General features: G+C 37.8%; 1 pseudogene; it reads left to right on the top strand.

Annotated features, from left to right (window-relative positions):
* Nucleotides 1-19,730: 19,730 nt before the first annotated feature.
* On the top strand, nt 19,731-62,398 carry LOC113633682 (metalloendopeptidase OMA1, mitochondrial-like; annotated as a pseudogene).
* Nucleotides 62,399-72,089: the final 9,691 nt, after the last annotated feature.

Raw genomic sequence — 72,089 nt, 5'->3', positions numbered from 1 at the left:
TATGGTTGATGTGAAAATTGTGAGTGACATCTCCACTTCTAGAATGTGCATTAATTGTCACTGAAACATATCAGTAAATTGAGAAGCAAGAGTTTGAAATCTGTTGAACTTTCTCTAACGACAGAATACAGACTTTGGTTTCTGAAATTGCACTTTCAGGGTTTGGGGAATCATGAAGTGCATGCTATTGGCCAGAGTATTTTGAGGAGACCTGAACTGGCAATCTTGGGAAGTGCTTCTAATATCTGAACCCATAGGATGATTTTGCTGGAATGTAGAACTTGTACCACGGAGAAGTAGACAATGGAACTTAAAGAGCAGCTTGAAATTAGTTTGTAGAGAGTCAGGAGGTCTAGGTTAAGGATTTGGTATTATGCTTATGGTCAGGAGTGTTTGACAGCCTTTGAGCAAAGGTATGACATGGAAAAAGCCTCATTTAAGGACCCTTGGCCTGATATTGAATGGAAGAATAGAACTGTTCTAACAACTCAGAAAATAAGGCCAGGGCACAAGTGCTTATATGTGATTTCTATGTACATGTCTCTGTCCATTCATCAATAATGCAGAGAAAAGGAGGTAACCAGCCAAGGTGACAATGCCCAGAACTTGATTTTGCAGGTAGTAGAACCAGATCTGATCTTGGCCCTAATCATCTGGGGTTCTCAGGCATGACAATGAAAGAGAAACTCGTCTAAGTAACAGGCCACATCTGTGCAGCATAAACAGATTCATGCACATGGCTGGGGCCCGGCAATGCGGTGCTTGCCAGTGTTTTCACAGAAATAGGCTACATTGCAGGTGACTTTCTCTGCTAAAGCTATGATTTATGGTGGTGGGGCGGGTGTAATAATGTAGTTATAGCGGGTGGGTGGGGCAGGGAACAGAAATGAGAGAGGGAAAGAGATATTGCTGTTTCAAGGAAAGCTTCTTTACGACTTCACCTGATTTTATGACTGTAGTGAGTCTCTTGAAAATGATTTCGGGAATTGTGCTTTTGGGTCATCTTCCTCGTTGTGGTTGTTTTAAAGAGTCCTGAAGGATGCTTTTTGTTCTCTCCACAGTATGAGCCCTGGGCAATAGGCCAAAGTTGTTTTAAATCTCAGTTGAAAGTTCTGGCTCTTTCCATGTGAACATGTGCCAAAAGGAAGTCTAATAACTTATCAAGTTGAGGCACCTCAGGGAGGTCCAGAAGCAGAAATTTTTGAGGAGTTTAGGGAGCAAGTTTATTAACCCTTGACCTGATTGTAGCCCTTTTTGAGCTACTATTTATATTTTGTTAATTGATTTTTATTTTTTATTTTTTGCAAAGACCATCCGCCTGAGAGCCCTGAGACCTAGATTTATTCACTGAAACTTTTTAATTAATTGTGCCATTGACCAACTCCAATGGTCACTCTATGCCTCAATTTTCTCCTGTGTAAAGTAGAGATAGTACATGTCTGAAATACCTCATTAATATGTCTCTAAAGTGAAAGTTCTGTGGAAGAGCACAAAATAAGTTCATCTCAGCAAATTATTTAACCGGCACCTCTTATGTACTAAACTAACAGCTGCAAGAGATATTATTTGGGACACAATTTCTAGTTTCCAAGACCCAAAAACATGGCCGGCAAAGCAGAGTATGCCAGATTCCGCAGACGCTGATGTAGTGGAGAGTGTGTGTGTGCGCCACTCACATTTCTACCCCTCCCCCTTCCTTGTCAGGCAGAAGCCTTCATTCCCTGAGGCGTTCACAGTTCACACTAAACCTGCCTATCTGCCACTGCCCTTGATCCTTGCCCCAGGGGGATGTTAGGGCCCTGGCCGTTTTGCAATAATTCAGAACAATTCTGAAGTGTCCTCATAGCTCCAAAGTTCTCCATGGGATTGGCTGTGGCCCTTGCAGAGACACTATTACAGCCCAAGGCTCTTCTTTCACTTCCCTAGGCCTGTTGACCCCTAGAGAACTCCCCAGAAAAATTCCTTCATGGATATCCCCATCTCAGACTCTGCTTATCCGGGAACCTGACCAGTGGTAATTAAACAGGAAAAGAAGTTCTATGGGAATTCACAAAAGGAAGTTAGCAAATCCCGCTTTGGGAAGATGAGACAGGAAAAGCTGATTGTGGAAGATGGTGTTTGTGCTGTGGTGTGATGGTTATGTGGGGTCTAACTGAAAGAGAGTGTGGAAGAGGAAGTAGGGAAAGAAGTATTTATTATTAGTCTTCCCTCAGTATCCTCTGTGTATTGATTCCAGGAGCCCCCATGGATACCAATATCTGCAGATGCTCAAGTCCCTTATATGGAACAGGTTAGTACAATGAATACAGTCAGCCCTCGGTATACACGGGTTTCCCATCCTCAGATTCAACCAACCACGGATAGAAATTTTGGATATGGAGAGCCAACTGTATGTTACGAGGAAATAGCATAATTGAGGTCTCAGAGATCAGCAATGAGACATGTAACTCTGAAAAGTTCAGAGAGCCCATGTGAAACACCTAGTCACAGGGCACTAGAAGATCCAGAAGGGAAGGAGGACGAGTGTATATAATGGAGGGTCCTAAAATCTAGGCTAAGAGTAGTGCACTAAATTGGAGATCAAAAGGAAAAGGAGAGAGTCTATTTAGTAGAGGAGTTATATAACAGAGGCTACGCTTTCAAAGAATGATCCAGGAGCTGAGATAATGCAGTGCTCTAAAATGTAAGATTCTTTTTTTTTTAAAGTTTTTTTGATGTGGGCCATTTTTTTTAAAGTCTTTATTGAACTTGTTACAGTATTGCTTCTGTTTTCTTATGGTTTTTGGCCACGAGGCATGTGGGCCCTGACCAGGGATCAAAACCCGCACCCCCTGCATTGGAAGGTGAAGTCTTAACCACTGGACCACCAGGGAAGTCCTGAAAATGTAAGATTCTCTCTGATGCTTAATAATCTTAGATCCTATCAAAAGTTAGAAGGGTTCCAAATGAAATGAAGTTAGGGAAAATATTAAACAGGTTGAAAAATAGAATTCCAACACCTGGAATATGCTTTTTGTTGTTGTTTTTTAACTTAATAATTATCCAGGCCAGCTGGCTTGAGGATACATGGCAGGGAAAGAGAGAGAGAGAAAGGAAAAGTGAAAATGAGAAGGGAAGTCTTTCTTCCTCTCTCTTTCTAACTATTAATCTTACCCCATAACCAATCTCTTATGGGACCATATCTCTCCAGTTCTGTTCTTGGAAAGTAGTCAGCAAACGGAGTGCTTTGGAAATCTAACCTAGAACTCAGTTTATACTCAGGCTTGAGCATGGCTGGCTCATATCACATCTTGGGGCTGAAAGTCATCTCTGTGACCTATTACCATTTAGGCAAATCCCTTCTCTAATTCTCATATTCTTTACTTGCAGAAAATGAATTGTGATGTAATTTTAAGAGAACATTGTGTGAAGTGCTTTGCAGGCCCTGGTGCCTATTAACACCCTATGAACGTAGCTCTTATTATTAGCTCAGTCACTAATGGTCTAGATGACCTTGGAAATAGTCTTTCACATCCATGGTCCTCAAATTCCTCATCTAAAAAAGCTAGTTGCTGGCTATACTTTCAACCCTGATCGTCCTACTAGGTTCCCAAGTATGTTTTCTTCAGAGCTAAAGTAAAATAAAAATACAAATTAGCTAATCCCGATTCAACAAGATGCATATACTCAGTGAATTTACATCCAAGAGGCAGTTGAGGGAATTGAGAGGGGAAAGAAGATGGCATTGATTGTAGGGTCAATGCCAGAGTTAGGGTCTGTTTCAGAATTGTCTAATTAACTGCACATTTTTTTTCTTTGAGATCCTGTGGGCACTGGATCTGCCAAATACTTTTTTTTTTCCTACAAGAAAGATTTTATTTACTCCAACTAGTCACCAAACATTTGCATCCCTTGCTGCTCTGACCTAGAGCCAAGGGCCCTTCAAGCTTCTCTTGCATGACATGTAGGTCTTTTCTGTGAACGACTGCCATAGGCAGGCACTGGCTCAAACCTAATCTGTGCACAGATTCCTGTTCCTCTGCTATATTTCCAGTGTCCTCCTTCATGTGTCAGGAAAAGCACGTGGGCATCCACTAGGCCAACACACCAGCGCAGCCTGGATTTTAGTGGAGCCCCAACAAACTACAGTCAACAACTCACCTTGCTTTGGCAGAACAAGGACAAATTCCCTTTCTCAGCTCCCCACCCTGATTCCTCACAGCTCTTCCAGTACAGACTTGTACAATGTTCATTCCAGATTGAAAGGGAATCTGAAGGCAGCCCCTTTTCCCGGCTTCCCTCACTGACTGTTTTTTATATAGAGGACAAGAGACAGAGGGGAGGGGAATGAAATGGTGTCTCTAATACACTTTAGGCATGGTTTTCGACTGTGTACAGTAGGAGTTCTGGATTCAGTGTCAGTGCTTGGATTTCTGTTATAGATCCTTTGTGCTCTATTTTCTTTCATATATGTCACATAGTTTCCAGTCAACTGGGAGAAATTGCTTGCGGCATGTGACTTAGAGACTTGTGAGTCTCTAAGGCCATATTAGGGAAATGTTTATATTGATACTAAGTTTCAGCACAGACTTCGGTCTCATCTCTTATTCTCCACCCAGCTACTACTGTGGAAATAGCTGGTACATATGGGAAAGTCGTAAAATCCAGAATCAGAAGGCTTAGGGTCTTGATTGGTTCTACATGTAAGAGTTAGTTGACTTCGCAAGTCAGTGGCTCTCCCTGATCCTTGGTTCACTCATCTGAAAAATGGGAGTAACAGAGAGATGTGGTGAACTTTGAATGAAATTACACCTCTTCTGTGGATTCCAAAAATATAATGGGCATGTGAAGTGGAATCGGGATTTCACAATTTTACATCACACTCTGCCTTGTCCAGAACCTCACAACCTTTGGACCTCCATCAATAGATATCTTTCCAACTCTGCTATACATAGAGGAGAGAATAAAACTCATCATTCATTACTGCTATCTTTTATATGACTTCCTGGCAAATATACAATGGTTTATCAGGTGAGGTAATTATGTTTTAGTCAATGGCTAGAGCCCAAGACAAATATCTTTCCTGCCTGTTTTGAGATAAATTCTTGTAAAAAGCTAGTGTTAATGCCATGAGGGATGTCTTTCTATTCGAAGGGTGAAAAAAAGAACTTTCAGAGGGCTCCTGATTCTCACTATCTTCCAGACTGCACATGGAGGACGACTTACCCCCTTGGTAAAATTTACCCCAGATTTAAGAGATCAGCCTGTCCTTTAAGACACAGCCTGTCCTTTAAGAGATCAGCCTGTCCTCTGTTTCTTAGTGTAGAGAAACAGAGAAGATGTGCATATCTCTCTAATTTGTCTACAGCTTATCCTCTGACTTTGCATACCAATTTTTGTATCTGAACATCTTTATCTTAGGACAGCACTGGAAGCGAAGATAACTATAGAGAAGAACCAATGAACATAAATACACTGACTTTACTTTTCAGCATGACATCTTCCGTCTGGATCTATCACTATTTTATAGGTCCTGGTCACCTTCCACATGGCAGACGTAGTTCCCTAGAACAAGGGACCTTTTTCCTGAACATTTAAATACCTCAGTGTTTTTCTATTTTCCTGCTGTGGCCTGTGAATAGGTTGGTATCTTAGAACAGGTTTTCTATTTGAAGACTACCTCTATCCAGAGCATTGAGGGCACAAATGACTTTCTCATTCAGGAAGTCACCTATCTTGTCAAAGTGATGTGGCCCCCACAACGTGGACATTTCTGAATAACCTCACATTGATCCTACGTATCCCAAGAAATACCCTCACAGAACAAGTGATGGTTTGTTCTTAGACAAAGAGATAGCTGGGAAATTCAACACAGCTTATTTAGTAACCAATTTAATCTCTTGCATGTTTATCATGTGTTAAGTATTCAAATACTTTTATTCCTGCGATCAACATGAACCCTACCGCATGGTCAATTAGATCATGTAGTCCCATTTTATTGATGAATAATGTGTGAGGTACATAGAACTTCAGAGATGCCCCATAGCCAGGGTGTGCACACAGTCTTCTGTCACTGGATTCTAGACACTCTCTTAAACCTTGTCTTGATTCCTAGATCAGGTTATCCCTATAGACTGTATTCCTTACCCAGTTTGAGAGCTCATCAAAGCTTAGACACAGTAACAAAATAACTCCAAGCCAATGACAGGAAACAAAAAAATCTCAAAGCATAGACAAAACAAGATTTTACTCATTTTCTTAATAACATCCTTCAAAATCTTTGTCCAGTGAGAAGTTATGGTCAAATGATTTTAGGATCTCAAGCTGGTCATATATAGATATCAGGATAATCGAATCCTTAGATGTTCTGGTAAGACATACACTCTATGCTAATTAAAAATTTCAGAGTTCTTTGGTCTGGGGCTTTTCAACAATCCTCTCTGAAGCATATGAATTGCCGTACTTTGTACTTCCTGCCACCATCGATGGACATTTTATATTTTAAAAGTAAAAGATAACGGAACTCTGGGAGAATATTTGATGCTTCATTGGGTAACATGAGAAGCTGCTAGTTTGAAGTTGGCTCTACCCCTTAACCAGTATGATCTAACAGGTGTGATAGTATAAGAGGTATCTGTGCTGAATAAGGATGCTCTAAGTCCTTAAAAGGCCCAATAAGAACATCATAATGCAAACCTATAGGATTCCACATCAAAGTCATGCTTTCTATAGTAGGAAACAACTCTCCATTTGAAATATGGCTCCTGATGTTCTAGCAGAGACTGAGCCCCTGACCATGGACCTTTAAATGACTAAGTGACCTAAGAGCTCTTGGATCCACTAGTCCTAACACTGAGTCTGCACAGCAGCAGCTCCATCCTGCCATGGAAATATATTTGAGATAATAGTGTATATATTGAGATATTTGAAAGGCATCACTAAATGCATAAGCAGATGGTGCAGACTTCCATGCCATCTTAATCCACTCATCACTATGGCAACTATAAAATGCCCAACCAGACATCAGCAGAGACTTACAACATTCCTCAAAGGAAGCAGCCAGAAATAGAATGGCTTTAGAGTGGGGAGCCATTTGTAGTTAGAGAATTCAGTTTATACTTCACGTACAGGTACTTTTTTGCCTGAAATGCCTCCACCATTGAAAGACTTACGAAATGCCTCATTTATCAATATGTTCTCATACATAATGCTGCTCTGGGCCAAGGTACACTTTTATTAATAAGGAAATTCACTTCCGGGCCCAAGATCATGTACCCAATCACACAGAAACAGCTGGCCTAATGGAATAATAAAACAGCTTGCTGGTGGTTCAGCTGAGGCACAGCTGGAGGACAACCAGCTGGCTTAGAGCACTTTCCTTCAGGATATGGTGGATGAGAGGGTGAGGAGAATCTAAAATGGGAGAATCTAAAATGGGTAATGGATGGGCTTCCCTGGTGGCGCAGTGGTTGGGAGTCCGCTTGCCGATGCAGGGGACACGGGTTCGTGCTCCGGTCCGGGAAGATCCCACACGCCGTGGAGGGGCTGGGCCCGTGACCTATGGCCGCTGGGCCTGCGTGTCCGGACCCTGTGCTCCGCAACGGGAGAGGCCACAACAGTGAGAAGCCCGCGTACCACAAAAAAAATAAATAAATTTAATAAATAAATAAATAAAATAAAATGGGTAATGGAGGAGGGACTTAATAAATGCCAGTGACAGCCTTAAAACTACCTCGGTAGCAGGCAGTATAGTTTGTTTATTTGTTTGTTTTTTTTCCACCTTTGGCTTCCAGGACATGACAACTAGTTAACATATTGAAGGACATTCTATATCTGATGTGGCATGTAATTATCTTTTGGAGGAAGGAGCAAAAGTTATCTTCACCCTCTCAGAAAATAAAACATGAATAAATGAAAAGGATGTCTGATACTGTAGTATAGTAGCTGGATGTTTTGGAAGGCGTGAGATGTGGTACCCTAAGGAGACAACTGTGTTCATCATAAGCCTTTTGCTCCATCTCTGATATCTTTGACTGCTTCACTTTGACCGTGCATCACCTGCCGCCCACCTCACCCTTAAACCACTGCCGCTTGTTCCAGCACCTTAACCGAGCTTCCCAAATAAGTTGGGTGGAGTCTAATTTGGAGCCTCAGGTCGAGCTCTGTTGGCGCCACGTACCCTTCTTCTCTGGATTTGGATGAAATGTGACACTAGGGAACGTGGGATCTGCCTTACTGAGTGGTCACTGAGGGTTCAGGTGAAGTGAACTGGAGGTCTGAGGGAATCCCATCTCCACGGGGTAAACATTAACCGACATTAAACAGGAGACAGGAGGGATCCAGGCAGTTAAGTTCCTCCTCCTTCTTCCTTCTATGAACTACTCCTAGATGCAGTTTTCTATGCAGCCCCTCCAGAGGAAGTGCTGTGTGCTAGAAAACAAGCCTCAGAGCATCCAGTGGTTTCTCTTTGAGGCTTATAGTAAGGAAGTGGCCGGCAGTTTAACTCAATGGATTATTCTCATCTTTTTTTGCTTCACTTCTATTTTTTTTTTTTTTTTTTTTTTTTTTGTGCTTTTCGCGGGCCTCTAGCTGTTGTGGCCTCTCCCGTTGAGGAGCACAGGCTCCGGACGCGCAGGCTCAGCGGCCATGGCTCACGGGCCCAGCCACTCCGCGGCATGTGGGATCTTCCCGGACCGGGGCACGAACCCACGTCCCCTGCATCGGCAGGCGGACTCAACCACTGCGCCACCAGCGAAGCCCTTCACTTCTATTTTTTAACACCTATCAATTGAGCTTGCATCCCGCTGTCAAATCAGTGCTTTTATCCTTGCCCTGAGCTTTACTTTTAGAGAACCTAGGCAAAGTGCATGTATTAGTCATTCCTATTCCACGGTAGCTAGAACAATAATGGACACATTGTACTCCTCAATAAATTCAGAAATACTAAGTTAAATCAAATTTTTGAAGTAAAAAAAGTCAATTATCAACAAGGGTGTTGACGTTTACAATTTTTTTCTTAACGTGAGATGAAAGATTAACATTAGTAATAGAAGAGGAAGTATCTGGAAACAAGTTCCTTTTCCTGCACTTTGAAATTATAGTCCTGAGATCAGATCCTTTTCATGTAACCACAGCTGAGGATCATTCTGGATAGACTTGAGTAGTTAGGGGTTTATTTCTCCAGCCTCTCTTTGGGAAAACAGACTCACCCAAATAACTGAGTTTTCCATAAAATTCCTCAGAAAAATTCCTTTTCCCTAAGCCAATCCTGAAAAGTCTCTCCGTCACCTCTCTTGATTTACTGTGATCTAATTCAGATTACAGAGTCTTCTTTAAAAAAAGTTTCTATATATCCATATAAGCCTTAGATATAGTAAGATATAGATATAGGAAGATATAGATAGATGAATACATAGATACGTACATGAATACATAGATACGTATGCATACAGACACACACACACACACACACACACACACGTGCCTGCGCACATCTTAATGTGAGATCCTATACTATCTCTTATGTGCACGTCAATTTTCTCGTCTAATTAAGGGACAGAGTGATAGATAGCTTGAGGCTATGTTATACTCAACCCACCACCAAGGGTGTGTATGAGAAAGAATCTGACAGATGTGCGTGGTTATGTGGAGACTTGTTATCTCACACTAAGTTTTCTCCTCTAATAGCAGTATGGGTGGCTTGCCAAAACAAGAATGGTATATGATATCTTTTTTCTTAAATGAGATCTTTATCATAAAAATGACACAGTGAGCTCTTATAATCAGAGTGAAGTATGCCATAAGGTTCTAAATATATCACTGTAATGATTCTACATTTTTATCACTACACTTACGATCAGCTCTAATGGAAAACTCATGGATGTCATCAGTCCTTTTGTCCTTCTTAACAATTGGATAATCCCTTCTCAAAGCATTGAGCCATCTTAGATCACTAGTGGCTGTCTAGAACACAAATACATTGCACAGCGTGGCGTTACTGATTAGCTGGATCATCTTTCTCCGTTTCAGTTAATCTATTAAACAATTTGCAAGGAATCCCTAACAGCTTTAGAACTCTGAACTTTAGAACTCTGAACTTTATCTATGATTTATTTAACCTCCATAATGAGACCTGCTGTCTCGATTCACAAGACTTTTGGAGTCATAAAATATTACTTCAATCTCAACTTTACTTACAATTGTGACAGTTCATTAAAATGATATGTTGACTGGAGTCCTGCTACAGTCCTGTGTGGTACACAGACGGGCCATGCCCACATCACCCAGGAGCCTGTTAGAAATGCAGAATCTCAGCACTTAACCCAGACCTACTAAGAAAGAGTCTATTTTTACCAAGATGCCCAAATAATTCAGATACACATTAAAATTTGAATTAGAGGGCTGGCACTGGAGAGATCTTCCAGGTCCAATGTCAAGATTCACTGGAAGTTATCTCCTTCTCAGCAACAGTGTTAACTCATAGTTGCTAAACTGAATATTTAGATTATTTGAGCTGCTTGGCAGGAAGGATATTGGAACTTCCCAGCTGTAATTGCCAATGAATAAGTTGTTTCAACTCCTGCCAATAACTCAAATGATCTCTTCTTCCACAGCTTATTTCATAGTCTCACATTTTTGTGTCTACTGGAGAGATTGACCATCCTGGGTCAGCATTTAACAATTCTTCAGCCTTCCCATATGTAAAATATCTGTTTGGTTGTCACTCTAGGTTTCCTTATATAGCATTCAAAGATAACTTTACAAGGAAATGTAGTCTATGTATTGAGATACATAAATATTTTCTTTACAAGCCATTCTAAATGAACATTTTACAACCAATAACATTGCCTGTTATGACCGTACCAGAGAGCAGATCTTTCTCAGCTCTCAACAGAAAACTCTTCTCAAATTACCTTGAGAAAAGAGAAGAGTGCTGTTTGAATATAACTCAGGAATACAAGTTGACCTTTTTATTTGGGATAATTTGATAACTGACCTGTTCAAATCAAGCACTGTATTTTATTTCTTCCACTACACATCAGCTAAGATTGGATTTCTGAACATTAAAGGTATTAAAACCTAATGGACTCTACATGTCAGGTTTTGAATTGTCTCAATGGATAGATTTCTGTTTAAATGTCTATTGTGTTTATAATTTGAAGGCTGAAATATAATTTCTTCATATTTTGAGAATTTAACTACCAAGATTTCATTGATTTCCTAGGTGATATTTTCAAATTAAAATACAAATACTTAACCTCATCAGGTGTTAATTGTCAGCCTCTGCCCTTCCCCCAACTTGTGCTCCACACAATGAGTAAACATTCGTTTGCAGATTGCCCTTTTTTGGATGGGACCAATCAGAATCCAATTGTAATGACACTCCTCCCACTCTGAATCTGGGGGAGATCTATGACTGCTATGACCAATAGAATATTGTAAACATGGCACGAGGCCAGTTTCCAGCCAACTCCTTAAATGTTGGCAACTTCCACTTCCTTGGAACATTCTTTCTCGGAACCCTGAGACCACCATGCTAGAAATGTGGAGAATATGGATAGAAAGATGCTGCACCAGTCCCCAGCTGTCTAGCACCCTTGCTCAGGCAGCGGATGTGTGTGAAGAAGCCTCCATATGACCCCAAACCCATCTGCCACCTCCCTGGAACTGCATGAGAAATACCAAATGAGAAATGTCCAGCTGAGCCTCCAAACCTCCAGAACTATGCAAGATAATACTAAGTTGTTGTTGTGTTAAGGCACTGAGTTTTGTGGTGGTTTGTTACATAGCCACTGATAAATAGAATAGTTGTTCTATGTCTAAGAGCTGAAAACTCTTCATTTCAATCAATTCTTCACATTTCAACACTGATATCAGTTGAAAACTCCCTGAAACTTTAATAAAGGTACCATTCTGTCCCTCTGGATAGAGATGATTAGAAGTAGGGACACAGCCATAGCAATGGGTTGAGAGAAGTTTTTGAAAAAGAGCCCATTATCTGCACAGGAGTGCTATGTCGATCAAGACTGCTCTGACCCCCCATGGTGCCACAGCGAAGCTAGAAAAGAGAGAAATACTGGGCACTCATGAAACCAAAATACCATATTTACTTTTCTATTCAGCAAAGAGTTTTTGATACCTATTGTATAGCATCAGGGAACATAAGAAATAAGGTATCATTCCCCATAGAGGACTCATATTAAGAGGCTAGATTGAAAATATACCAGTAATCAAACACATAAATAAATAAATAAAATTATTTATGACTTGTTAATAAATAATAGTGAAACAGGAGGGAAGGGGCAGGGCACAACCTTTAAAAGAATGACATAGCCCGAGGACACAATATAAACTGATTATAACCAAATAGGTTTAAGATGGTGGACGAGTCAACTTCTACTAGACCTTGAGCCCCAGTATATGCTCATTATAACACATCAGCGAGCTAAAAGACACACCCACTGGCACCATGACAGTTCCAAGGCCAAAAGTGGGCGGTGGCCCAATTTCTGGAAATCCCCACCCCTTCCCCAAAATAGCTGGAATACTCCTCCCACTTATTAGCCTAGGAAATTACCCACCCCTATAAAAACTGACAACCCCATACCCTGGGGCTGCTCTTGCCTTCTGAGGTGGCCTGTCCGTGGAGTGTGTTTCTTTCTAAATAAATTCACTTCTTACCTATCACTTTGTCTCTCACTGAATTCTTTCTGCGATAAGACATCAAGAAACTGAGCTTCATTAAGTCTAGAGACCAGGTGTGTGATCTCAGTTGAAAGACCACGGGTTCACATCCCAATCTGAGGTGCATGGTTTCAATAGTGTGTTACTTACTAAGACAGTGAAGACTAGGAAAAGACTAGATTTGGGCAAGGGCATCATGTCATTCCTCTAAACACAGCAGAACTTTTCTTTTGTGAACTTTCAGTCAGTTTTTGTTATGGACTAAATGTTGATGCCACCCACAAATTCATATGTTTAAGCCTTAATCCCCAGTGTGATGGTATTTGGTGGTGGGCATTTGGAGGTAATAACGTCATGAGGATGGAGCTCTCATGAATGAGATTAGTGCTGTCTTTGCTACATGAGGACACAGAAAAAGGAGTCCTTTGGCAAACTAGGAAGAGAGCCCTCACCAGGAATCAAACGGGCTGGTGCCTTGATCTTGAACTTCCCAGCCTTCAGCACTGTAAGAAATAAACTTCTGTTGGTTGAAAAACCCGGTCTCTGATATTTTTGTTACACCAGCCTAAATTAAGATAGTTATCATCCACACAAGCCAGTCTCCTTACTTTGCAATATCACCTTATTTGTGACCTCACATGATGACACCCAGGTCATTCCCTAATCTTTATACTGAGACACTTCAAATCTATTTCCAAAATTGACACTCACTTTTAAAGGATGGTTTTTCTGTTACGAACCTATTGAATGTAACATTGTTCAAAGCCTAAGACAATTCCATGAAAAGAATCGCAACTTATCTGGAGTGATGGCCACATTATTTGAGTAAATATCTTACTATACATTGAGGGGTACATTTTTAAATGGACAAAATTAATCTGACTTTATAGTTACACTTCATTTTTCTACCTTTGGAAGGTAGATATAGGCACCTCAAGGACTTTCTGCTTTCACAGCATCCACAGACTCCTGATGTTGCAGGTGCCCTCTGTGTTCCTTGATGAAGGAAGCAATTTGTACTCCATTGAGGCACAGGTTCCCATGAGGCTGCCACTGCATCTTCCATCCCCTGCAGTTTGTTTCCAGGTACAACTTAGGGGACTGTGGATTACATGGGCCAAATTCAGAACAATAGTGGCCATTGAATAGAAAAAGATGATGCTCTCCTCTCCTAAGGCCTAAAGGAGTCATAGTACTGAAACTGAGCAGCACCCTGTGGCGCTCCTGGGCACAAAAGCCTTTCTGTGGCCCCATTTCTTGATTACAGGAAATAGGCTTCATTCAGCCTCCATGACCTTTCCTGGGTTCCAACTGGGCAGGTTCAAACATTTGCTAATTAGGGAAGGGAGGGGATGCAGAGACAAGGGAGGAACTGTCAAGAAACAATAGTGCAGGCTTGGGGCAGGGTCCTGGTTCCCTGACAAGCGATATACATAACAACATCTTTGAGCTGTTTTGCCGATACCGAAACCCCCACCAGGTGAGAGAAGTTAAGGGTATGGTACCCACCAGCACACAGACCCCAGACCAGCTGGAACCAGAAGGTTGATGATGCTGACTCCCACTTACCTCACCACAAACCCATCAGAAGCATGTCCTCGAGCCAATCACGCTCTCTTTGAACCATTACTATAAAACTCCTCACTACCCTCCCCAGGTCAGGACACAGTTTTGAGGGCATTAGCCCGCTGGGGCCCCCTTTGCCTGGCAGAGCAATAAAGCTATTCTTTTCTACTTCACCCAAAACTCTGTCTCTGAAATTTAATTTGGTATCAGGGTACAGAGGCCAAATGCATCTTCAGTACCTTGTCAAACGCTACATGCCAAAGGAAGAGTGACTGGTCTCCCAACTGCACAGTTTGTCAGATAGGAAAGGAAGAATTTAAATAAGTGTAGTGTTCTCTTTCTTGGAGATATTTTCTGATTTTTGAGGAGGTAAGCTGGAAAGCCATAATCAAAAGATAACTAGAAAATCCCCAAATATTTGAAAATCAAAGAAAACATAGAGAGAATGTTGAGTGAACTCATCCGGATGTAATTTATGATATTTTATAATCTCATTTATAAAAAGTTCAACAGCAGGCAAAACTAATATACAGTGTTAGAATTCAGTATAACAGTTATATTTGTGTGATAGATATTAGGGAGATAGTGACAGGGAAGGAGCATGACGGGGACATCTGGGGTATTGGTCATGGTATATTTCTTATTCTAGGTGTGTACACAGTGCACACCTAGAAATAAATTCAACATTTATTTCTTACATGCTTTTTATATATGTGTTGAATTTTAATATATAATCTTATAAAAAACAACAAGAATGTGAAAGGGAATGGGTCACTGACCAGTTGTAATGGAAGTTATTTTCAAAAACTCAAGTAAACCATTATCTTTCTACTGCAAGTCACAATAATACCTAGAAAATTAAAGGGTTAAATCCAATTTGAAAGGAAAACAAAATATAGGTAGATATTTGACTAAACCTTATGGAAGTAAAAATTTCTGTGTAGAAATGTGATAGAAAAAATTATAAAAATATGCATATATTTAACTAAATGTAAACTTCAAATGTCACTACAACAAGATAATAATGAACAAATTAATTGTCCACTTCACACTGGGAAAATTATTTGTCAAAATCATGATAAATTAACACTTTAAGATATTCTTATTTATTTAAAAAAGAACTAATATGAAGCTTTTAAGTAAGGCTAAAAACTGAATAAACCATTATCTTTCATTACTTGGAGACTTCCATTCTCTTGTTCTCATCTGAGCCAGATGCTTCCAGATGGAATATCTATTTACTCTTCTTACTGTTAGACAGATCTTACCTCTTCTTTTATTATTGTTTTTCTCTTATTTCTTCTTCCCTCATTTGCTGAAACACATCCTAGAGTACCTTTCTTAAAATAGGTACGTGTGAGATAAATCTTAAATATCTGAATGTTTAAATATATATTTTGCTTTCACATATTTTCTTACATGCAAATCTCCTGCTAAATAGTAGCCTGGCTGCTAGACTCCTATATGAGTAGGTAAAAAGTAAGCTTGCGTGTTCTCGTACACGGACTTTTACCTGCTATCTCTGTTTCTACGCATGTTTAACTTCCATTTCCCATTTCATCTGTTGCTTTCAAAGTGCAGCCCTTCCTGCAATCTCTAGCATGCATCACCTCTCCTTTCATACACCTTCTTCACTACATAAGTTCCAGTTGTATAGTTCTCTCTGTTCTGCTGCATCTATGAGAGACCCAGCAAGAAACAAATGGATTTTACAAAATTAGATCATTTGAAGAGGATCTAATAAAATTAACAAAGCTGAGGGTACAGTGTAAGGAACCACAAAAGATAGGCGAGACCCAATCGAATGGAGGAAAAGAGTAATGAGGAGAAACCAATAGGAGAGAGGTTTTAGGGAGGGTTGTCTTAGATGTAGGAATGAGTCAGTCCATAGCAACCCCACAGGGACAGTGTCAGGGAAAATAAATCCCCTAACCCTAAAAATTTCTTTCTGAAACTCCCTATTGGATGAGCCCTACCAGAAGTCAGGGGACAAGGGCACTCTTTGATTTAGTCCATGAAAGTCAGGTCCTAGAACAGAGATCAGAGTGGGAAGAGGTAGAAAGTAGATTTGCAAGGGCAAAAAGAAGACATCCAACACATCTGCTAAATCAATTATCACTCTTTTATCTGGATTCTTTCTTTAAAAAAGGAGTAAATATTTCTCATTTGATACTATCCTATTCCTCTAAATAGTTTTGTTTATGGGAGAAAAAAATAAAGGTCTTTAATCAATCATCAGTCACCTAACCCATTTTCATTCTTCAATATATGCTTTATATTTTAGTAAATCATTATGTAAAATAAGATACGGTTCATTGTTATCTATTCCAGTCCATTTTTTTTTTTACCCCTGAATAATGTTCCAGTAGTCCATTTATTTAGCATTTAACATGATACCAACACAATGTAATATATTTGATTTTATAAATAGTCTTCTTTCTAAAATCTTTATAATTATGTAGGCCTTGTTGTAGGCATTTCAATAGTCCCCCAGAGATGCCTGTGGGCTAATCCCAGACCTGTGACTATTACCTTACATGGTAAAAGAGATTTTGAGATGGAGAGGTTATTCTGGATTATCCAAGTGAACCAAATGCAATCACATGGCCTCTCATAAAAGGGAGGCAAGAGGCTCTGAGTCAGAGGAAGAGATGACAAGACAGTGGAATCATATGTCAGAGTGATGTCATTGTTGGCAGGGGGCCATGGGTCAAGGCATGCAGGCAGCCTCTAGAGACAGGCAAAGGCAAAGAATGGATTGTTAGCTAGAGCCTCCAAAAGGAATTCAGTCTTGTTGACATCTTGACTTTGATCGCATAAAGACATAACTTTGGACTTCTGACCTCAAAAACTGGAAGATACATTTGTGCTCTTTTAAACCACTAAATTTGTGCAAATTCGTCACAACAGCAATAAGAAACTAATACAGGTTTTCTTCTTTTTCTCCTTCCTGGGTGTGTTAGCTTTATGGTGAAGTTAGAATCATATACTAAGGTAACCATAAAGCCATCTGAAGTTCCAAACCCTCATCCCTGTTCTCAAGCGTAGGCAGTATGTCTGCTGCCTTATTCTTTTGGCTCACTTTGTGGCCCACTCACCTGCATGCTTGATGGTGTAATTCTAGTCTTCTTAGTGACTAGAATTCAAACATTTCACTTCTTTATCATATAAGGGTTTTCACACACAATATCCTCTCAATCTGAAGCTTTTCTCTCAACTGTTCATTCAACTGCTTCTTCAATTCCTCAGGACTCAGGTATATATCTATTCTCAGGGACTCTCTTCCTCTCCTCCAAGGTCAGGTTCCCCACTCTACCCTATCCCACCTATTTTTCTTTTCAATCTTATGAATTTTTATAATTAAAATGGCTATATTTGTATACTAGCTGAGAGCTTTTGGCATGCCTTAACAAAGTGAGCTTTAATTTTTATCAATAAAATCATAAGTGCTCATCTCATGGGAATATTAGAAGAAAGAATTGAAAATGTATATTTAGATTAATTCTCCAAACACAACCAGACCGTGCTGAACCTACTCACACGTTTTTCTCTCAATTTGTGAATGACTCAACCCTTTTCTTCCTTTAGTTTCAAATGTGATCTCTTTAGAGAACAGGTGTCTTGGCTGGAAACAGGAAAGGAGAGAATTCACCCAAGAGTAGAAAGAAATTCCAGCCACCTGACCTATCTCTCAAGTCCTGTGTAGGGAAAGTGAGTAGCAAGATGAAGAGGTATCAGAGGACCACTTTCTGGCAGCTCTGCTGGGGAAACAATAAAGACTCGATGAGTGAAATGGTTGTACAGAATGACCAGGCAAATGGGAACTCTACCAAAACATCACTTCGCGCCAAACACAGTACAGAAGCAACAGAAAAAAAACTACAAACCCCCAAAGTGCCATAAATTTCAGACAATGGTAATCCTCGGGCTCTACCCAGACCAGGGCTGAGGACCATAGTGCTGTCCCCACCGTGACCCAAGATCAGTGGCATAACTCTAGAGACATAAAACCCTGGGAAGACCTGAGGCCATTTTCTTCCAGCAGAATGGGACTTGGAAACAAATATTAAGCTCTAGAAAATGAAGTTCTATTTCTTAGACAGCTCTAGACTTAGCAATAATGCCCACTAAAACTAGTTTATTGTCTTTGTCTCTCATGAGAAGTTTTATGATAGCTGGGACAAAAGTTAGCCTGCCACAATTTTCATAAGTTAATCTTCAATAAAAATTTTTAGATGAATGACTAGAGAAGCTATTTATTAAGCTCTTATCCCATAGTAAGCATTTGTATGTTAATTCACACTATACTTTCCACATAGAAAAAAGAACTTTAAAATTATCTTTGTCTTGGACTTGAACATTTGTTTTATATATTTGTGTGGAGGAGAAAAAAGGGAAAGAAAAAGATTTAGTAAAAAGGTCGAAATTCAAACATGTTTTAATCAAAACGCTTTCTTCCTTGGAAGTGAATCTGAAATTTGGTGTACCAATATATAGTCAAGGCCAACTTATATTGAAAATAATATTGTAAGTTGTGTCTGAGCTCACTGACAATGAAAATATGGCTAGAATAAAAACAGCTGGACAGAATTAAGTTTGTTTTCTTCCACGGCAGTAAAGGAGATCAGGCTCTGGAGTAAGATACTATGCCTGGTTATATTTAGTCAACCTGATGAAATGCCTCCAACCCTCTTCCCAAATACTAGTGGTCTAAAGGGCTTTACTGCCCCTCGTCCATTAATAAAACTGCTTACCTAATAAGAAGGACATATAGTGACTGACTATTTGAAAATATGGGGTCTTCCAGAAACAAAGTTAAAACAATAAATGCATATTTAAACAACAACATCAACAAAAGACTTTAAAACTGTTACTTCGACACTCCCATTTGATAGATGAGGAAAGTGAGGCACAGAGAGTGATCCTAACATGAGAACTAAGGGTAGAATACAGTCGACCTTTAGTATCTGTGGGTTCCATGTCTGGATTTAACCACTCTGCATGGAAACCAGAGCCAGTTTACATATAAGAAACTTGAACATTTGCAGATTTGGGTATCCAGGGGAGTCCTGGAACTAATCCTCCATGGATACTGAAGGATGAATGTATATATCTTCTAAATTGCCACCCAAAGACTTCTCCAGAGTACTGCTTCTTCACTTCATAACAAGGAAAAGACTATGTGGAAGATTATTTGTATCTTTTATCAGTATTGCAAACATCTCTGCACATCTATTGTTTGGTGGAAGATTTTGTGGTTAGGAGCAAGCCTGGGCTGAGAGCCACATTGCATGGCTGAATAGAAACCTGAAAATATCTTTAATTGTACCATTTTTAAGGTAAACAATTCAGTCAAGTGTGATTAAAAACCAGAACAAATGATTGCATCTTGATGTGGATCTGGCTATGATAAGGAATGTTTCTCTGTGTGGGATTAGAAAGAAAACCTTCTTTCATTCTTTCTCTCTTTTTTTAAAATAAAATATTCCTCCACAGACGAGATGAAGGAACTCACGGAGCCTGATTGCTATGATTTCAGAAGAAAGGAGAACCCTGAAGTTCCTGACCTTTCAGGAAGTGTACCGGATGTGAGGGATAGTTGGCGGAAAGAAGCTGATATTTAAGCCAATATGAAGTAATTCTTAATTTAGACTCTAGAGGTATTTAGAATAATTTTCAATTAGTTATGGTAATATTTCACAAAGAAGGTTCAGACAGGAAAGTGGGAAAGAGAAGGTCAGAACAATTTTTGAGAAGGATTAAACTGAAAGGAAAACTTGAATACTGAGTTTAAGTAGGCTTCAGTAGCTATAAATATTACCTACGCAATAGAGGAACATAGTTTTACAAACCAGAAACAACCCTCCGAAAGGGATATTGAAAGAAATTATAATGGACATAAAAATATAAAACATAAGGGGAAACCTTGATAAATTTAACCACATTAAATTTAAAAACACAAACTCTTAATCATCAAAAGTTACCACAAAGAGAGTGATAAAGCCACATGCAGGAAGAAGATACTTTTAATGCATAGAGTTGACAGAGAGCTCCTCTCCAGAATATATAAAGAATTTATGGGAAAGAAAGAAATGAAAATAAAATGAGAAAAGACACAAGTGGGCATTCCTTAGAAGTAGAAACACAAATGACCATAAACATACAGAATATTGCTTAATTGTATTCTCAGAGAAATAGAAAATTTAAACCGCTAAGCCAGTATTTCACATGGACCAATTTGGTAAAACTATGCAGGTGGATTATAGAAAATGTTCATGAGGCTGTGGAACAATGGGGACCTATTACCCATTGCTAGTGGGGCATACATTGCTACAAGTCTTCTGGGGAAAAAGTGGAATTACCTAGTGAATTTGAACATGTACATGCCATGATACACAGCAGCTCCTCTCTTTGGTACATATCCTGGGTAAACTTGCAGGGAGATTTTTTTTTCATGGATCAGGAGTCAGGTATCCGAATAGTCACAGCAACAGTGTCATTATTAGTAAATACTGGGAAAACCCTAACTGCCCAGCGCTGCTAAATGAGTAAATAAACTGAAGCGTTCGTGAAATGAGATAGTAATTGCAGGAAACAGGAATTTATCCATTAGTAGCAGGAATGAATCTCAAACATACGATGGCTAAAATAAGTGTGTAAGATTATCCTACTTACATAAAAGGTTAAAACCAACCAAAACTGAATAATTTATTAAATACAAATACATAGTAAGTGGTAAAACTACAGAGAAAAGCCAGGAAAAGATTGAGACAAAATTCCGGATTAGGGTTACCTCTTGTAGGGAGGAAAAGAGATGGGTAAAGGTATCTTAATGGCTACAAAACTGTTGGCTTGGTATTGGCTACACAAGTGTTTGTTTTATTATTATTATTTAACCATTGAAATGAGTCCCATATGCTTTTTAATTGTTGATATCTTTCAATATAAAAATGCCCCCAAAGTCAGTAAGGTGGAGAAGAGAAAGGACAGCGCAAGTAGTAGATTGGGAAGATAAGAATTTTATATATCCTACTGGATGATGCAAGCATCACTCCGCTAACTCAATTGTGCTATCTCTCAAGGATGCGATATCTCTCGAGGAAGTTGCTATCTCTCAAGAAAGTTCTTTTTTTGGCCCAGCCATCCCGTCATCCCACTCAGCCCCAGTCCACACATTTCAGGTTAACAACATTAGTGTTTCACGAGAAACCATGGCAAATAATCAGACTCTCCACTCTACTGTTTCTAACCAGCTCATCGTGATCAGTTTCACTGGTGAGAATCACATGTATTCATTCAGTGTACCACACAGGCACAATTATGGCTAACGCAGATTATATGGGAGATAAGGGGATCAGAATTCATTTCGCGTACTCTGACCATCAGAATTTTGGTCGTACCTGTTAGGAAGATGGGTTTGAATCTGGATCCAATGCTAATTTGCTATCTTATATTTGGTAGTTTAATCTACTTATGTGAACTAGAATCCTCATTTGTAAATGGGGTTTCCTAATTCCCAACTCTTAGTGCTGTGGTGAGAATGCAAATAACACCACAGAGCACATTATCTGGCAAAACTTAAATCACAGCTTTAAAAGGAACTGTCAGATGAGTCCCAACTAGCCTGTATATACACAGTATGTTTCATGGGGAGATTTTGTTACTTTAGATTAATTGAACTTCACACTGTGAGTTGAGATTTTTATAAACTCTAGTGTGTGTGTGTGTGTGTGTGTGTGTGTGTGTGTGTGTGTGTGTTCACAAAACAAAATATAAATGATATATAGTATTAACAGTTTCAAATTGCTCAGCACTAAGAATTGTAGCCCCTTTATCTTCTACTTTGCATATTCTGCTGCATTTCCTTGTGCCTCAGTTGTTTTTGCATTTCCAGTGCTGTTTTTATGTGTTAGAGCACATATCAGGGATTGCAGAGAATACTTAATCCCCTAGTTTGCAATCATTTGAAGTTCAGTCCTCATTCTCTGTCTTTAACTACTCTGGAGTCTTTGTTTAAAATTCACTGAATTTAAGAAGGTTCTCTCTGTCCTCAGTACATTCGGCAGCATGTCTGCTGCCAATTACTTATCACCAGGGAATTGCATTTACTTGTGTCTGCTGCACTGATCTGCTCTCTCTCTTTCTGCATTACATCTTCGTCTCTTAACAATGACCCCTCTGTTCTGCTTTTGAGCCAGGATGGCTGGTTGAAGTTTATATCCATTCCTTTTGGCAGGAAAAAAATCTAAGAACTCTTCCTGTTACAGAGAATACCCTTTAAAAACTGGTAGACCCAGTTGTATACCCTTTAAAAACTGAGGATTTTACTTTCTAAATATTTTATAGTAATGATAGTGGAAGAAAAACAAGTACAATTCAGAATGACCCAAGGATTATTATTCTTTTCAAGTAAAAAATTAAAATTTGATTAAGCTCTGTAATCCATACCTCCTGTGCCTGGCGCAGTGTTTGCTATGTGGTCTGTTGTAAGGCAGCTATTTAATAGTATCCATTAGTTTGAATGAATTAATACATTTGCATGAATTAATAAAGTTAACACATGTGTGAAGGGCAAGGGAAATATTTCATTCTCAACCTTGGCATGACCCCGAAAGCCCTGATTATTGAGAAAAGGTATGAGTCCCTAGGAATTCCAGTCAAGATAATCTTTTCAAAAAACTTTTGATTTGAGGATAGGTTTGTATCTGCAGAAAAGTTGCAGAGATAGGACAGAGTTCACATATAGCCGACACCTTATTTTCCCTGTTGTTAACATCGCTCATGAGTGTGTTGCACTTGGCACAGCTAATGAACTTATATTCGTACATTATTACTAACTAAAGTTAGCACCTAATTTGGATTTTCTTCTTTTTTAGTTAATATGTTCCAAGATCCTACCAAATGACTCCTCCTTCAAAGGGACACAGTGATACTTTGATTCCTATTTCATTGGCAAAAGCCACCTTTGCAACCATACCTTACTCTGGAAAGACAGAGGACTGCAGTTTTACAAAGCTTATGAAAGAAAAATATTTTGGTCAACAGTATTAAATGGTTACTATAATTAATAGTAATTCACATATATACGGCATTTTTACAGCTCAGAAAGTTGTTCCAGGATGTTTATCAACATCCATTTTAAGGTCAGAGATAAAGTAGCAGAGACTTTGGAAACAGAAGAATCCCAGGTTAAATAGCTTATCCAAAGTTACACAGCCAACAGATAGCCAACCAAAATTCAAACCCAAACCTTTTGACAATGATCGATAAAAATATTCTTCCCAGTAAACCACAAACGCCTCCTGCTTTTGTTTGCAACTTCTTTCTTTTTTTTTTTTGCGGTACGCGGGTCTCTCACTGTTGTGGCCTCTCCCGCTGCGGAGCACAGGCTCTGGACGCGCAGGCTCAGCGGCCATGGCTCACGGGCCCAGCCGCTCCGCGGCATGTGGGATCTTCCCGGACCAGGGCACGAACCCGCGTCCCCTGCATCGGCAGGCGGACTCTCAACCACTGTGCCACCAGGGAAGCCCTGTTTGCAACTTCTGATTCTCATTCACCTCGCCAGAAGAAATCCAAGGCCCTACAGCAGGGATCAGTGAACTTTTGCGTGCAGAGGCAGACAGTAAATTGTTGAGGTGGTGCTGGCTACGTGATCTCTTCCAAGACTATTCAGTTTTGGCATTGTATATCAAAAATAGCAATAGAGAAAAACATTAGCAAATGAATGTGTCCCAATAAAACTTTATTTACAAAAGCAGAGGGTGAGCTGTATTTGGAACACAGACCATAATTTGCCAACTGCTGCCCTAGAAGCTGGAGGAATCTACACAACAATCTGTGATATATTGACATATACAGTCTGTGATAGATACAATTCAAAAGTGGTCGATTTGCTCATCTCGTTGTTCTTTAAAACTCTTTCTTCATGAATGCTTTTTAAATTAAGGGTTGCATCATAAAAAATAGTTTCTGTTCTTTGTTAATCTCCTGTTAACGTCATTCTGTATCTCACTGTTACTTATGATTTTCTCTGGCCTAACAGGATTGCTTAGTTGCTCCTTAAGAGAGAAAGTATGTGCAGATCAAAGTATTGGGCTGGCCAAAAAGTCCGTTCGGATTTCTCCATAACATCTTATTAAACACCCGAACGAAACTTTTGACCAGCCCAATATTTTTGCAGCCACACTTAGGGATACAGGAAGTTGAAATAAGATAGATATAGGGCGAGGGTCAATTAAAACTACAAAGGATTAACAATGCACATGGCTGAAGTTTCCAAAAAATGAATCATAACTCTTAAAGTCTTTCCATACTGATCTGTGTTCTTTTTACCCAAAGACACACTCCGTGTTTTTGCTAATATACCCTACACTGAAATATTTCATAATGTGGCACTTTAGCAAAAAGCATCCAACCTTTCCTTTTATATTTTTATGTGATTTTAAAAAATATATAGATATAAATCCTGTGTGGTCTTTATCATACACATCATATCAACAAATGATGGGAGAAGCCAAAATCCATACTATAGGGGATTTTTGAAAGGCTTTCAGGCTGTATTTATATAAATTACTTTCCCCTCTATGTAATCACAATAAAGGAGTTGGATTGAAACTTTAAAATATTTTTAACTATGGGAATACATTTATATACAGTTTGTGAATAACAGTATGCTTATATGTAAATAATACATGTTTATATATTTCTATGTATATGAGTACCTACATATCTATACATAAAGTTAGGAGTTTAAAAGGAAACCGGTTGGTGGGGTTTAAAACCTAAGATTTCCAAGTGTTTCCCATATGTGTAGGGTGCACCTAACACGACAAAACATTTTATAATGATTAATGAACAGGAGAATATTCACTTTTTAAGGAGTTTCCTTGACTCACTAAGGGTTGTATTTAAGCTCCTCTTATATTCTGATACTTGTTCAAGTGACTGAATAGAGCCCCTTTAGGACTTGGTCTAAAAATCCAACTATACAATTTGGTGGATCAAAATTGGCCTCAAGTTCTTTGCAGCTCCTCACAAGAAGTCTCTTTTCCCAGCCCTTGACTTTGGCTTGACCTTGTGATATGCTGTGACCAGTAGAATACAGTGGAAGTGATTTTGTACAGCTTCTGAGAAGGGCATCAAGAGTCCTTGTAGCTTCTGCACTTGCGTTCTTGGAAGAGTGAGACCATGTGGAGAGAGAGGCCAGACATCACTTAGCCCCAGTCACCAGACATATGAGTGAAGCCTTCTTGGACCATCCAGTTCCTGGTAATTAACTAGATGGCTGAAGTCACATATGTGACCCCAGGTGACCCCAGCAGAGGAACCACACAGCAGACCCATCCCACTGAATGGTGAGACATTTGTTTTTGTTGTTTTAAGCCATATATGTTGAAAAGCAAAATATGATATTTTGAGAAAACCCCTAAACATGATCGGTTTCTGAATTAAGAATATATGAATAGGTGAGTTTGTGTTTCTATGTTTGTATGTATTTGCCTACAAATACATGGGTATTATGTGTGACTAAAAATAATGGAGGAACACAATTAATATTTATTGAACACCTGATGTGTGCAAGGCATTGTAAGATATGTTTATTTAAACCACTACATTGTATGTGTCTATTCTGATTATGGTATCAGTGTTAACCAAAGAATGAGTAAATTTCCCTCTTCCACTTTGGCACATGAACTGTTTAATTTTCTGTGTCAACCAGAGAAGATAACAACATGGAAATAATGAAAAGAAAATATTTACCTTCATAAAAAGTTTGTAAAACTATTGCCAAACATAATAGGCAAAATTAAATGATAGATAAATTAAGGGGGAATATTTGCAACTTGTATCTCAAAAATCCAACGTTCATGGCTTTTAAAATTTTTTCTGAAATGATAGGTGAAATTCAAACACCCAATAACGTGGAAAAATGCTACTACTAAAATTACAACATACTGATATCTCATGAAGGATGTGCATTCAAGAAAAAAAATCTTGAAGCCAAAATTGACATTATATATTTACTGACAAGGACTATTTTGTTAATGCATCGATTCATTCAAATGACACTGTACAATGCTAATATCAGGAAGTTTGAAGTGAGCAAAACATAATTCTTCCCTGAATTTGTCCAGAGACAAGTTGGAGGAGACAGAAAAACAAAATAATCAATATAACATAGTGGGTTGGTACTAAACTGTTTAGCTATGCAAAGAGTATTAAAGAATTTGAGAAACTGCAAGGAAATAACAGAGAAGACTTCTTACAGGAGACGAAGCCAGCATTTTCTTAAAGAACAAGTTAGAATTTTCCAGATGAAGGAAATGCCAGGGAAGGTAAGGAAGTTATTTGAGGGGAAGTAGTGATCATATGCAAAGGCTAAGAAGAGAAATAGCATACTACATGCAGGGTAACATAAGAAGTGTGATAAGAAGCAGAGCTGAAGAGACTAGAAGTAAAACTGAAGAGATGTGCTGTATACATTCAGTATAGTTCCATTCTAAAGATTCTGGATTTAACCTGAAGGCAGGTGGGGGACTAGGGAAGGAAGAGCAACCAGCAGGTCTGTGACATGTTAAAACTGGATTTTAAATAAACTTTGTTCTCTGGAGGATGATTTTTAGGAGTAAAATTAGGAGCTAAGAGACCAATTCGGAAACTGTGGCAGTAGTCCAGAGAAGAAAGGTATAGATTTAAAAATGATGCTTGAGTTTAGAACTTAGTGTATCCATACACAATCATGAACCTTTTATTCCTTATAGTGGCAGACAGATCTGGATGATATCCATGATCTCTGCCTCCTGGTGGTTACAGCTTTGTTCAATCTCCTCCTATTGCATTTTGGGAGGGACCTGTGATTTGCTACTAATCAATAAAATATGGCAAAAGGGATGAATCTGACATCACTCCCATGATTATGTTAAAATATATGGCTCTACTAGTCAACTGGCTCTAGATATTCTCCTTGTCAACTTGATAAATTAAAAGGTCAGTTGGAAAAACCCACATATCAAGGAACTATGAACAGCCTTTAGGAGCTGAGGACAGCCTCCAGCTGACAGCCAGCAAGAAGCTAGGGCCATCAATCCTACAAAAGGAAATACATTCTACCAAAAACCTGTGTGAACTTCTTCACAAAGTGGAAGAAGTGGATTCTTCCCCAGTCTTTCCTCCAGATGAGAATGGAGCCCAGCTGACACCTTGATTACAGCCTTGCAGAAAATCCAGATAAGCTGCGCCCAGACTCCTGATCCACAGAAACTTTGGAATAGTAAAAGTGTCTTGTTTTAATCCCCTAAATTTGTGGTAATGTTTTTTTGTAACAGTAGATTACTAATGCAAGTATTTATTATAAAATTAAATGCATTTCTCTGTGTGGACAGGTCAGGTTCTTCAGAAAACAAAGTATTCCTGTAATCAATTTTTTAAATTTATATTTGCCCACTTAACTTCTAATGGTCTGCATAACTTGCCTATCTTTTGGCCCTCCGTCATGGTTTGGCAACTCAAATCCAATTTGTGGAGATTGCCCTCAGCAATATATTTATGTACTTTTGTTTTCAGTGCCAAAATCCCGAGTTCTTGAGTGATATTTCTGGGACTTTGGCTTAGTTGTCAACCAAAATGCCTTTTCTCTATTGCATTGATCTCATGCCAAGAAGGTAAAGGTTCCAAATTCCCCTGAATGCTTTGATAGATGTTAATTACAGTGAAGTCTATTAACATAAATCTAAATACCATTTCCAAAACAGTGTTGCCAAGCATTATCAGAAATCTCTGAGATATGTAGAGAACAAACGTATCGACACCAAGGGGGGAAAGTGGGGGGTGGGGGGGTGGGATGAACTGGGAGATTGAGATTGACATATACACACTAATATGTATAAAATAGATAACTAATAAGAAAATGCCATATAAAAAATAATAATAAAATAAAATTAAAAAATAAAAAGAGATCTCTGAGAATCCAGGGGAAGTGTCTTCCAAAGGCAAAGTCCATTGAATGGACGTCTTTGTCAGTCAGCACCTTCTCAGGCAGCCTCTTTTTATATCAGCTTTGTTCAATCTCCTCCGAGTGGCATCTCTTCAGCCTTCTGATATTTTGTCCTAGTTGTGAAGCTCTTCTAAGCTTCTGAGAAGATTATGAAAACTCAGATGCAAGACCACTATCATTTAATACTCTCCTGTATCAAAAAGCTAGAAAGACAGAAATCTGTAGAAGGGAAGAAAAGGGGACACATATAGAACTCATTTCTCAGAAGGTTACCATCTCACTATCCTTGGACTATTACAATGACCTTCTCTTAGAAGTGACCATACCCTAAATATCTCTGTAGCCCTGGTCCAAGGCACAATAACTGATAATAGTAAGCAATCTAGTGTTTCTTTAATTGTGGTCAGAGAATGGAAAATTTTACAGAATGATGGTTATAGTCTTCTCCAACTATATGAGAATTCTGTATTTCTCAGGCACAGCCATAGGTGCTGATTCTGGTTTCATGAAAGACATAAATCTTGAACTGGGTTTTATGTGATGAGTAGGATTTAGAGAGGGGGGTGGTTTGGGAAGATTGTATTAAGTGGAATAAGTATTCATAAGACAACAGATTGTATACATAATGAAGGAGGGCTGGTATAGTCAAGGAGTTTAGGATGAGGGCAGTGTCGATGGCCAAAGACAGGGAGGGACTCTTCCTTATTTGAATGTAATATCGTAATTCCAAAGAAGTGGAGATTTTAAAGTGAGGTTATAATTGATTAGAGGGAATTTGAAACACCTCAGTGAGAATTATGAGCTTGATATGGAGTATCTCTCCTCAAATTTTACTTTTCCTAGGAAGCTTTTCCTGTTTGATTTAAGAGCTACTCCTTCATTCTCCCATAGTTGCATTTTTCACAAGATAATGTAAATGTCAATTTACTTGCCTTTCTCCCCCAGTGAATTATAAGCAACTCAAGGGCAGAGATAATGTTTTCTTTAGTCAAAAAAATAATAAAAACGGAGGAAAGCAGACAGGTAGGAAGATAAAAGGAAAAGAAAGATAGAAGATACTATACTTTAGAGTCAAAAAAACCTTTAATGACATGCCACATGCTAGCTTAGTTCTTAAGAAAGCCAATCAAACAGTAATCCTTAGTTTTTACACCTAAAAAATAGAGTTAATAATAGCTACCCAATCACCTTCAACAGATCACTGTGAGGGTCAAAAGAGACAATGAATATAAAAGCACTTTAGAAAGTGTAAAACTTTCCAAAGTAACTTGCTCTTTCCAGGCTTTTCAGTAAAATAATGCCATTATAAATGCAGTTTTGAGAAAACTAATATGCTATGGGAAAGAAAGACAACTCTAGTTTTGTGGATAGTCATGAAGATGTTGTTTATAATATAAAATGTTGGAAATAAGCTTAATGATCAATGGTAGGGAGCTGCTTAAATAAACATCCAGTTAGTCAAAAGTTAGAGTATTGTATAGCCAAAATAATGGTGTAGAAGAATTTTAAATTGTATGCGAAATTGGTAATACCACATGAAAAAGGTTTCAAAATACTACTTACAAGTGACCATGTATATATATGTATGTACATGTTTGAGCTCACATAGATGTGCGTATATGCAAAGACATGCAAACAAATGTAACAAAATCAAAATATTAACATTATAGATTAGTTTTACTATTTTTGCATATATATTTTTAATAAACAGCTTGTAAGTTGTAAGTAACAGAACACATTCCCCCCATGCAGCATCAGCCATCCCCTCATGTACCATCAGCTGACGTTAATTTCATACCCATATCTTAGCTTTTGAAGAGACTGGGAAAGGAAGAAGCTATCCTTTTTAGCTTCTATGTGGAATGAAGGCTATTTCAGAAAAGAAGAGGATGGGGATGACTGCTCTATGAGCAATCAATGTTCTCTACCACAAAAATGTCATAATTACGTTACAAACATATTTTTAAAAGAAAACGGAATCTAGTAGCAGGTGTAAGAGAGAGATTACAACAGACTCTCCATTTCCACGTTGGGCCAGTCACCTATATTCTCAAATTGACTCTCTAGAGCAGCGAGTTGAAGGAGTACTGGGAGAGAAGCCATAAGACTTGAGTTTCAGTCAACTCTCAACCCTCAATTAATTGTATGACTTGAGGCATATTCGTTAAAGTTGTTTATTTTCTCATCTATATAGAGTAAAAGTCCCTTCTGACTCTGAAATTGTTTGTTTCTATGAATATGGGAATATATTCTTCTGGCCAGAGACAGTCATATATTCTTAAAATGTTAAAAGATTAACATTCCCCTCCTCATTTATTCAGAAAACAGGGAGTGTCTAACTCTTTTCAAAGAACAAAGGGACTTGTTCTGAGACAAGCAGAAAAGCTGTAATATGTTGCTTCATGTGTTATGGTTTGTTAACTAGTTTATACTTCACAACAACCTTGTGAGTTTAAAAAAATAACATTTGCCATTTTATACATGAGGAAAGGAGACCCAGGGAAGTGAAATAATTAGGAAATAGTTGAGAAGCATTTATACCCAGGTACATCTGATTACAAAGTCAATGCTTTTCCCACTAATCATGATACTATGTTTCTGAACTTGTTTTAAATAACTTTAAACTTATAAGGGCAGATGTCTATCTTGCATGGGTACTGGAATGTACTTAATAAATATTTGTTTAAGAAAATGATGAAAGAAAGAGAGCGAGAAGAGAGGAGAGAGAAAGGGAAGGAGGAAGGAAGGAAAAAAGAAAGGAAGAAAAACAGAAAGGCTTTCAGGACAATAATGATTCAAATGCTTCTTTAGCAGAAATGGATGGGTAAATTGAGGTTGAATTAGTTTCATTGTTCAGCATTTTCCACATACGTTTGATGTCAGTTTCTTCCCCTTTTCTAATGGGGTCTATGGTGGGAGGCCAAGGGGAAGGTTGGTGATTGTATTTAATTATGTTCAAAGAAAGTTACAGAATACTCAGCAGATGTTAGGTTTGCAGCTGGAATCCCATAACAAATGCTGCTCTACTATCTCGCCTTCCACATTATTGCACCAAAGCAGGGCTCAGAAAATGCCCAGCAGACCCATTGGCTGGGGCTGAGTGAGAAAAGATAACAAATCTTAAGGAAACATGTTGCCTATTATTCCTCATTATGAGAGCTGCCAGGGTGTACACTGAGCAGGCCTCCGGCTGATACCAGGACACAAAGGATTTTAATGCATCCCACACAAGGATGTCATTTGCAATCTGGAACAAGAAAAGAGATTGAAGCCTTGGAAGGTGGGCCTTGTTTCTTGATACTGTATATCCCAAGGAGGACAAATAACAAACACAGTTTGCTTTCCCAGGCCCCATAGGCATTCAAAGGAAGCCTGCTGACTGCAATTAGGATACCCCAGATTTTAAAAACTAACCTTCTCAGCAGGCAGTGGGATTCTATCATGGATGATATGGTTTGGGCATGTTTCAGATTTACCATGGAGGCAGACTCATTGAAGGAGATGACAAGGAAGAAAACCCTAATGACTTAAAATTCACAGCCTCTTCAAGGGGGTCTCCACTGTTGCCTCCCAGATAGAATAGGCTAGTTTCACACTTTGTAAAGAAATAAATATGATCCTCTTTGTAGTCCTATAAAACTACAGGCCCACCTAAGAGATCACCTACACACGGCTCTCCTATGAGCTAACATGTCCTCTATCTCTCCACCTAAAGGCTTATCTAATGAGAATGCTCTTAGTTTAGATCAAGCCAGAAGTTCTGGGAAGAATGCCCTAGGAATTACCCACAGTGGATGAAGAGTAGAGAGTGTAGATGAATGCTCCAGATTCCTCATGCTTGGTAGGGCAACACTGTGGTCTATTCTGCATCTCCCAGTGAATCCCAAGCCAGATTGAGCCCTAGATGTCACAGTGGTAACCAACTCATTTTGACATCCACTAATGGCTTTCTTCCTTTCCGTTCCTCCCCTCTCCATTCCCTCACCTTGATTCCTGAGATCGCATCCCAAATAAATTACTTGTAACAAAATCCTTGTCTCAGGCTCTGCTTTTGAGGGAAATCAAATTTAGGGACTTGGCCAGAAGATTTCAGGATCTCCTTCGATGCTTCCACGTATGAACTGTTGGAATGGGTAGAAAAATCTCAGAATGATATTTGTGATTCTTCTTGGCCTAAACTAACTTACAGACTGATGTATAACCCTTCTTTGTCCACAACACACCAGTTCCAGAATATTCTTGATAATTGCATTATTTTAAGCCTTAATATGTGGACTTCCTTCAATCTGAATTCCTTACTCAACAGATTTATTTTTTTTCTTCTTTTCCTTTCTTAAGTGACTTTTTACTCAATTCAGTTTTTTATACTTCCAAAAATAGAGTGGCATTCTCCCCCTTGAAGTTTTCAGAACATTTTGTGGACCCCTCTATTAAAAGCATTACAGCATTCATCACTAAACTATGAACAACCGCAGAAGAGATGCTGTCTTTTTCTTATCTTTGTATTCTCAGTTTCTATCACTGTGCCTAATACTTAATAAATGCCCAAACAAAATGTATTGTCTGAAAAACTAAGTTAAAAAAGAAATGAAATATCAGTACTTCATTTTCAAGAACAGATGTTTGATGATTCTGCTACTTTCCTCTCCCATTCTAGGTAAGGGGAAAAAATAAAATTTTCCATCCTAGGTTATCTAGGCAGTTAATAATTTTTTTCTCAAGGATAGTTGAAATATAAAATATTACAACTTACCAGACTGGATGCTTTGTTGAAGGTTTGGTCTGAGTCTTCCTTTTATAGCATGTATTTCAAAGTGTAACATACTATGTACTGGTGACCCTAATAGGGAGAGGTGATGCTAAGGCAGTAAGCTTGATAAGTGGAATATGAGGAAACAATGGGAGATTTGGAACTACAGTACCTGAAATCAGCTCCTGGTTTTGTTAGAGATTTTAATCAACTCACTTAAGATTTCCACTTCTACATCTATAAAATGGAGATAATATTTAATTTGCAGTGAATTTTGAGACTTTTAATGAAATATTATATGCAAATGCACTTGGTAAAATGTTCTGTGACTACACACACATATATGTGTATATATGTATAAATATGTCTATATATATTACATATATTAACTTATTTATAATTTTTGTAATTTTAATGATAAATTCTATATGTAAAATAGACCTTCAGGAGCCAAAATGAACACCACAAAATGCAACCTACAGATACAGGGCTTGATATGGAGCCAGAAATTTGGGTAGAATTTTTGCCTTTGTTCTAAATCGCAAATAAGTGAGTACCTATCCTAATTTTAAAGACCTCTGGAGAAGCAAGCACCTCCATTGCTCAAATATCCTCATAATTTGAATTGGGAAATTTAGGCACTATACACCTAAATATCTAAAATAATATAAGCATATGTGTTTTTTCAAAATATGCAGGGAAAAATTGCTGTGATCAGGATAGCACAAACACAGTTTTTTTGTTCTAAGAAAAGATGATTCCAGGACTGATACTTGATATCTTTCTCACTCTCACAGAATAGTTCAAGTGGTTTCCCAGGGTGTTGCAAAATTTAATGCTTCTGGTTGTGATTATTTCCAGGAAGAGGAATTGTTCCTGCAAGAACTGTGCCAGCAGTGCTATATGGCATGTGGGATTATGCAATCCCACACACTGACCAGAATGGGATATTTGTCTGCATATTCAGCAGTTAGGATTTATGGGACCCTATGTGTCATATGTCTACCCAAAGTTGAATGATGCAATGGAATAGGGCAAACACAAGTGCTCTGCGAGAGATGGGCACGGGAAAGAGAGAAGCCACAGGTACCATGAGTAAGTCCAGTCCATCAACATAACCACAGATGCAAAAAGTTAATTACAAAAACGGTATTCAGGAAGCAGTTATTATGAGATAGGGATTGGAGGAAGTAAATAGAGGGGCTTACTGAGGGGATGGGAATCCAGAGCAAATAATTGTGAGGAATCTGGGTAGCTTGGTAGGTATCAAAGAAAATCTGCAGTTGAGTAAAAATGCCTCAGGCATACGGGCAAGGAACCGGGCCAGAGCTTTAGTTCCTGGAAGCTGGCTTGAAAAGAATAAATTCAGATCCCAGTTTTAGAGGTATAGGTCCCCCAATATAAAAACAAGTACAAGATACAAAAGAGGACTCTTGTTACCATATATGAGGAACAAATATGGACCATGTCTCAGAAGTAGAGTAGAACTGAGTACCCAATCAGAGCTGGAGGCTGAGCCCCAAGTTATATCTCTTCTATCTTGAGTTAGGAAAATCCCTAAAGACAGGTCAGGCCTACAAGTGAGGCTGAAATTGTTCTGGATTTGGAAAACAGTGGTAAGTGAGGACTGGCAGCCAGGCAGAGATTTATATTGTGAGTAATGCAGGATGAAAATAACAATTGTCCATCAATGGTTAGAGAATCATCATGGCATAAGGCATTATCTGTGTCTTACTGATCAATCCTTTAGAATCACATTCTTTAAGAAATCAGATCTCCAGTGAATCCATTCTCCTTTTAGGAGAGTTTCTTTTTCTCTGGAGTTTTGGGATTAGATTTCTATGAGGGGTCTTGAAGGCTAAAGTAATGACTTATTCAAGTTTCATGGTGAAAATTATCCTTTCCCAAATCCAATTACATTCCAGCTGGCAAATAGCACTGGCTGTCTCAAAACCCAAACATTTGAAAGAAGGCTTGAATTGGCCATCTCCCTGCCTCTTAGGTCTGAAACCTTTCTTAGATAGCAGGTTAGAAAACACATTTTTGGCTGGACAAGATAAATATGTTTTTTTAACCATCAAATCTCTGAAGTCATGTAAAGAAGACCAAATAAGATACGGAAGGCACAAAAGTCATGGTAGTTCTAATTTATGTAATAATTATGTATCACCTGCAATGCTAAGACCAATGAAACCAAGGGTATGTTGTTTGTAAACTGTATGATTTGACTCTAAATATCAAACTGACAATTCATTTATTTTTAAGTTGGTTGATCACTTGATTGGATGGTTCAGTTGTCCAAAGGCTGGTTTGAATGGAGCTGTTGCTTCAACGTTACATAGACACAGGGACTGGAAAGAAAAAACTGAAATTAACATGCTCACACTTAATCTTGACCTTGATTTTCTAAGGATGTCTCTCTTAGGTTTTGTAGGAAACACTGCTACAAGAAACCCTCAGCTTGAGACTCTACTGAACTAAACAGTTCACAGAGTCACTAACTCTGGCCCCTGATTTCATCATCTGTAAAATATAGATCGTAGTAACTACTACCAGGTTTGCCATGAGGATTACAGTAGGTGATGTACGCAAAGACATGCCAAACACTAGATACCCATTACATGGCAGTTATTTTTCCTATTCTTGTTATTATTAAGCTAAGAAGCAGAGATCAGAGAGACACCATACACCAAGAACATTGAGAGTGGTTGCCTGAAATGACATGGGTTTACAATCTGTAATAATTAGTGAAAGGAGTTAGGAGACAGTTGACATCAGTAGGAGTAAAATGTGTTCCTTTGGATACATCTGGAATTCAGCTGTGGAAAAAGTCCATTTCCTTCCTCCCTTTTAAGGACACCCACATAAATATCAGACAAGAATTAGCCCAATATCCTCTTTCCCAGGTCTCATATGGCAGCAAATCTTGGCTAGAGGTTTCCTGCTGGAGTTTCCAAATGTGTTTACCTGTATCCTGTTGGGAAAATATATCTGATAATATCCACCACTGTCTGAAATTCTTTTTTTTTTTATTCCAGCCACTGTGAGAGTCAGAGTTTGAGAGACTAGAAGATTAAAGGCAGTTTATTTATTCTCAGATTCTTTGCCTGCAATTAAATTTAATAAACTAGTATGATAATTTTATGAGAAATCAAACTTACTCATAATGTAAATTTATATTCCTAAACCCTTATGGAAGCATTTTATCTAACGCAAATATTAACCACTAATATAAAAATCTATTACATAATTTTATTTCTCTTTCCACCTCAATTTTTAAATGGATAAAATATTCTTTGTTACACTTTTCTGAAACTCTAAATTTATTGACTCATTCAACAAATGTTTATTGGGTGACTAATATGCCTTAGGCACTGTGGGATCTTTTTTCTCTGGAAACAACAACAGACAAGACAAATATCTTATCCTGTCCTCATGAAAATTAAAATCTAGCAAAAGAAAAATAAATGAAACAATAAATCAATATGGCAGAAAGAATGCTTTTTATTAAAGCTAAGAAGTGAGGAAAAGGAGGTGTTTTTCTGGTGGAGAGACTGCATTTATTTATAGAAATATTTTTACATGACCTTACTATCCCAGGCAATCTACAGATTCAATGAAATCCTTATCAAAATACCAAAGGCATTTTTTCACAGAACTAGAACAAATAACTTGGAAATTTGTATGGAAACACAAAAGACCCCAAATAGCCAAAACAATCTTGAGAAAGAAGAAACAAAGCTGGAGATATCACACTCCCTGATTTCCCACTCTACTACAAAGTGACAGTAATCAAAAGAGTATGGTACTGGCACAAAAACAGACACATAGATCAGTGCAACAGAATAGAGAACCCAGAAATGAACCTACACTTACATGATCAATTAATCTATGGCAAGAAGGCAAGAATATACAACGGGGAAAAGACAGCCTCTCAAATAAAAAGTGTTGGGAAAACTGGACAGCTACATGCAAAAGAATAAAACTGTACCGCTTTCTCACAACATGTACAAAAAGAACCTCAAATGGATGAAGGACTTAAATGTGGAACCTGAAACCATAAAAATCCTGGAAGAAAACATAGGCACTATGCTCTTTGACATCAGTCTTAGCAATTTTATTTTTTGATTTGTCTCCTCAGGCAAGAGAAAACAAAAGAAAAAATAAAAAAATGAGACTATATCAAACTAAAAAGGTTTTTCACAGCAAAGGAAATTATCAACAACACAAAAAGCTGCCTACCGAATGGGAGAAGATATTTGCAATTAATAAACCCAATAAGGGGTTAATATCCAAAATATACAAAGAACTTATATAACTCAACATCAAAAATACAAACAACCTGATTAAAAAATGGGCAGAGAACTTGAGAAGACATTTTTCTAAAGAAGACATACAGATGGCCAACAGACACATGAAATGATGTTTAACATCACGTATCAGGAAAATGCAAATCAGAACCAAAACGAGATATTACCTCACACCTGTCAGAATGGCTATTATCAAAAAGACAATAAATAACAAGTGTTGGTGAGGATGTGGAAAAAAGGAACCTTCAGGCACTGTTGGTTGGTATTTAAATTGGTGCAGCCCCTATAGAAAACAATATGGAGTTTCCTCAAAAAACTAGAAGTAAAATTACCGTTGGATCCACCAATTCCACTTCTGGGTAATTTTCCAAAGAAAACAAAAACACTGATTAGAAAAGATATATGCACACCTGTGTTCATTGCAGCATTTTTTTTTTTCTTTAACAATACCCAAGATATAAAAGCAACCTAAGTGCCCATCTATAAGTGAATGGATAAAGGAGATGTGAGATATATATATATATATATATATATATATATATATACACACATATACACACACATACACATATAATACATATACATATATAAATATTATTCAGCCATAAAAGATAAAAATCTTGTCTTTTGCAACAGTTTGGATAGACCCAAATTATATAGTGCTAAGTGAAATAAGTCAGACAGAGAAAGACAAATACTGTAGGATTTCACTTATATGTGGAATCTAAAAACAAAAAAAATAAACAAATAACAAAACAGGAACAGACACATAGATACACAGAACAAAGAGATGGTTGCCAGAAGAAAGGTGGGTGAGGGAGCTGAGTGAAATAGGTGAGGGAGATTAAGAGATACAAACTTCTAGTTACAAAAAGAATGAGTCATGGGGATGAACTATACAGCATAGAGAAGACAGTCAATAATACTGTAAAATCTTTGTATAGTGACAGATGGTAACTATACTTATCGTGGTGATCCTTTTATAATGTATAGAAATATTGAATCACTATGTTGTGCACCTGGAATTAACATAGCCGTTGTAGGTCAATTCTACTTCAATTAAAAAAAGAGAAAGAAATAGTAGGTTACAGGATTTTGTGTGACTTTCTCCTTCTATGTTTTGGATTCTGTATTTGAAAAGGGGGATAATAATACTACACCTCAAAACATTTGGGGAAAATAATTGAGGTAATACATATTTTAGGTGCTCATTTTAGTCCATTATCATGATGGTAATGTTAACATATGATGATGTAATGCACAATTATATGAATTTTTATTATCCTCTGAGTAATTTGCAGCGTTTGTATAAAGTGATATGTATTGACTTAGAAACATTGTTATCCTGTTAGCCAGGCTCCTCTAGTTATGGGATATGGACAGAAAGAACTTAGCACACTTTTCATCTCAATTGTTTTTATTAACTTTTTAACTGAATTAATTATTCAAATGTTAATTGAACCTATTTTTTAAGACATTGTCTTAAGTGTTGAAGCAACTGCAGTGTTAAATCACCAACGGCCATTCCCCTTAAGCCACTTGTAAACTGAAGTGTGAATTATAAAGGTATAAAAATTTCCAAATTATAAAGCAATACACAGTCAAATGCCATAAGAAAGCTAAAAGAAAACAAAGTTAAATCTCAGAATAGGGTTAAGAAGGAGTGATAAAATTCTGGTAATTCATAGTGCCTGACCTAAATATTTCTCTTATACATATAGCTGATTCACTTTGTTGTACAGCAGAAACGAACACAACATTGTAAAGCAACTTTACTCCAGTAAAAAAAAAATTAACTTCTGAAAAACTTTCTTTTATTGTGAATACCTGGGCCCTCTATTAATGGGCCCTCCAGATGCAGAAATGATTGAAACAAGATTGCCCTTTGATAACTAAGCAGTAAATCAACTCATTTGACTGTAGCAAAAGTATGACATTAGTTCAAAGTAACATAAGAGCTAAAAATAGCATAAGTAGATCAAAAGAGGAATCAAAGGAAAAGGAGGCAAAAAACATGAAGTGGAAACAGTGTAGAAGTGAAGGGCAATCGTTAGCCTTTGTTTTCACTTTGAGTTTTTTTTATCCTCATGATTAAGGCACTCCAAATCTGGAAGTGGAGATAGCTTACCATAGTGACAATGATTTTAGCTAAAGATGGACCATAGCTTATCTGCTCCTATTGCCAAGAGAATCACATTGTGAGATGTACCACGTGATGCCTGAATCATCAAACTCCTTACATCTGATTCCATGTTCACAAAGCAACTTCTGATTAAGATTTGGCTTCCGGTGTACATCTGCCTACAGGGACTCACGGGGCTGATTATATAGACTTTGAGTATATCCAGTTCTCATAAAACTGTGCAGTAGCGTCTGATTACAATTTGGCATCCTGTTTATCTTTACTCTGCAAAGAAAATAAATTGGTTACATGAACTTGAGTGTCTCTGATTGTGTGACAGTGACTTCTCATTGTAAACTCAAAAATTGACATTGTTTTTATACACCAATCTCGTGATCTTGGACCATTTTAATCTATCTCAACAGATGTGTCTGTTCTTTGTGTGATGATGACAAAAGTAGATATATGAGCCTGCAATACTGAGATTCTGAGACATGGTACATTCAGTAGAGTATATACCTTTTCCTTATAGAAATGATAAGCCAGGATTTTGCTGTTGTGACAAGACCATGATGTTGCTTACGAGGATTTTCTTTTAGCTGAAACTTCAGTTCTATCTGGTTTAAGAACTTCTTAGCCTTTCCCAAAATACTTGGTAGAAGCCATGGTTTTTTTTTTGTTAGAGCACAAAGTAATGTCCTGTAATTACAGTGGATTAAATAAGATAAAAAATTCTTTTCCTTAGATGCAACAGCCCCAAATTAGGTGGTTGGTCCAATGTGAGTAAATGTTTCCACTTCACAAGGTTATCCAAGGATCCAGACTTGTGCCCTGGCTCTGCTCTACAGAGGCTGGTTCCACTGTTGCCATTCTACATTTCCCACAGGAGGTGGGAAGGAGGCAGAAAGGGTATTAAGGTAAGCAACTATGTAGTTTTGTGACATTAAACTAAATTTAGCTAAGATTCAGTTCCTACTTTGGGCTAAGGAAAAGAAGTATACCTATTTGTAAGATTTTTCATGAAGATTAAGTAAGTTTATACATGTATATGCTTTAGCAAGAGTATCTGACTATATAGCAAGCACTGTATAAGTTATTATTACCCTTAGTTTATTGTTTTGAAATTGGGTTAATAAGAGGTTAATAATGAGAAAATGGACATGCATCTTTGAGTAAATTTCAAAAAGTAATATAGTTGTTACTGTTATATTTAGAAAAGAAGTTACAGGTGTTCTCGGTGAATTTAAGGTTCTTGCCTCGTTGAGAAAGAATTCGGAGACGAAGTGATAAGTAAGAAGTGGATTTATTTAGAGACAAACACACTCCTCAGACAGAGTGTGGGCCATCTCAGAAGGTTAGAGAGCCTCAAAATATGGTGTGGTTAGTTTTTATGGGCTGGGTAAACTCATAGGCAAGTGGGAGGATTATTCCAATTATTTGGGGGAAGAGGGCAGGGATTTCCAGGAATTGGGCCACTGCCCACTTTTTGGCCTTTTGTGGTTAGCTCTGAACTGTCATGGTACTGGTGGGTGTGTCAGTTAGCATGCTGATGTATTACAATGAGTGTATAATGAGGCTCAAGGTCTACTGGAAGACAAATCTTCTGCCATCAGGGACCCAGCTGGTTCTAACCAGTCTTTGTCATGGCCTAGGGCTGTATCATTCTTTTAAAGGTTGTGCCTTGCTCTCTTCCCTACTGTTTCACAGGTATCCCCCTCTTTTTGTAGGTTTGCTTTACACCACTTCGCTTTTATGAAATATCTGCATTAGCACCTATTTTCACTAACTGAAAGAAAGGGCATCCAAAGGGCATCTTCACTTTTACAAAAAACAAAAGGCAAAAAGTGAAAATAGTGTTCACCATTTGTTTTGCAGGGAGCTGCTATAGAGGCAGCACACCCCCCATGCAGTGAGAGTGGTCCCGCCAAGCTCCTTCCCCGGGGAACTACCCTCAGCATCTCAGCACTGAGCTGCCATAGCTTTAAGCTGTGTCTGTGGGCATTTGTGCTTTATCTCAATTTATTTTGTGAATTCGTTAGCAAGGGGTGTCCTAAGGTAATTGCTTATTCACTTTATGCCATTTTGGTTCAGGAAATGTTTCATAGGAACTCTCTACTTTCGGATAGTGGGGGAAACCTGTATTATCACATCCTTTTTCATATATTATATAGGTTCATATATATATAATATATGTGAGGCTAAATTTAATGACTATTATCCACATATTCCCCATACATTAAGTTGTAATGTCTTTAATATTAGTGTTTTTACCATAAGTGATATTTATTTTTTTCTCTTACTGAATTTGTTACCTTTTTTTGCAAAAAGTTAACCCCTGCTTCCTAATGCTTTATTTCTCTTCCTCTTCTCCCTCCCTCTCTCTCCCTTTTTCCTTCTCTCTCCCTTTCTCTCTCTTTCTTTCTCAGTACACACACTTACACACACGCACATGTGCACAGTTGCACTGCAATACAGTCAGAAAAGGTATCTCAGATTTCTTTCAGGAATATTTATGATTAGGAATAAACTGGGGACTGACATGATTCTAAAGACCACCAGAATGATAAATGTAGTCAGAAAAATTGCTCTGGAAATTCTAGAATTTTTAGGATGTTTTCAAAATGGCATTTGATTGTATTTTGATTGTTATGTATTGTTAAGTCCATGAATATTTATCAAGCATCTACAATGAGCCAATATTTATGTTCAAGACTGGAAATTCAATGGTGAGAAACATCTGGCAGTGCCCTTGCTCTATTGGAATATATAGTCTAGTGGGGATACAGATATTAATGAGAGAATAATACATAAGAAGGTGAAATTATAATCAATGGGCATAAAGTTTCAATCAAGCAAAATAAATAAGCTCTAGAGATCTGCTGTTCAACATTATACCTCTAGTAAACAATAATACATTGTACACTTAAATATTTACTAAGAAGTTCGGTGTGAAGTTGTGTTCTTTCCACAATTATTTTTTAAATTAACGTGTAAAACCTGACATTAGAGAAGTCCTATTTGCATTCCATTCCACAGACCATGCAAAGGCGTGGGTATTAAACGTAGATTGAAGGTTCAGGGACCTCTCTGAGGAAGGCCAACTGAGCAGAAATCTTAAGTAAGAAGAGGTTTTTTTCTATTGGTTTTACTTAAAGAATGCAAAGGAGGAATGAGGAAGAATGTTCCTGATGATAGCCTTGGGGTCAAGAAACATGTTGCATATTACCTTTTTTTTTTTTTTAACATCTTTATTGGAGTGTAATTGCTTTACAGTGTTTTGTTAGTTTCTGCTGTATAACAAAGTGAATCAGCTATATGTATACATATTTCCCCATATCCCCTCCCTCCCACCCTCCCTATCCCACCCCTCCAGGTGGTCACAAAGCACCAAGCTGATCTCCCTGTGTGTTGCCTATTATCTTCCAGATTGTTTTTTCTATGGTTATTTATACATAAGTACATATCATACTATATATTCTATTTTGTAACCTGGATGATAGACACTATCTATAAATACAAGGCCTTAGTTTCTTCAACTATAAGTTGAGGGGTTACACAAACTGTTTCCTTAAGTGTCTCTCAGGTTTAAAACCTAAAATTTCATGATTTTGTAAGTTTCCACAGATCATGCAAAAAAAAAAAGTCATATTGGAAGAACAACACATGTTAGATTCTTCTTCCACTAAATATCAAATGTAAGCTATAAGAGTACTGTTCAGTCATTATCAACATCTGACCATCAAATTAAAGCGCATTTTCCCAAAACATCTCCTGTTTTATGTCTTGTTCTCACATCCTAAACTCACATACAAATGCAACAATTCCTAATAATGGGATCAATAAATGCTTGGTAATTAAATTATAGCAATAAAAATAAAATTAACATAGGAAAATATGATAAATAAAATATATTTATTATAAATATAAAAATTAATAATCTAATTAAGATTGTGTGTTAAAAGAAGACCCACAAAGATAATTTCTGGGACTTTGGCAGAATTGAGAAGAAAATAAATTATTTTGGGTAAGGCAGGATAAACAATACTTTGTAGAAGGCAATTTTCATATACTATTTCATTTGATCTCCACCAATTCAGAGAAGTATGTACTGTGATTACTTATTTTAAAACTATGGACATTTTTATTCTGATGGATTATCTAGTCCAAAACAATGCTAAAATTCAGGAATTTAAACCCTAGTGAATCCTTGAGCTGAATCAATTGCTGTCTGATTCAAGTATCTTCTTTCCACTTAATTCCTGCTTTGTAACCTACACTTACATTCTGAAAGTGTTAACTCCTTCTTCCAATATTCTCTTCTCCACTAAAGATTTTCATTTTCCTCTCTCATTAAAAATTGTTTTTTGGAAAGGAACAATTAAATCTCTATGTTTGTAACCAGAAGAACAATCAAGCAAATCTGTTGATATTGAAGTTCCATTAATATTGTCTCAATACCACCATTTCAAAAGACCAGAAAATTATCTGCATGACATGTGTTCATGTTGGTATACTTAAAGCCACACCCCTTGGGCAGCTGCCCAATCTACACAGATGTGCAAAAACTCACAAGGTCCACCAAGAAAAGTACCCAAGCCATCTCGATCAAGTTTAACTTTTGTAGCCAGCTTTCCAGGCTTTCAGGGGTGATCTCTTGCCTTCTATGGATATAGTTTGACTAAAGCTTAACTAAATACTTGCTGAACAGAATCAGTCCCAATTTTTGACAATTATAGGGGCCTTTCTGGCCCCCGAGATGATGATGATAAGCAGATAAGATAGATAGATAGAGAGAGAGAGAGATAGATGATACAATTTGCAGATCAATAAACTTATTGATTTGAATTGCTTGGCCATTATCACTACCATTAGCAGCAACAATATCACCTCCACCATGATCATCAACATCTTCAGCACTCCATAAATTTGCAGATCACTGGGTTATTTATAAAGTATCTTCATATATGCTATCTTGTTTTCTTTTTTACCCTGGTCAGTAATTACATAACTTAGTCAAGATAATATTTTCGTTTTACAGGGAAGGAAACTTATTCATGGTAGGTGAAACGGATTGTCTAAGTTTACAAAGATGAGTAAAATAGATACAGCATAGTATAGCTAGCATAACATAGATAGCAAAATAAATTTTCTAATTCAAGTCTTGTAACTCTAGATCTCATGCCACATGACATGTTTTAAAAATTATCATCTATATACTATTTATCTCCTTAATGTAACTACTCTATTAGAGACTTATTGTAGTTCCTATAAAGTTATTTATACTTTCTAAGTCATTTTAAAACTAACCTTCTCATGGTATGCTTTAAACGTCATTAGATATGTATTTATGGTATGGTCATCGTATGGTATGGTCATATGGTATGTATAGCCATCTTCTGATCCACAGCTATGTCCTTCTTTTATTGTCTTCAATTATTTTTGCAAATTATTTTGGTGTTCTAAGACCCGCTTCCATATGATGGTGGTGGTGGTGTTCCTTCACACTTCCAATAAGCAATTCTGGGACACCAGCAGGGTGTCCAAGAATTCAATCCAATTCTGACACTACCAATCCAGAGACAGCATCAGATTCCACAGGTTATGTGTTCAGTAGCCTCTCCACCCACACCCACACACTTCAGACACCAGTCCCAAGCCCAGGTTGTTATTTATACTTCTGAGCAACTGGTTATAGGTTTGACGTTCTCACAACCCTCTCCTTGGGTTTAATTAATTTGCTAGAGCAGCTTACAAGACTCAGAGAGACATTTTGCTAACTAGATTATAGGTTTATTATGAAATGATATAACTCGGGATTAGCCAGATGAAGGAGATGCACAGAACATGGTGCAGGGAAAGGGTGTGGAGCTTTGATGCTCTCTCTAAGTGCATCACTCTCCCCCATCTCCACAGTCACCAGCCAGGAAGCTCTCTAAGCCCCATACTTTGGGGTCTTTATAGGCCTTCATTACATAGGCATGATGAATTACATCATTGGCCATTAGGGATTGATTCAATCTCTAGCCTTTCTCTCTCCCTAAAGGTCAGAGGGATGGGATTGAAAGTTCCAACCCTATAATCACATGATTGGATCCACTGGCAACCCGCTCTCATCCTTAAGTTCTTTCCAAAAGCCGCCTCATTAACATAACAAAAGACGCTTTTATTGTTCTTATCACTTAAGAAGTTCCAAGATTTTTATGGAGGTCTGTGCCAGAAGAGGGGACAAAGACCAAATAAGCATTTCTTATTATAAATCACAATATCACAAAATACTCCCAACTTTTACCACCATGTGATTGGCATCACATCCCCAAAACTCTCCAAATGTCCATGTGAAATAAATGTACTGGGGTCAAGTAAGACCTCCATGACATTGAATCTAGACTCTGTACTTTAATAAATCTTTAGCAACTTAAGTGAGGTTATACAAAGTCTAATTGAGAGTTACCTTGTACCTCCAAGTTAGCTGTCCTACAAATCCCATTGTTATCCCCTGGAAAAAAATTAATAAAAAGAAACCTCAATTAAATAGGGTTGGGAGACCAGAAGGGGGTGCTCTCACACCTTGTGAACATAGCAAAGCCCAACAGGAAGAAGAGATTCCTCTTCTTTCTTTGCAAGGACTCTGGCCAATGAAAAGCCATAGGCTCTTTGTTTAAGATAGACTTCCCAAATTCCTCTTCCTCTCTATAAAAACATTCTCCTTTGTGTGGAGGACTTACCTGTGTCTCATGGTTGCAGACCCCAAATTGCAATTCTCTGCTGATCATGAATACACCTGTCTTTGCTGGAGAAATATCTGGCAGTCTATTTGTTTCTGGTCAACACCTTCCTGTAATTCAACATACCTGAGATCAGGTCATAGCTGCAAAGCTCTTTGTGAACTTACTCAGTGTGATTCTCCGAAAAATAGTAATAAATGTTGGGTTGTGAAAATTTAATAAGATAATCCATGAAAGCAATTAACACAATAACTTGACTATAGAAAGGAGTCAGTCAATAAGTAATAGCAACAATACTAAAATGATTAATAATAATTTATTTTTTCTTTTCTTTAGAATGAAGTAAATTTTGTTTCTCCCTATGGTTTTCTTCTTTGATTCTTATTTTGTCCTGGAATTCACATAAAACAAACCTATTCCATCTCTATGTATGTATAGACTGTCTATAGAGAACACTCAATAAATGTTAGCAGGTCACCTAAAATAAAAACAATAATAGCTACTAATAATCATGTTTTGTTTTGGTCTTTTTCTTACATTATGTAACATATTCATGACAGTCTTGTAAGATGCGTTATTGAATTAGGTTTTAACATGTGAGGATACTCTGGTCCAGAAGTTTTCATTTCAATAAGAAATGGATACAAGATTTAAGCCTGGACTGCCTGGTTGTTCCCTTCCCAATATGCTTTTCTATCTACCAGGTTAAGCTAGATTTCTGTTTCAGGGAACAAATTGCAAACACACACCCATCATTTTGTAAGCTGTAAATCTTGAGCACAAAAAAATTTTTTTAATTTAATGGTAAAATTTTAGGTACCAATGAGGATCAATGGGAAATGTATTTATTTTGAATAGAGTAATTTCTAGAATCTTTTAACTCATACAAAAAAGATATTAGTACTTCTAGACATACGTTTGAAGATGTTTACCATGTTTGAAATCTTGGAATGGATTCTGTTGATGTTACTGAAACTGGTTTAAATGGAGAGTTTGGGGTTTAGGGCTTTTACCAAGCAGCTTGACCAGCTGAAGGCAAAACATGTTTATCCAATATAATCTTGTAACATTTTGAAGACCTGGAATTTGAAGGTGACATTGCATATTTCACAAGTTTGCAGTTGCTAACAGCCACAAATGTTAGACACTCAGGAAGAGTACAGGTTGGATGTTTCAATACACCTGAATTCAAGGTGATAACAAATGCAACATTTCTTTGTTTAGCTATAAGATTTTGAACATGAATATAGTGGGCCACAAAGTTCTAGACTTGAATTTTTACCCAAGAGGATATATTACCTGGAAGTATGATGATTTAAAAACAATTAATCAGTGTAGTTTTTGCTTGCTAGTTCAGTAAAAGTAAAGGAGTTAAATTCTTCCCGTAGGAGGATAAAAGACAATCATGTGGTTCTCTCTCCCTCCTCTTTGGCTCAGGCAGTTGTGATTACCTTTTCAGGATAACAATAGCAAGAATTGACAAAACAGACAGATATGCTGGAAACCCTGAGTATAAGGATCACTTTGGGCATGAAACACACAAGGGAGGAATGTTCTGGCACCATCACCACATGTGGTCACAATAACAACAGAGGGAAAAATCCAAAAAAAATTTTATGTATATTCATTATGCAAAATAAAATTCTGTTCTGAAATGTTGCATGGCTTCCATAAACAATTGTATTATTTGAAAAATAACAGAGCTACATGCCTCTGATTTATGTGAAATCTTGGCTTGGTTCTCTCATTTTGAAGAAGTTTTAGACTTTCCTTCATATTTAATTATTTAGTAAATTGAAGAATACCAAAGAAAGATTATTTTGTCCCACTGAGAAAAATCTCAATATTATGCAGTATATATTAGCTTCTCTTTTTTAAACAGAAAAACAGAAACAGATTTATAATTCTCTCCAATCTACCTCTCAAATAGCCAGAATGGCAAGAATCAACCTGGCAGAATGACAACCAAAATTGCTCTTCTAGTAGAATGTATATTCTGGGGTAAATACTGAAATAAACAAGAAAATATATAACTTCAAAGTTTTAAGCTATGAAGAAAATAAAATAATGCAGTGTAATAGAGAGTGGCTTTGGGTATATTCATTTTCTATTTCTGCATAACAAATTGCTAGAATTCTAGCAATTTAATGCAGAACAATTTATCAACTCACAGTTTTCCTAGATCGGGAGTCTGAGCATGAGTTAACTGGGCCATCTGCTCAAGGTCTCATCAAGCTGAAATCAGGATGCTAACTGGAGTTATAGTCTCATGTGGAGCTCAGGGTCCTCTTCCAAGCACATTCATGTTGATGGCAGAATTCAGTTCCTTGCAATTGTAGGACTAAGGTTTTTGTTTTCTTACTGGCTGTTGGCCAGAGGTAATCTCAGCATCTTGAGGCCATCCTGAGGTCTATGCCATATGACTCTCTGTGGACTCTCTCACAAAATGATTTTTTACCTCTCCCATAGAAACAGAAGAATATTTCTGCTTTCAAAGGATTTGCTTGATTATGTCAAGGCCACCCAAGATAATGGCCCTTTGGATTAATTTATAGTCAACTTACTAGGAGCCTTAATTACATCTGCATACTCACTTGTGCCAAACAACATGGCATAAATCATGACAGTGATATTCTAACGTATTCACAGGTCTTATCCACACTCAAAAAGACTGGATTGTATGTGGGTATGGGTAATTGTGGGTCATCTTAGAATTCTTACTATTTCAGTGCATAGTAAGCCCACAACTCTAACTAGCATAGCCAAGAAAGACTTCCTAGGGATGTCATATTTGAGTTGAAACTTGAATGTTGAGAAGCAGCCAGCCATATAATAATCATAGAAAAAATATTCCAGCAGAAGAAATGACTGTGTGAAGTCTCTGCTGTGGGAGATAACTTTGTAGGTATGGGAAACAGAAGGCCTGAGTGCCAAGGGAAGAAGGGTAAGATCACGGAGGAACTTGCAGGTCATGCAAACTTCAAATTTTAAGATAATTAATGGGCTGCATTACAAGATTCATATGAAATTCGAGTTCAGTAGGGAGCTCAATAGAAAGTATTAGGATGATTTAAGCAGTAAAGTACCATAATCTATTTCTTTATAAAATTTCAAAAGCTTTCAGGTTGCTTTTCATAATTACTTTATACATTTAGTAATTAAAAATGCTTGCAGAGTTCAATTACTTAGATGAAATGGAAAAATTCTTTGAAAGACAATAAATACCAATGCTCATGAAAGCAGATATAAATAACCTGTACAGCACTATATTTATTTTAAAAATTGAAATACAGTGAAAAACCTCACACTAAGAGAACTCTAGGCCATGCTGTTTTAATAGTGAATTATACCAAGTATTTAAGAAAGAAAAAGCACAATTCTTTAAAAATTCTTCCAGAAATTTGAAGAAAGAACACAACACAAATCTTTCTATAAGGATAGTGTTCTTTGAATACCAAAGCCAGACAAAGAAATTATAAGAAAAAGAAATTACAGATTTATATTCCGTATGAATATGCATCCAAAATTTCTTAATATAGTTTTGCTAACTTAAGTCAAATCATATATAAAAGGATAATACATCATGATCAAAATTGTTATATCCTAGTAATGCAAGATTGGCTTAATATTTTAATATTTGACTTCATCAATTTAATTAACCAGATTAACAGGCTAAAAAATATGATTATCTCAGTAGATGCAGAATAACATGTATCACTATCCAATATCTATTCCTGAAAAAAAAAACGTCTCATCAACCTAGAAATAGAAGTCACATTCCTTAGTCTAATAAAAGGCATCTATGAAAATCATATACTTCACACCACATTTAATGGTAAAAAACCCAAATGCTTTCCCTTGAAAGTTAGGAACAGAGAAGAATACTCAGTCACTTCTATTCAATATTGTAATAGATGTTTTAGCCAGTGCAATAAGTCAAGAAAAATATAATGACTTGGGTGTCTATATATGCAGAAAAAAAATGCTTGAATTCTTTTCCTTCCTGAAGATCACCAGCTTGCTTGGATGTGTTTGTATGACCTCAGTCTCCTTTAGAATAAGGTAGGCCTTTGTATCACCTCAATCATTTTTTTACTTCAATAGTTGAGGTAAAGGTGGAGGAGAAGGAAAGAAACAGGTGCATGGTAGATGACAGTGGCACCATTCTGATAAGCAAAGCACATTTACTTTCTTGTTTCCAGCAGCATGGCTGATGCACATCATTTAGTATTTCAAAGATACTTTATCTTTTCTCTCCTATTTAAAAACAACAAATGCTTTTGGGAGAAAAAGACACTATTTATTAAATGTAGACTGTATTACAAGTATTAGTATATAGAAGCTACTCATATTATTTTCAATAATTATTATTTTCAATCTTATTTCAACTTTATTTACTCATATCTATCCTACGACGTAGGCATTACTAACCCCAGACTTCATTTTCTAACATTAGTATGACAGAGATCATAAGTGGCAGAGCTAGAATTTGATCCCAGTTCCTTTTGACTCCAAGTCCCCTGCATGTTCTCTTACACAAACGTCTTGTTACCCATGTCAATGTTCTCAGTCAGCTCTCTCCAGCCAAAGTTTTAAATATGTATAATTACTGCTTCTAATGTAGCTGTATTAAAGCAGTTTTGAAGTTAAATGAACTAGATAATATATATTAAGTCATATACGTGTGGGTTTTCCAATATCCTTCTTTCATTTTCAGCCTGAAATAGAATATTTGAAGGGTAATATTTTTATATTCCCTTGCTATTTCTATGCTGTGATTTATGTGTATATATATATATATATATATATATATATATATCTTTGGTCTGTGTTCTGCCTTTAATAGATTTGGAATACAATACAGAAAATATAAATTATACATTGGACATAATAATATTATAGAGCAACACAGGTGGCCTGGTGGATCAAACACAAGATTAAGTGTCAAGAAACTTGAGTGGAACATCTCTTGATATTTAATGCTTACTTTATTTCTTTTTTGTTCTTATTTCTTTCTTTCATTTTCTTTCCTTTTTTGGTTTTAAGCTGCATAAGCCTTCTCTTCAGACAACTTCTTTAACTAATATCTTGGCTGTTTCCTTAGCTCCATACCTTAGCAAATCTGCCAGTAAAAACACTGTGCCTTCACTCTTTGATTTTACCATGAGAACTCTTCATTTTCTCCTAAACATCTCCATCTTGGGCTTGTCTTTCAAACAATCCTTGTTAATGTGAATAATTGACAAGGCAACAAGCATTATACCAGGCATTTAGGAAGATGCTAAATAAACTAAATAAATATTAGTTTTGCTTCTATTTCTATTACCTTGAAAATTTTATTTCACAGTCTTTTCTGTCACTGCGTTATGAGCTAAAGGAGAAAAGATAAAGAGAAACAATTGCTTTTAGCACTGACTACTTGCCCTCTGCTTCAGATTTTCCTCTTGTAAGAAGAGATATTGATGATTTTGAAATATATAGAAATAGCTTCGTAGCCTAGGATCAGTGGTCCAACTAATTGATTTAAAAGATATGAATGGATTTATTAAGGGTATATTGAGTACACAAACACTATATGTAATTTATTTCTTATAGAACTTACAATCCTGTTAGTTTCTATTATATGAATTTAACAGATAAAAGAAAAGAGAACCAGAGATTTAAAGAAAATCACCCAAATGAGTAAATGCCAATGCTAAAATTTGAAATTGGAGATTTCAAGTCTCTCTGACATCAAAAAGCCTTATTAGTAACATGATATTTGGCATGTTGCTTTGAGCTTCAGATTTCTCAGTTGAAAAGAAAGGTGGGTGGTGGTCATTCATTTCATTCTGAAGTATTTATTGAGCCATTATATGCTAGACATATGCTAAAGATATAATAGTAAGCTAAGCACAGAAATGATGTGTAACCTTATAGGGTGACAAATATTAAAATAAGCATACTGAAAAATGAATAACCAGAAACTGATTTCAGATACTCTGGAAGATAGAAACATGATTCTATGTTTCATTCCTATGCACATAAGGAATGTTTGGAGTAGGGATAGAGGGGGAGAGGGTGGGCAATTTTCCCTTGGGAAGTCCTGAAAGAGAAAATAGTGGGAGCAGATGTTGGTGGTGAGAGGAGCATGGCTTTTTCAAGGACCCGAGTTTTGTCATTGGTACTGGATGGAGTGTAAGGGAGATTTCCACAACAAACTCTTTCTAACCAATGCAGTTGTTCTGTGGTTTAAAGTCAAACAGGGGCAAGGCTAGCCAGGAGAAAGTGCTTTGTAAATTAGGAATCACTATGTTAACATGAAGGTTTGTGGAAGTTTTGCTGATTTCTTATTTTAAATGACTAGAACGTTTCCCCCTAACTATTCTTAACGTCTTAGCATAGAGTGGAGTCTTTTCATGGCATAAAAGTGGGGTTTATGGAGGAGCTTCTGTTTCAACAGTGACAGAGCTGGAGACAATTCTCAACAGACGTTAGCTTAACTCCTGGGGTGAAAATGTGCTTCAAAGCATCAAATATGCAGCCTCTGGCTGTTTCTAAAGAAGCCACCCAGAGACTGACAATTCTGCATTTGTAGTTTGATTAAACATAAATGTGGGCTTCTTAGCTGAAGTGGGGAGAGTCAGAGAAACCCAGGTTGTTTCATGAGCCAAAGGACAGAGGAGAATTCTCCCCACTGGAGAGTGAAGGAAGCAGTGGAGAGAAACATATAAGCTGGTGACTGATGGGTTGGTAGGTGAGTGGTCCTGCAGCAAAGACAATAAATTTCCGCCTGGGAGTCTTGCCCACCTTCCTCCCAGGTTTGCTTTCTAGTGAGGACTGCACCATACCCTCTTTCCAATGCAAGATATGGGGATAGTGACTCATCTCCTTCCCGATCAAAACTATTTTCTTTTACTCAGAGCACCTAAGAACAACTGCTTGCTGAATACAGCTTCCAAATATGTATGTAAATGTTCTTAAGACTCCTGGCTTGACTGTGTTGGGGGTTTAGGAGTCTACTGTCAGGTACTGCGTGAAGTGTTTAATGTTGCTTCTGAAGATTGTTATCTCTTGATTTAACTTGGTGCTCTGTAAAGGAAAGGCAGCATGGGGCCTGGTGACATGCATGGGCAAGGGGCTATTGCACTGGTGCTACCACTGTAGTTCATTTGTCACCAGGTAAGCTATTTATCAACCACTCAGAGCCTCAGGATCCAGCTCTGTGAGACGTTTAACCAGAAAATTCCCTTCTAGCTATAAAAATATATTCCTTATTTAGATTATTTAATTTTAGGTTTAAACTAAAAGAAAACAAGCTATCTAAATGATCATGAATGTAACAGGTAAGGTTACCCTTTTGTAATGAAAAAACACCTCCTAACTAAAGTTCATATGTTGTTACATCAGAGACAACCTGGTTTCTGAGGATGAGCATGGGGGAAGCAAAAATAAAAACAGACTGGGGTGAAAGTAACAAGACCAGGTTCTAGAACTCTGCTGCTGGTAAGCTGTGTGCTCCTTCATCTCTGGTCCTTGACCTGGCTGAGACTGTTTCCTCATTTGAGAAATCCTATCCTACCTTTTTTTAAAATTAATTTTTATTGGAGTATATTTGCTTTATCTTGTTGTATTAGTTTCTACTGTACAGCAAAGTGAATCAGCTATACATATACATATATCCCCTCTTTCTTAGATTTCCTTCTGATTTAGGTCAATTACACAGAGCATTGAGTAGAGTTCCCTGAGCTATACAATAGATTCTCAATAGTTACCTATTTTATACATAGTATCAATAGTGTATATATGTCAGTCCCAATCTCCCAATCCTATCCTACCTTAAGGACAATATCAAGATAATAATCAAGACGTATTTCTGCAGCATTTGACATTCTATAAACTCTTCCTCATTTGTAATCTCAGTTCCTTCACACACCACCTTTCCAATGAGGATGGGAATACCCAGGTACGGGAAAGTTACAATGTTTCCCAGGTAACAAAATCTCATTGTCCTCATGGGGCAGATGCACACCCTAACACAAGCTCTTCAGTGAAAATGTGTCATACTCATGTAAATATCTCTTACTGCTCTAAGATAAGAAACTGTTCAATTTGCCCATGAGAAATGAAGGTGAGGACCCCAGGGAGGGGAACAGTGACTCGCGGGGGGCGGTGTGGTGAGGCTGATCCAGGGTGCCTATGGGTCCCTGTACACCACCACTACACCTCTATTCCTCCTCCTATATCAGACCCTCCACCACGCATGCTACTGTCCATTATACCTCCCTACTTGGGATCAGAACCCACCTCATCTGTTTTATCCTCTCCACATTTTTTTCCTTAGCAGCTTATATCACTGAGACTTCCAAGGCCCTTGTTAGAAGGAGGTAGTTAGGGATAGGGGACTATAGTCATTGTAAGTAACATGGTCAGAACCTATGCTTACTTAGTCCATGGACCATTATCCCTACTCGGTGCACAGACTTCTATTAAGCAATGCTTGAAGGACAGATAAGGTCATGATCAAGGTCATTGATGCTGGAAATAAGTTGCTGAAATTAAGGGTCATGCAATATAATTTAAAAAGTTTCTTATATCACAAAGTCATTGAAAATGCTAATAGTAATGGACAGATGCAGGAATTATAGAGCTGCAACCATGAAGATTGTGACTTTGCATTCCTGCTATGTATCAGGTTAGACAATCTTCATTCATTCATTCAAAAGCCCTTTGTAGATCATATTCAATGTGTCAAGTAATGTGCTGGGGGTTTTAAGAAGAAAGACATAGGCTCTGTTTTGGGGGAGTACAGACATTAAGTATACATGACACATGTGCCCCTACTTATACTTTCATTCTTCTGGCAGACCTCATGAGTCACAGCACAGTTGCACTTATAAACTATCTCAGCATAGTGTAACTGATTTCAGGCTTGGTATGAGTGGTAAAACTATTTCTTCTAGTGACACTGCAGAAACATTCATGAATATATCACTGAGCTCCTACACTGTACTTGAAGTCCACTAGAATGCCCAGTTTCTGCTACATGAATATACACACCAAGAAAGGATAAGTTCCACTATCAATATTTTATTTTATTTTATTTTTCCTTATCAATATTATACTCAGCTTTCTAAGTGGATTTCTCTTCAAATGCTCAGTTTCTGACATTTCTAGTGCCCTTCACATTGGGAAGTTTGCAAATGATTTTAAGGAAGAGTTGCATGGATATTAAAGACAAGCTTTTTGCTTCTTGTATGAGGATAGCAATCTCTTCCCACTCAAGCATGTCTTCAGTGAGAATTTATGAAGTGCTTTGTGCCTATTGGACACAGCAGATTTTGCGACAATGAGAAACCATTTTTGACCTCAGTTTAATGGAGGAGACATGTCTGAAAATAAATACCAATCATAATAAAGCAAAGATAGAGGAATGTACAAAGCTCTAGGAGAATCCAGGGGAGAAAAAGATTAATTCTGCCAGTGAGCATCATAAAATGCGTTTAAAAGGAGGGATATTTGAGCTGGATCTTGAAGGGTAAGTGGAGTGCTGTAGGCTGAGAGGATGAAAATAAGCTTCCTAAGAAAAGGAAGAACAGGAGATCCAAATACACTGAGGTTTGAAAACACATCATGCAAAACTAAGGGTGATAATATAGTTTGGGCTCAGATTATGAACAGACTAGAATGCCAGGTTCATAATATTATAAATGAAAGAGCAAATAATATCCCTGACTTGTTTACTAACATTATTTCCAGTTTGTGTATTTTCTAGGCTGATTAAATGTCCACAAGCCAAGGAACTATTGGTTTCTGCCACTAAATGAGCTGGTTCATCAACATGGGAAATCTTTTGTGACCTCCCAGAAGGAAAAGGAAGAGAAGGAAGGGAGAAAGGAAGGAGGAAAGGTAGTAGGGAGGAAGGAAGGAAAAAAGCAAAGAAGGGAGGAAAGGAGGGAGAGAGGAAAGGAGAGAAAGTGAGAGTGAGGGAGATCGAGATAAATTGTAACTGAGAGAAAAGAAAAAAGGAGAAAGTAGAGAGGGAAAGAAAAAGTAAGAAATCATTTGGGTTCACTGCCAACAAGAGTTAGGAAAGCTGATTTCTTAAGATAAACTGAAGTAAAACAAAATATGCTCCATATGTTGAAACTGTATACTTAGTTTGAGATAAACAAAAACATGTTTGGAGAATAGCTGCCATAATTAAAAAGAAATTAAAAGAAAGAAAGAAAAACCATCTGGGGATAAGTACATATTTAAACTCACACACACACACACACACACACACACACACACACACACACACACACAGTGATTCCAAAACTTGAAGTTTTTCTTGATTTAAGTAAACTCTCTTGTTGCAAAAGGGCATTGCATCAGTCTTTGCCCAAGCACCAAGCAATTTATGTTCCACACTGGAGCTATACAGAGCTACTCAGCATTGCTCAAACACCAAAAGACCTTTCCAACTCCTGTCCTTTGCTCCTGCTTTCTTCTGTGCTGTAAACACACATACTCCCTTTTCTCTCTGGCTGACTCCGACTTCCTCCTGAGTGCCCAACTCAAATGTCAGCTTCTCCCAGCAGAGTGCCAGACACATGGCAAAGTTGATAATGGCTTCTTCATCTGTGAACTTTATGCATGTGTATAAGTTTCCTGTGGCTGCCGTAACAAAATACCACAAACTGGGTGGCTTAAAACAATAGTTTATTGTTTAACAGTTTTGGAGGCTAGAAGTCTGAAATTTGAGAGTCAAGATCAGGTTTGGTTTCTTCTGAGGACTCTGAGGGAGAATCTAGTCCATGACATCCTCCTAGCTTCTAATGATGGCTGGCAGTCTTTTGTATTCTTTGGACTATAGGTGCATCACTCCAATCTCTGCCTCCATCTTCACACGGTGTTCTCCCTGTGTCTCTTGTCTTCACATGGCCATCTTCTTATAAGGACACCAATCATGTTGGATTAGGGCCCCACCCTATTCCAGTATGACCTCACTTTAATTTATAAGTCACATCTGCAATCACCTTATTTCTAAATAAGGCCACTTTATGAGGTACTGGGGGTTAGAACTTCAGCATGTCTTTTGAGGGACACAATTCAACTCATAACAACAAGACACTAATATAGATATAGTTTCACTGAAGATGTATGCATGTCTGCATCCCCAATCCCTAAAGAAGTTGATAAGAAACTCCTTTGCAAGGATTATATATATATTTTAACCTAGTGTTTACAAACTAGCATAGTCAATTTAGTAAATTCATAGCTCATGTCTTCTAAATTGAATTACATTTTGAAAATTATGGACAGAGTGTTCCTGATTAAAGCTAAAAGGAAGTTAAGAGGTGGTTAAGTCTACACTTGAGGGGAAACACACAGCACATGGTGACACTCTTGTCATTACAATTCCAGACAGAGATTTCTACCTCTACAGTGGGCAATGTGGCAGAGGAGAACTGTTGCCTAGAATAACCTAAAGGGATGAGCATCTGAGAATGAAAGACCCATGTTCAAATATAGTTCTCTCTAGGTAGCTATATAGTATTGATACTATCACTTCTCCTCTGTTTTCCTCAGTTTATCCTCCAAAGATAAAAATTAGACAAGAAAGAGAGTGACTTTAAAATTTAAAGATGTCTAAGAACTCTTTTTTCAAATGAAATTTTCTCAAAGCCCCAATTTAAATAGCAGTTCTTTGTGAAGCTGCCAGAGATCAGGTGAAGAAAGTGAGCCTGGAATGCCACTGGATTAGTCATCCCCAAGGAGTCTCCACAGAAAGCTCTAAAGAATTCTGGAAACATAGATCTAAAACTACTCAGTCAGATGAAGGTCCAGTTCATATATAGTCATAGACATAGAGGGTCATCCACTAAAAAAAGAAAAGAAGGAAGAAGAGAAGGACAAGGAGGAGGAGAAGAAGAAAAAGAAGCAGAAAAAGAAGAAGGAGAGAAGAAGAAGAGGAGGAAGAAGAAGGGGAGAGGGAAGGGGAAGAGAAAGGAGAAAGAGAAGGGGAAAGGTAGAAAACTTATTAGAAAATAAGCTGCTAGGGAGGAAAATTGTAAGGAGGGCCAAAGATCTTGGACAAATTTTTCATAGCCATAGAAAGGCATTTCAAAGCATCCTCCCAATTTTATCTTTGTAGTCATATAGTAAATTCTAAATTAGGTTAGCCATATTTTTTACAAATAATGAGTTCTTCTGGAGCAGGCTCATTTGTGTTTTAACCCCCCAGTACTTATTCACTGTGCAGGACACATGATGGGCATTGTAAATGTTTGCTGAATGAATTAATTAATGCATGTTTCAAACTGTTTTAAAATTTTCAGGTAATCTTGGAAATGTATCAAGATGAGAGTAGGCATAATTTGAATGTCAGTATTCTATTGAATTTGTATAAGAGAAATGAAATACTGCGGTCAAATCTCTAGTGGCTTTATATTCCAGATTCAACACAGTTGTGAAGAGGGAACACAGAAAATAGACATTTTTTCGAAATTGTCTTGGAAATTAGCCCAAGAGCCAAATGTTTTACTTATTGGTATGTTTCTTATCTCAGACCGTAACTAGTAAACATTTCAGATCACACATACACACAATGTTTGTTTGTATTTACTGTAATTCCCTATGCAACTCCAGATGCTTGGACCATTTAGGCATCTAATACATGTTTGATGAATTAAGGAATAAATGAAGGGACACTTGAATAAAATGAGCTAAGATTCTGACTTCCATTAGCAAGCTGTTACCAGTTTTCATCTGCCTAGTTTAAATGTAGTCCATCCATTTGGAAAAAAGGAATGGAAAAACATGGTACAAAGAACTGATCTGTCCAATGCTTTTTAATCAATACTTAAAATATAATCACTTGTAAAACATTTCGTACTGCATGAGGTAGAATACTGGGTTTTGGCTCCGGGCTTGTCCCCACATTACTATGTGAGATTAACTTTTTGGCTAAGAAGATTGAGCTTGGTCTCACCTACATTAATATATTCTGACTTTATAGAACAAAGATGAGATTTTCTTTAGGTCTGATATAGTCCAAGATGATTCTGACATGATTATATATGAGGTTGGACCATTACAATATGTGTACATCCCAGGCAGCCTTTTGATTTGGTATCTTTGGTAGGCAGGCATCATCTCAAAGTTTTACTTTAAAGAAATAAAATTTTGTCTCTTTGATTAATTTCTAGGGAAAGTTGTAGAAAAAAATTCACCCTCTGTTCCTCAAGCAACACACCTCTGGCTCCATACTTATATTGCACCCTATTTTCGAAAGATCTGCAATTAAGTGGAGACCTTCTTCTTCTTTTTTTTTTAATTAATTAATTTATTTATTATTTATTTTTGGCTGTGTTGGGCCTTCATTGCCGCATGTGGGCTTTCTTTAGTTGTGACAAGCAGGGGCTGTTCTTTGTTGCAGTACGCGGGCTTCTCATTGCGGTGGCTTCTCTTGTTGCAGAGCACGGGCTCTCGGTGCACGGGCTTCAGTAGTTGTGGCATGTGGGCTCAGTAGTTGTGGTTCATGGGCTCTAGAGCACAGGCTCAGTAGTTGTGGCACATGGGCTTAGTTGCTCTGCGGCATGATCCTGCACCAGGGCTCGAACCTGTGTCCCCTGCATTGGCAGGTGGATTGTTAACCACTGTGCCACCAGGGAAGTCCAGTGGAGAACTTCTTCTTACAAGAAAGTTTTATTGGGTATTACTTGAAAGTGGAACATGAATGGGAGTGGTAAGGGATTGCACTTACAGCTCCTGTAGCTTATCAAACGTTTTTTCCCAACTATATACCATACTGCCCTGAAAATTCTGGCAAATTAAGCATTCTCTACCTCCTGACACTTCCCACTCACTTTGTAAATTATTTCCCTGATTGATGTCAGTGTGACACGCCATGTTGGATCACGCATTTATACAGCAGCTTAAAACTCACAGTGCTTTCATTGGCCTTATGTAGATAAAGTCTCCAGATCTTAGTAGAATTAGCTGGTGAGATTGATTTCTACTCATTTTTCAAGTAGGGAAATTGAATCTCAGAGCTTTCACGATTTATGAAAGGATAGATAATAAAAATGGATGGAATAGTGCCTTGAATCTGAGTATTTGATTTCTAGTTCAAGGCTAATTGACTATACCATAGTGCTCTAATGAGCGTTCAAGAATCAGATTTGCAAAAAAAAAAAACTCAGCTTTACTTGTTCATACATTCTTTCCTTCAACGTATTGACTGAGCATCTATTATTTGCAGGTATTGTGTCTGGTGTTGGTGTTCTAATGGGAATCAAGCCAAAACCCTTTCTTTCATTGAGTTTACAGTAAGGGAGAAAAAGATACAGACAATTGCAAAGCTTACTAACTCAACCAGAAAAGCAAATAAACAAACACAGTCACTAATTGGAGGGACTCATCACTTTTGCCACTGTTAGGATAAATCAAGCAAAAGAAAGATAAGCTTCATCTGTGGATTGTAGTCCGCTAGTAGAAATTGTGTTTTCTTCTGATTTAATTCACTGGCCAACTGGAGAAAATGTAACACACTAGCTGTAACCTCACCAGACTGTCATTTAGTGCAAATGAGCCATATAGTAAGTCAGTATCAGGGCCTGGGAATAAATCAGTGTGGTAAGTTGACTTTTCTGCTTGGAAACTTTTATTTCCATAGGATTTTCAATAACAAAAGAACAGGATGCCTCTAGAGTACCAGATGTAAGGAAATTTGGATGACTACACAAAAATTACTGCATAGAATGACTCTTTTTCAAGGCACCTACTGATAAAAGAAGTTGTGTTCATCCCTGCTCTTTCAATATTGTGTCCTCCAAATTGTTCTCCCATAAGAGACATCAGGAGTTTCCACATTTCACAGTTTCAACTTGACCGATTCCTCTCTTATTGATAATTCTTAAACCAGTGCAGAAACTACTTGTAATCATTGTAAGTATTCAGGGAAATAAGGAAATGGTGGCAAATACTTCCTCCTAATCAGAAGGAACTATCTAAAGAAAGTATAAAGAAGACAAAAATTGGAAGTTATTACTTGGATTGCTACTTGCAGTTGTTTTATTTTACTCAGCTGGAGTAAGTCCAGTCATAGGAAAGAGCAAGCTACTATAATCGGGAAAAGAACATTTCAGAATTTTATCAGTACTGGAACATGAAACATGAATGGAAGAATTTTAAAATGATATGCTAACTCAGAAAGATGCCCCAAATCCCAATCCTTCCCTCCCTCACACCCTTCCCCCTTGGCATTTGGGATTAGCAGATGCAAACTAGTATATATAGGATTTATAAACAAGGTCCTACTGTATAGCACAGGGAACTATATTCAGTATCCCGTGATAAACCATAAAAGACAAGAATATGAAAAATAATATGTATATATAACTGAATCACTTTGCTGTATAGCAGAAATTAACATAACATTGTAAATCAACTATACTGCAATAAAATAAGAAAAAGAAAAACAACCAATACCACTGTTAAGGACAAGACGTGGTTTATCATCTAACTGAGCACAGTAAAGATATCCTAGGGATCTCTGAGATTATTCATGTGGTTGATTCCCCAGATAAATGCCTTTGTGATTCCAATTTTAGTATATGTGCTGAGCCAGCACTTCCTTTGTGATTCCAAATGGACAAATGTTTATCTTCACTGAGCTTTTACATAGTGGAACTGTTATTCATCAACTTTTCTTCTTTCTGGGCTATGAAATAGAACGTGCAGCACTTTGGCAGGCTGCAATAAAAGACTAGCTTGATTGATTTATTGGATTTCTTAGGTTTGATTTTTCACACAGTGATTTGGGCAGTTTGTCCTTGAGATAGTTGGGCACTTTTGAGAAAGTCCGCATTGCAAGAGTATATGTTTGATTGACCAAACAGTAGAATATTAGAGGCTGCAGTTGACAAAATTGGACTATAATTTGCTGCAAAGTCTTGTGTGGATGTCAGAGCCAGTCCAGTGTTTCAGCAGCAGATGAAATTTGCAGGTAGCCTCCATGGTCATCCCAAGTTTCCAGAATGGTTATGCACACACCCTTGTCATGGAAATTGAGCTGAGCACTTTGATAGATTCTTACCACTGGCTGTCTGTAATTGCCTACTGCTTTCTGGACCAGACCCTCAATTACTATTCAAACTTGGCATCAAGCATTTTCTTGAAGAATCGGAAAAAGAAGACCTAATTATCACTGTTAAAAAAATGGATACTCTTCCCATTTAAAAACAGGAGCAAATGCCATTAACATACAGAGTTGAGAAAAAAGACTGGAAGTTGATTTGAAATGTTTGAGACACATAGATTGCTGTAGATAGATTGCTGTAGAATGCAGCAATCTATCATTTTTATATTACTTTATTAAAAATGTTTGACATGAAAACGAAAGTGGATAGTCAGGGTCAAGCCATCTATGTTACAGGCGTTAACTAAATTCCTCTGATGTATTTATTTTTTATGAAACACTGATTATTTTAATCTATTTTAAAATTTTTCAATGAGAAAAATGTCACAGAATAAATTTATATTACACTTAAAAAAAAGTATTAATTGCATCTCTACTGTGTGCAAGGGATTACTCTAAGCCTGTGGGGAAAGTGACCCAGAAATCAATCCATCCTTGCAGAAAGCCTGTTACTCAGTCTCTGAAAAATCAAGCAGCTCAGTCTTTAGCCTCCATTTGGAGGATGCCATGTACCTGGCTCGAGAGTGGAAGAGAAGCTAAAGATACCTTGGGGTATTGTCTTGATATTTAAGAAAACATTCAAAATTAAGTCTTTTGCTCAATTAACAGACCACCTCAGTGAAAATATACTCCTTCAAGTGAACATATTTACCACTTAATTAGAGATCTTACCAGAACCTGTTTTTCCTTATGTCTTTTGTTTGCCAAATTCCTTTTGCTTTACTTTTCAATGGATGGTAGCTATTCTCTCACAAATGCTGTGCCCAGAGTGGGGAAACAACATTCCTACACCTTTTCTTTATCTTTCTATGCTTAATTTTTTTAACAGGACTTATTTTTTAGAGCAATTTTAAGTTCACAGCAAAATTGAATGGAAAGTACAGAGTTTCTATTATGTCCCCTGCTCCCCTCTCCCACATACTCCCTCCCCTGCCATCAACATTTCACACTGGAGTGGTATATTTGTTATAATCAATGAGCCTACACATCATTATAACCCAAATCCACAGGTTATATTAGACACGCTTATGGTGTTTACATTCTAAGCATTTTGACAAATACAAAATGACATGTATCTACCATTATAGTATCGTATAGAATAGTTACACTGCCCTAAAAATCCTCTGTGCTCTGTCTATTCATCCTTCCCGGGCCCCCAACCCCTGGCAACCACTGATTTTTTGTTGTGGTTTTTTTTTTTTTTTTTTTTGCGGTACGCGGGCCTCTCACTGTTGTGGCGTCTCCCGTTGTGGAGCACAGGCTCCGGACGTGCAGGCTCAGTGGCCATGGCTCACGGGCCCAGCCGCTCCGCGGCATGTGGGATCCTCCCGGACCGGGGCATGAACCCGTGTCCCCTGCATCGGCAGGCGGACTCTCAACCACCGCGCCACCAGGGAAGCCCAACCACTGATTTTTTTACTGTCTCCATACTTGTGCTTTTTTCCAGAATGTCATATAGCTAAATCATATAGTATGTAGCTTTTTCACTTAGTAATATGCATTTAAATTTCCTTCATGTCTTTTCACAGCTTGATAGCTCATTTCTTTTTAGTGCTGAATAATATTCTGTTGTATGGACGTACCACAGTTGATTTATCCATTCATTTACCGAAAGACATCTTAATTGCTTCCACATTTTGGCACTTATGAATAAAGCTGCTATAAACATTTGTGTGCAGGTTTTTGTGTGGACACAACTTTTCAACTCATTTGAATAAATACTAAGGAGGGTGATAGCTGGATAGTGTGATGTAAGATTATGTTTAATTTTGTAAGAAATTGCCAACCTATCTTCTAATGTGGCTGTACCATTTGGCTTTCCCACCAGCAATAAATGCGTGTTCCTGTCGCTCCACATTTGTGTATTGTTAATGTGCTAGATTTTGGCCAATCTAATAGGTATGTAGTGGTATTGCATTGTTGTTTTAATTTGTAATTCCTTAATGACATATAATGCAGAGCATCTTTACAAGTGCTTGTTTGCCATCTGTATATCTTCTTTAGTGAGATATCACTTCAGAGATTTTGCCCTTTTTTTTCTTTTTTTTTTTTTTTTGCGGTACGCGGGCCTCTCACTGTTGTGGCCTCTCCCGTTGCGGGGCACAGGCTCTGGACGCGCAGGCTCAGCAGCCATGGCTCACGGGCCCAGCCGCTCCTAGGCACGTGGGATCTTCCCGGACCGGGGCACGAACCCATGTCCCCTGCATCGGCAGGCGGACTCTCAACCGCTGCGCCACCAGGGAAGCCCGATTTTGCCCATTTTTTACTCAAGTTTGTCCATTTTCTTATTGTTGAGTTTCAAGAGTTCTTTGCATATTTCAGATAACAATCTTTAACAGATATGTCTTTTGTAAACATTTTCTCCCAGTCTGTGACTTGTCTTCTCATTCTCTTGATCTTTATTTTTTATATATGTTTTCTATGTGTAGAAGAAACATGGGTTTATTTATGAAATTTTGGGTAATATAGATAATTTATATGGGAAAAGTGATACATAAAATGTCCTCCGTGGTGATTGGCTTGCTATCTGGTCTATCACTAAAGGACCCTCAACTTTACAGGAAGCCAAGTAATGTTTCCTTCAGGCAGGACAGACACACAGACAAACTAGGAGCTCTCAGAATAAAAAAGAATATTCCTGCAACTATAGGGTAGGTCAGGCTAAACCTGGAGAAGTAAACTGAATAATTATTCGTTCTTAATATCTATAGGCAAGCTGATAGAGACAATTAGATATTTCTGGCACACAAATTATTACCCCAGAGGACATACAAAATCTCCAGAAAAAGAGTCATTTTCGACTCTTAGTATACTTTAGGACTATTTTATTAACCACACCCTAGGAAGTTCTTCATGTATTATCAGCAGTTCTTAACTGTGCTCATGTAAATAAAGAGGCAAGTAAAAGAAAATACCAAATGAATCATACTGATTCAGAAGATTGTCAAATTAATGAATGCTGTTAAATCTTTGCCTTGAGACAAGAACTTGAACACAAGCAGAACTAAGATCTGACCCTGCTCTCATAGAAGTCAGGACTCCACATACTATGTCAGAGAGAGAGAGAGGAGAGAGAGAGAGAGAGAGAGAGAGAGAGAGAGAGAGAGAAACATTTGCACTCTGAGACAAACCAAAGCAAAATAAAACAATAAAATAAGCACACAGAAAAGTATTATTCTGTCAATCACTAGCTCCAAAATAAATACAAACTTGAACTTTTTCCTACAATGTTAATTAAACAAACATTACCCTTGTAGATATAATAATTATGTGAAAAGAACTGCTGTTTTTTTCCTCCATGAAAAGAAAATCAATAATCTTTGTAATCCTTATAAGATCTTTTTTCCTTTAAATTTTATTTGTATTAAAAAATGTCTGACATCTTCCATGTTACAATTACAAAATTAAAACCAGTATTTAAAAGTAAAACAGAATTGAAATAGTACAGACCAAAAACAAGTGTCTGGCACAGGATCCCAAGCTATTAACTTGACAACATGTTTCTTGAGCACCTTTGCCATACTAGGCACTAGGAATGAATCTGTGAACAAAAATACAGTGACAAAAACATAAGGGGGTGAACATGAAGCATGATGACATTTCACATCAGATGGTTAGAGAAAATCTCTCAGATAAAGTGAGATCTGAGCAGAGATGTGAATAAAAGAGAAAGTTAAACAAGCAGAAACCTGACAAGAAGATTTCTAGTACAATGAACATTCAAATCCCTGAGGAGTTTGCCATATTGAAGGTATGGCATAGAGGCCAGCATGGCTAGACCAGAGTGAGAGAGGCTGAAAGTAGCTTGAGATGGGCCAGAGCCAGATCACATAGAACTTTGTAGGTCATGGCCAAGATTTCAGATTTTCTTCAATTTAATGAGAAGCCATTGGTACTCAACAAATATTTGTAATTGATTGGAGCAATAATATATCAGGGGGGAAAAAAGCTCTTAGTGTTGATACACATTTTCAATGGTCATCTAATCCAAGATTTCTCAGTCTTGGCACTATTGACATTTTGACCTAAACAATTGTTGTAGAGGCAGTGCTATGCATTGTAGGATGTTTAGCAACATCTCTGGCCTCTATCGCTCCATGGCAGTAACATACTTCTTCCAACTGTGGCAAACAAAACTGTCTTCAGACGATGACAAATGTCCACTTGCCACAGTTGAGAACCACTGATCTAATCCAATCCATTTTACAGACTGAGTAGCTGTGAGGTTAAATCACTTACTTTAGGAAAACAAAGTCAGTTCTACCATTAAAGAAGAAACTAATAAAATTAGACACACACACATGCACACATATATGTTTTTAAACACATATAAAACACATCATCTAGTGTTTTCAACTACCTTGTGAGAGTGTTACCTTTAGTCCCATGTATAGATAAATCACTTGACCCTCAGAAAGGTGAAGTGATTTGAAGTCCACTTGTGGCTTGAATTCAGATCTCTAAATTTCTGTCTACTTTAGTACTAAACTGTCAACTTAGGATGCATTTGAGAAGACAATAACAGAAGCTTCCTTGAGTGTTTTAGCAGAGCGTCATTCAATGCCAATTCAAGAGATTGGGAGACAGGGACCCCTGGTCGTCCAATCCCACTTTACTAGAAAGGAGAAATAAAAAAGAATTGGAAAGTTAATGCAAATTCTCATTTCCATTTGTTTAATCTAAAAATAGTACGAAAGATCTTACTCTATGACTGTGCCATACACCTGGGCTGCTGTGTGGTTTTTTGTTTGGTTGGTTGGTTGGTTGGTTTTTTTGGTGGTACACGGGCCTCTCACTGTTGTGGCCTCTCCCGTTGCGGAGCACAGGCTCTGGACGCGCAGGCTCAGTGGCCATGGCTCACGGGCCCAGCCGCTCCGCGGCATGTAGGATCTTCCCGGACCGGGGCACGTACCCGTGTCCCCTGCATCGGCAGGCGGACTCTCAACCACTGCGCCACCAGGGAAGCCCGGCTGCTGTGCTTTGACCAGAAGTTGTTTCAAAGGGGCCTGTCTGAAACCGTATTGAAAGGAAATTCTCAGTCTCTGTGGTCTTCAATGAGAGAGGTGCTTATTCTACTTGTTTCTAATTCACCAGAGGTTTTATTACTTCAACTCCCGACAGATTATTGGGTGGATCTGGTAGGAGGGTTTCAAATCAAAACAATTTGTGGGTTGGGGGTTTAGAGTTTGTAGGACTATTATTTTCTCTGTCCTCCTCCTGAGAGAGACTGATGTGTCCAGGAAGCTGAGAGAGGCCTCTCTGCATCTCTGTTTACGGTACAGTATTGTGCCCTGATGGATGCATTCCTAAGTTGCTAAGTAACATAGAGGACTGGCATGGGGAGTGGGGCAGCGGTAGGAATGAGTGGCACAATAGCATTAAGATAGAAAGAAGGCTGGGCAGAAACTGTTGGTGTCTCGCTCACGTCACATCAAATTTACTTCCACACACAGATGTCTGCTTACTACGAATCCCTGTGTCTCTGACCAAGGACTTCTTTTCACTGCTACAAAATGCCCTGGCGAGAGCAAGTACTAACAAAATCTTCTAAATACAGCTCTCAGATTTAAGAATAACATTCATGCATAATTCTTATAACCTGGCATTCTAAGTGAGTGAAAAATAAAAGAAATATTAGAGAACATACCAATAGGTAGAATGTGGCTTTATCATGGTAGCTTATTTAAGACCAAGAAGTGGAGGTGGTGAATGTGGGGAGGTGGTATCAGCCCGCCCATCTGCATAATGACTCACATAAATCTGAGTCTTCCAGGCTGACATGCTATTTATGGTGCATCCTCTGTTAAAAGTGGCCAGATATGAATGCTAAGTATGAATTCACAGAGAGATATGAATGGACCAACAAATGGTCCAGTACAAAATTGAAAGCCTTTGCTTTTTTAAACAATTTTTAAATTGAAGTATAGTTGATTTACAATATCTTGTAAGTTTCAGTTGTAAAGCACAGTGATTCAGTTATATAGTTATATATCTATAATATAGTATATAGATTCTTTTTCATATTCCTCTCCATTATGGTTTATTACAGGATACAGAATATACTTCGTGTGCTATAGAGTAGGATATTGTTGTTTATTTTATATGCAGTAGTTTATATCTGCTAATTCCAAACTTTTAATTTATCCCTCCCCCCTTTCCCCTTTGGTAACCATAAGTTTATTTTCTGTGTCTGTGAGTCTCTTTCAGCTTTGGAAATAAGTTCATTTGTGTCTTTTTTTTCCTTTTAGATTCCACATGTAAGTGATATCATATGATATTTGTCTTTCTCTGTCTGACTTCACTTAGGATGATAATCTCTAGGTCTATCCATGTTGCTGCAAATGGCATTATTTCATTCTTTTTTATGGCTGAGTAATATTCCGTTGTGTGCGTGTATGTGTGTGTGTGTGTGTGTATACACATACACATAAATATATATACATACCACATTTTCTTTATCCATTTATCTGTTGATGGACGTTTAGGTTGCTTCCTTGTCTTAGCTACTGTAAATAGTGCTGTGATGAACATTGAGGTGCATGTATCTTTTCAAATTAAGGTTTTCTCTGGATATATGCCAAGAGTGGGATTGCAGGATTACATGGTAACTCTATTTTCAGCTTTTTAAGGAACTTCCATACAGTTCTCCATAGTGGCTGCATCAATTTACATCCCCATCAACAGTGCAGGAGGGTTCCTTTTTCTCTACACCCTCTCCAGCATGCTTTTACTTCTGTTATGTTTGCACACACAAGTAGAGCTTCCTTCCAATTTAGCTCGCACAGGGAAAGTGAGTTAGGCTAAGCTGGAGGACAGGATCAAGTACTCATGCTTTGGAGGGAAAAGCAGTGATCCTGGGGACAGGTGGAAGGGAAATCCATGGGGAAGCAAAGAGCAAAATCCACACACAGCTGGATTCATGTGTGACAGAGGCTTTCTCTGTGTTCCCAGGGTCATGGTTTGAACATGAGTTATTTAACCTGGGCTGCTGATCCAGCCTCTCCGTTCACCAGGGTGACTGGTAAGGAAGCTGAAACAAAGCAAACAGCAGGCCAGTCCTCACTCACTTCCCCAGTGATGGGTGCAATGCATTCTAATGGTTGTTTCAACTATGATCCTCCCTGGGCCACACAGGAACTAGCCTGAGCAAGACAGAGTGACGTAAAGAAATAAAGTGACTTTCCTATAGCACTGAGTTGTCCTTCTTGCTGGAGAAACAGATATTCCTCATTCTAGAAAAATCCGACACATAAATATCTAAGCATTCAGAGCACTTGCTTTGTTTTACAAAGTGATTCACAGCAGGTTCCCATTAAACTACCAGTGGAGAAATAGCCAGATAGGTTTATCGGATGCCTATAAGTAAGGCAAGGGGCATTTCATAAGCTTTTCCTACAAATTAAAAATGAAGGTTATCCTATAGGATCTAACCATATTTGATATTTAAGAATCAACGTAATATTCAACTTAATAGTGATATTAAGTTTAATAATATTGAACAATTGACTTAATATTCAACTTAATAGTATTGATATTAAACTAGACTTTCCAGTATGTGGCCTTTTTTAGCATGGATTTTTCTGGAGAATCAAAAAAAAAAATTATTTGTGAAGAAAAAGAATCACCAGAGCCTAGTGTTTGTGATTCTGTTTAATTTTAAACACTCATTCAGAACAACATCAAGATTTTTTTTCCCCCTTCTTTTCCTGTTCTCATGATTGATTTATAGATTAGGAAAATTGCCAATCTAATAATTTAAAATTCCATTTCTCCATTTCTGAACTGTTTCTCTGCTATGATACATAGGATGGATATTGGCCATAGGCCATACATTTATCTTCTAATTCCAACATCTCCCTCTTAGAGAGACCTCTAACTCCATCCCTACTGGAAGGGTAACCTTGAATCCAGGTTCACTGAAGCCTACATCCAAGTTGATCCTAATGGGACACTGCAAATGAGAGCAAAGTGTTCTTATTTTGGAGAACAGCAACTTAGTGGCCAAAAAAAAAACAGACCCACATTCTCTCTTCCTGAAATATCTTCACCTGGCTATGATCTATTCACTCCCTCATCTTCAAAACAATTTCTCCAATGTTACTATTATAGTAAGGCTGTTTCTAACCACACTACTTGAAATAACTTTCACTAGTACAGCCTATCTTGCAGATTTACCTCTTTTTCATCTTTCAGCACACTATGCATTTATTTAATTGTTATGTTTATCTTTTTTTCACCCCCAATAAAGGGTGCCTTTCACAAGGTCAGAGATTCTTGTCTGTTTTCTTCATTGCTATTTCCTTGGCTCCAGAGAGCGTGTAGCTTGTAATAGGCACTCAACACATGTAGAATATAAATGAATGAAAATTGCCATTATTCCTATTTTATACCTGAAAAAATAACAGCGGCGCTTGGGAAGGACAAATAATTTGTCAGCTGTATGGCTAGTGAAAGGTAAAGCAATTCTGAAGCCCCACAGTCTGTCTGCCTTCAAGCGCATGCCTCACTGATTACACTACATTGTTTTACAAGCTCTTCTCTGACTGTAATCATTCCACTTGCTAGATGGGCATTTTGTTTGGTTGTAAAGAAAATCCATTCTTTGGGCTTTTCGTTTCCTATCATTTCCTTATTAGTGGCCTAATTGACAAAGCCAGGGGTGTACTAGGTTCATATGTCATGAAGAAAAAACAAAACAAAACTATTTTGTGGGTTTGTTTTAATGTTAGGTTCACAAAGTGCAAAACAAGCTAGCCAAAAAATTTTGCATTATTTTGGAAACCCTTGCATAATCCATAGGGAAACAAAATACAAATGTTCTGGTTATTTTACATGGGGTTTCAATAATATTTGATGACTAGAGTCCGTAGGGCTTTTGCAAAAATAAGCAATGGGAAGTTGGGCTGAGTTAAGAGAGAAAGAGTTGCAACCCCTCCTGCACAATGCTCAATCTCAACAAGCTGCCTAATAAACCTTCTATGAAAGATTTTAAAATATGGCGACTTCTTTTATAAATCTCATAACATCAAAAATATCTTGAGATAAAAATGTTCCAAGTTCTAAATCTATGTAACAAACTACGGTTCCACCTAACTATGGGGGCGGTGGATTATTCTTCTTGGAGGACAATCATCCATCAAAAATAGGCCCCCTTCTCCCTGCTCATATCTTTTTTTGTTTGTTTGTTTGTTTGTTTTTGCGGTACGCGGGCCCCTCACTGTTGTGGCCTCTCCCGTTGCGGAGCACAGGCTCCGGACGCGCAGGCTCAGCGGCCATGACTCACGGGCCCGGCCGCTCCGCGGCATGTGGGATCTTCCCGGACCGGGGCACGAACCCGTGTCCCCTGCATTAGCAGGCGGACTCTCAACCACTGCTCCACCAGGGAAGCCCCCTGCACATATCTTTGAAGCTCCACAGGAGCCAGTCCCAACCTGGACTGACAAAATGCCAAGTGCCTAAGGACGAAGAGGTTCTCTCTACACCATTAGCGCCCTCATTTCTGGAGTCAATGAGCTCAAAACTTGAAACCACAAGATCCATCTCCTGCCCTATAGCATAAAAAGGCCCTGTGAAGACTCAGGAATTATGACAAAGGCGTCTTTTTTTGTTGGTTCCATTTCAAAGAGTAACATGCACTTTCAGACTGGCGTTCTTGCTCTTGTTAACGTACCTCTAGATGATCAATGTCTCTTGTATCTGCAATGTTATTTATTAGGTTGAAAATTAAAATAGAAATTTAAAAATTTAAAAATTCAAATTAGAACAGGAAAAGATACTCCTAGTAATATACGA

This window comes from Aethalodelphis obliquidens, unplaced genomic scaffold (genome assembly GCF_003676395.1).
Source record: "Aethalodelphis obliquidens isolate GAN/ISIS:26980383/991018 unplaced genomic scaffold, ASM367639v1 scaffold41, whole genome shotgun sequence".
In the NCBI taxonomy this organism is placed as follows: Eukaryota; Metazoa; Chordata; class Mammalia; order Artiodactyla; family Delphinidae; genus Aethalodelphis; species Aethalodelphis obliquidens.
The sequence above is the reverse complement of the archived record's forward strand: the minus strand, read 5'-3'. Positions and strand labels throughout refer to the sequence as shown.